We start from the raw sequence: 72,089 nt of genomic DNA on the forward strand, positions 1-72,089 counted from the left end.
TGCAAAATTATGTGCTCAGGTAATTATTATCATTTCTATTATTTTCTGAAGTTCATGAAGAGTACAATCTATTAATAGAACGCTGGAAATCTCTCTCTCTCTCTCTCTCTCTCTCTCTCTCTCTCTCTCTCTCTCTCTCTCTCTCTCTCTCTCTCTCTCTCTCTCAATCTCTCTCCCTTTCTCTCGTTTACGTCCCTACATGGTCCTTACTCCTCCTCCTCTTCCTCCCTCCCTAACGGCCTCACCACATCTCCGCCACCTCCTTCTCTTTCTTCTCACTCCTGTGTCCTTGATCCCTGGGCGGCGGGTGGCAGCTTCACGGGACCCGCAAAGGACCGTCATTTAGAGCGTCCTGTTATTACTCAACCCTCTTCCTCCTCCGTCTAACATATCTTTCTGTCATGTATTAGTATTTTTTCCCTTATCATTATTATTCCATGCTCCACTTTGAATATCGTTCTGTTATTCCGGTCCAGCCTTGCGTGTTTAGAATATCAATATTTTTCACTCATACCACGCATATATTTCGTCCTGCCGTACCTGGTATATTCTTATTATTACTAAAAGGGGCGTGGTGACTCTCTGGTGCAGTGACTTTAAGATTCTCCGTTCGATTCCAGCTCACGGCAGTTTCTCGAAGGGAGAGAAGCATAGCGCCCTTTCTCGTAATTTCAGTCGGTGCCGTAAAACACAGTCCTGCTCTTGCGACGTCATGCCTCAATCATTCTTCATTCATGCTTATTACTACGACCATCACCGTCAATGTCTTCACTTCACTGCACAATCAAGTTTACGTTAATTACGTAATTGCAATATATATGTAGTCATTTTTTCCTTCACACATCACTTTTTAAGTTTTCTTTATAACATCTCAGTTTGATAGTCAAATCACTTCATGGGTTACGATGATGATGCAAAAAAATAAATAAATAAATAAAAATAAATAAATAAATAAATAAAAAATAAATAAATAAATAATGAGGAGGATGAGGGGGAGGAGGAGGAGAATTGAGATAAAGGAAGATACGTAAGGCAGCTAGGAGTGAGAAAGTGGGAGGGCACCGGAAGACCCACCCTCACCCTCGCCGCCCTAACCCACCCCGCTATATAAGAGAGGCTGCGACCCTCCCTCCCACACACACACACAAATACGGCCCAGGTGAGTCGGGAGGTAGCTGGCGTGCGTCTCTGGGGCACACGCTGAACATGTGACGAGCGTGATGGCGAAGCGATGGAAAGACACGTGGACTGGCATGAAGAGAAACGCAAGAATCCAATAAGAAAAGAATTTTAGTGTTAGTTTTCATGAAATATTGTTGTGAAATGGACAGTGAGTGGGAGTCTTCAACTTCAACGTACGTAAAGTATGTAATTTTGGTAATGAAAACGGAATAGATTGTAGCTGTTAGCAGCGATGGTAGCAGCTATGAGCGGTGCGAAATTGCCGTGATAGTGGAGCGTGAAAAACCCTCCCACATGATGGCATCTCCCTCAACTCTGCAACAATACGATCACGAGGGACCGAGAAGTATATATATAAGAACTAAAACAGAAACTAAAATTCGAGAGAAGAACGGTGAGATGCACCAGAATGCGACATGTGGCGAATTGATGCACCACGCGGGGCGAGGAGCACGGAGCTCCGTACTACAACCTTCTGGTTCTGAGGGAGCACTGTGAGATGTGGCCATAAATATAGTGGAAATTGTGGCTTCCATGAATATTTTGAGGATTTTAGTAAAATTTCTAACAGAGCCCCCCCCCCTCAATAAACGAGAATTAGAAAACATCCAATCATCGGTGTCCTTTGAAAAGTCCTTATGAGATTCTTTAGTATTTTAAAATACTGAGTCATTTCGCTAGTAACCGACCCACATTCCTAAGTTTGTAACTCTGCTGACTTACACCTGTCGCAATCTCGTCAAACTAAAGAAAATCACGTGGACTTCATTTATGAACATACAATAATAATATTCCAAATTATTATTTTTTTTACATAATCTTAATGTTATGAAGAATCTAGAATCTTACTAATTCTAATAATAATAATAATAATAATACTGTATGTAACAATGAATTACAGGGCCGTTTCTAGCCTTTTGGGCCTTATTCGAAATGCTGTTTGGAGGCCCTATCTTGTGGAACTAAGATGAGTGGATCCCCAACCCTTTAAAGCGGTTCGGACCACTTCTTTCACATTGAAATGTATCAATTTGATGGATTTTAAGATAAACACTGAATTCTTAAATATGCCTATTGCCTATACTTTCTTTAACATGATTATACACGTAATACAGTAGAAGTGTCCCTTCAAGGCATACATTCGGTTTCGAAATTACAAAGCACTCAATATAACAGAAATCAAAATGAAAATGTATAAATTATACTAGATCAACCGACCGGAGGCAAGATACCATAATTCGCCCAACTTTCATGATAGAAAACAACAGAAACCCTTAGGTGTCGTCGTGAAAGAAAACAGAGTGAAGAGCATAAACTATAAAAATTACCCTCAAAATTACGGCTGTCGCTAAGATCACTAGCAGATGAAATACACCCTCCATATTATATGCTATATGTTAAGGCATTATTTACAAAAATATTGAATTATATGAAGAAATTTAATATATATATATATATATATATATATATATATATATATATATATATATATATATATATATATATATATATATATATATATATATATATATATATATATATATATATATATATATATATATGTTACGCATAATGTGGACAATTGCCTAATGTGAACATTAGGCAGAAAATTGCCTAATGTGTACATCAAGCAAGTAGGTTGCGTAAAGTTTACAAATTGTTAACATTAGGCAAAAAATGCCTATTGTTCAAATTATGCAGCTCAATTTTGCCCAATGTGAATAAGGAAAACATAATTAATTAATGCAATATTAGTATAAGTAAAATAGGTCAATCGATCTCAGGGTTCAGTTGAGTCCAATCACAAATTTTTGCATGATCTGCCTGGGTGACAGCGCGAGTTGCATTTAATTTCTTTTCTTAGGCAGCTGCACCTTCCTGATGTACATTGAGTAGTACATTGACACTTTGTATAACCTTGCCCACCAGTGGCTCTTGCTGTTGCTGTTCTCATCGATAGGCAGATATCAGGAACCTCTTCAGACTTTATAAGGGTCTGTTTGATCCCACTTAGGTCAGCTGGTGTAAATTTTGTTCTAATAATAACCTAACCTAACCTAACCTAACCTAACCTAACCTAACTATAACAGACCCAAAGTTTCGAACAACATTCGAACAAAACTGTAGACACTGGTTTGTCATTCAATTCACATTAGGCAAAATACCCTTGCCTAATTTGAAAATCATGCCTAAAGTGGACATTAAGCAAGTAAGTTGCCTATTGTCAACATCGTGCAAACAAATTGCCTAATATGAAGATTAGGCAATTTCACTGCCTAATGTTCACATTAGGCAATTATCCACATTATGCGTGACATATATATATATATATATATATATATATATATATATATATATATAAAAGGGTATCCTCGGAAAAAAAATAAAATAAATAATAATACCATAGGAAATCAACACCATGAATGTCTTACCTTTGCTCTATGGGCATTTGTCTCCTGCAACTTTCGAGGTCACGTCACCGTCACTCCTCAGAGAGGATTCCAAGGATTCTCTACATTGTTGGTCGCCACTGACTGATGGCTGAACTGCCTGAGCCTTGGCGGGACAAAGCACCACGTGGATGCAGAATCGCGCTCTGGAGTCCTAATCCAAATTTCAGAATACAACAAAATCCCTAAAAAATATCTGAATTTCTGGAAAGTAATAAAAAATTCAGCAGATCTGTCGATACTCAAAAAATAAATAAATAAATAAATAAAATAAAAAAATAAATAAATAAATAAAAAATAAAAAATAAATAAATAATAATAATAATAATAATAATAATAATAATAATAATAATAATAATAATAATAATAATAATAATAATATAATGGCAGCTTCGGGGGGCCTTGTGTAACTGCGTAGTTTACATATACATTCGTAGAAATTACCCTGATGAATTATACGGATCACTTTTGTCTGACAATGAGACTGTAGTTCTGTAATAATCATATTGTGGTAACATTCTCAGAAATATTTTTAACAGGCGCTAGCGTGTTTGTTGTTTTCAATAGTGTTATTATTATTATTATTATTATTATTATTATTATTATTATTATTATTATTATTCCAGTGATAGCTTAACAGTTTCTTTATCGCCAATAGGAAAAAAAAAAAAAAAACACCAGTGAGAAACTACCTCCCCATCTCTGTGACCCTTTGAAATAATACTGATCAGAGAAAGCTTTTCAAAGTACCGGCCATGATTCTCAGTGTTTGTTTCTTATTTCAAAGGATGCTGGTGAAGGTGACATTGGTGAGCTGTCTGGTGGGCAGTGTGGTGGCTCAGGACTCTGCCCTTGGGAAGACAGCCTACTTACAGGTATATATATATTCGGTCACCTTTATAGGTTGTATATAACATCTTTCAGTACAATGCAACTCTTCTCTTCATACATATATATAGAGAGACATTCAGTATTGCAATAAGTACTGCTCCTGTTTATATATATATATATATATATATATATATATATATATATATATATATATATATATATATATATATATATATATATATATATATATATATATATATATATATATATATATATATATATATATATATATATATATATATATATATATATATATATATATATATATATATATATATATATATATATATATATATATATATATATATATATATATATATATATATATATATATATATATAATTGATTTGTCTTATCTACTTTTATTTGTCTCCTTTTCTCCTGTGTGTGTAAATCACCAGTGTAAAAGAGCATGATGGTGTGTGTGTGTGTGTGTGTGTGTGTGTGTGTGATAATTTGCCATAACCTCTGTGGTTGCTAGAAAAGCAAGTTGGCAGAAAAACAACATTGTTCATTGTAGCTGATGGCTGGATGTCTTGGAGAGACTTCGTACAAGGAATATCTGGATTCAGTGGCTGCTGCTGGAAGGGAGTGTGGAACCAGTGTGGGTGTGCAAAGCTTCTTCCCTGGGCTGGCTTCCTTATTCCATAGTCCCTCCTTAGCACATTTCTCACCAGGACAGGTAAGCCAACCTCTTTACCTTCTCTAATTTACAAATCGAACAAGTGAGCCAGGCATCTGACCGAAGAAATTTCTCTACATTGCTGGGTTATTGCCATGTTTTTTTTTTGTGACATCACTTAGTTTTTATATTGGGCTCCTGTTACTCTATAATTCTGAGCTTTCTACAATGTGGTCCTGCTTCCTGGCTGGCAGAGAATCCCCTTCTCACAGCTTGGCTCAGTGGTTCTCCAGGGACCACCAGGAATACTTGGATCATCAAGGATCACTCCTCAGCATCCTGGGATACTTTCACAACAGCTAGGGGTGTTTGGTTCGCAGCCAGGAATATCAGGACAGCCAGGAATATTATCAGGACAACTGGGAATATTATCAGGACAACCAGGAATATTATCGGGACAGCCAGGAATATTATCAGGCCAACCAGGAATACTATCAGGACAACAAGGAATATTAGCACAACAGCCTGGAACATTCCCACAAGAATCTGGAATATTCTCCTCACTAGTAGACAGCCAGTCAAGGGTGACACCAGTGGGCATCACGGACTCTGTGCCACCTATCTCCTCACCTGTTGGGCCTTCCTACCCAGGCATTCGGCAGGTCAGTTTATTATGACACCCTTGCCATCTCCACTATATCCAAAGTTGAACACCCCAATTGAAAATTTCAATTACTCCCTCTTCCTTCTGATTATTATGCCCTATTCACAAGATTCTTCTTAATGAAATGTTACATGCCTTCTCTGACCTTGACCTTCAGAAGGGAATCTCTGTTATTGTCCTAAGAAGCTCTGCTCACCATACTGAACCCTGACTTATCACTCTCTCTTTTTACATCCATCAATACCAATTCTCCTTTCTTGTGCAGTTTTACTGGCCACTCTTCACTTTCTAACTCAAAGGCACTCAAATATCTAAACTCTATAATTTTCTACACGAGTCTGACATATTCATAAATGATTATCTAACAGGTTGTTTGTGCTTCTTGGTCATGCTCCTTTCAGCTCATTTTGCAACATAAAGGCAACATCTGAACTCAGTTCTACTGATAAAGACCACAGTAACATAATTTGCAACAAGATAATTTGGATGATGTAATCAATTTTTTCTAAGTATGATTTCTTCACACCAACTTGTTTTTTGTTTTCTCCAGAAACGGACAGTCAATCTGAACCTTGCAGATATCAAGCAGACAAGAGAGAACATGCGTGCCCTGGTCAACAACTTTACCTGCATCCTCACTAAGTTGGCTGTGGTTGGTGGCTGCTTTCTAACATGCTTCTTAGCACCTTCTCAGTTCTATAACAATTGCAGACAGATCCTTTCATACTTTCAGTTATGTGAGATAAATTCATACCTAAGAGTTTTTAACATTTCTTTTTCATTTATGTAATCACGCAATCTAAGATTTTATACATATCAATGACAATGCTATTGATTTTTCTTTCCAAAGTAAATTACTGTATTCGTCCTATGCAGGTGAATGCCAACTTGGACCTCAATCACTCGGGCCTCAGCAACAGTGTTGTCAACCTGCCAGTTGCTAGAGAACTCAAGCAAGACCTTCTGAATGCCATCAACTACTGCACGGATATGACAGTGAGTTTGTCATTTGACATACAAGAATACATTAATTACTTGCAATTCCATGTGCATCTTTCTGATTTTCCTACTTCCTCTTCATCTCTACAAGAAACTTTTTTGTGATGTGATTCATGATCACAACACAAACATAAACCTAAGTAACTATTGATAATGTTTAATTTTTTACAGCAATGTCTTCCATTGGAGAAGCAGCAACTGCCAGTACCACATAAACTGAAACGGGTCATGGAGTATGTCAAATGTGAAAAGGAGATGCGTCTGAAGGCTTGTCACAAACACAGCATAAGGCAACGTATCCAAAACATCAGCCTGGGCCGCTTGCCTCATGATGGCAGCCAGTTCAATAGTGTAGAGGAAATAGTCACTCTTCTGGTGGATGCACAGTCTGCGCATGAGTTGGAGCTCATCTAGACTTAAGTAATGTTGTGGCATGACCAAACCCAGACCAGTCTGACATGATTGGTGGTGTGATGTAATTGAGAACAGAACAAAAGAAACTGCTTGTTGTTTTCCAAATGAGCTTTTACACTGTGAACAGGAAAAATTATAAATAAAAAAATAAATGCTTCATATTACACAAATACTTTTATAATAAATAAATGCCTAACTAACTAGTGATAATGAATATATAAAGGAACTCTTAGTTTAACATAAATCTGAAGAAGCTTGTATGTGGGAGATAATTTGTTGCACATCACAATAATAATCATTATGCTCTCCTGTTGTTCTAGGGTCTGACACATCCTCTTAATGACTTGCCTCTTGCTATATTCTACTATTATTTACTTGTTCCCTCTTCTGTAGCATCATTGCATGACCTTCTACTCCCTCTTCTAGTTATTTCACCCATCTCACTAATGCAAGACTCTCAATGTCACCTTCCTACAACTTGAATACCTTTAATATGGGAGTGTCAAGACACCTAAAGAACTAAATTAGCCTTCCCTAAAGACTGACTGCTGTCTCTTATGTAGTAGTGATGGAAGGGGTTTTCTTTGACTGCTATCTCTTACGGAGTAGTGATGAAAGGGGCTTTTCTTTTCATAACATTTAGCTCCCATTGTCGTCTGCCTTAAACGCAGTAAACAAGAAAGCGGCTCTAATCAACAGGAGAGCCCCATCACAACCATCCACTTAAGTGGAGCTCTTAAGAACAAACATCACACATAGTACATCTATCAATCAAACTATATATCAGACTGCCAATCCCACACAGGGTGGCTATGACAGTGCCACACACTCGCACACACTCACACAAACATTATTCATACTCTTAGCCCTGTCAGCCCCTGGTGCAAAGAGACAGTCTAATGGGCCACTGCACTGTATTTAATGACAGGCATCTGCATATGTAGTTGTATCCATATGCAGATAACCATACCATTAATAACTTTATTTTTATGAATGGTTACAAGAGACAAATGAAAGTTTAAGTGGGAAATGTTGGTGGAAGACTAAAACTGAAAAATCTTTGTTAAACTGTTAATCACTGGTAACTTTACCCTGAATTTCTCAATGCCATTTGCCACACTCTTTTTTTGTGGCCTAGGCCAATCTCTGACATGAAAAAAAATGCATTGATAAAAAAAAATGAAATAAAATAAATGAATAAAAAATACATTTTGAGCTTCATCCAAACCACTAAAATATCACTGGGAAAAATTTACTAAAACCAGATGTAAGAATCTGCAGGAATATCATGATGTACAAGGAAATAATAAGTGGCGAAATACTGAAGAAGAATAGGATATCCTAATATCTCCAAATAAGTCTTCTTTCTACCATGCTACATGAGATAGGCAATACCATTTCACACACTTTTTTTTTTTGTATATATATATATATATATATATATATATATATATATATATATATATATATATATATATATATATATATATATATATATATATATATATATATATATATATATATATATATATATATATATATATATATATATATATATATATATATATATATATATATATATATATATATATATATATATATATATATATATATATATATATATATATATATATATATATATATATATATATATGTAAAAGGGGAACTGATCAAGGGAAAAAAAAAGGCCCACTGAGGTGCTGGTCCCCAGAGTCAAAAGTGGTCCTCAAATTAAAAGATAAGCTTCTTGAAACCTCCCTCTTGAAAGGGTTCAAGTCATAGTAAGGAGGAAATAAAAAAGCAGGCAGGGAATTCCAGAGTTTACCAGAGAAAGGAATGAATGATTCAGAATATTGGTTAACTCTTGCATTAGAGTGGTGGACAGAACATTTAAGTGAGAAAAAGAAAGTCTTGTGCAGTGAGGCTGTGGTAGGAGCGGAGGCATGCAATTAGCAAGATCAGAGGAGTAGTTAGTGTGAAAATAACAGTAGAAGATAGTATGAGATGCAACACTGGCGATGAGAGAGAGGATGAAGACAGTCAGAGGAAAGTTGATAAAACAAAAAGCTTTTGATTCTACCCTGTGAAGTGAACTATCTCTCATACGTGTGAAGCATACTCACCACATGGTTGGATAAGGCTCATGCTGAGTTAGCAGCTAGGGGGGTGAGTAAACTGGCAGAGACGACTCAGAATGCCTGAAGCTGCTTTAGCTAGAGATTAGATTTGAAGTTTCCTAGTTTAGATTATAAGCAAAGGACAGACTGAGGATGTTCAGTGTAGAAGAAGGGGACAGTTGAGTATCACTGAAGAAGAGGGGACAGTTATTTGGAAGGTTGTGTCGAGCTGATAGATGGAGGAGTTAAGTTTTTGAGGCACTAAACAATGTTAAGTTTGCTCTACCTCAATCAGAAATTTTAGAGGAAAGATGTCAGGCGTTCTGTGGCTTCCCTGAGTGAACTGTTTACTTCCTGAAGGGATGGATGTCTATGAAAAGATGTAGAAAAGTGCAGAGTGGTATCATCAACATAGGAGTGGATAGGACAAGAAGTTTGGTTTTAGGAGATCAGTAATGAATAATAGGAAGAGAACGAGTGACAGAACAGAACCTTGAGGAACACCAGTTATTAGACTTAGGAGAACAGTGAGCATCTACCACAACCGCAATAGAACAGTCAGAAAGGAAACTTGAGATGAAGTTACAGAGAGAAGGATAGAATTTGTAGGAGGGTAGTTTGGAAATCAAAGCTTTGTACCAGACTCTATCAAAACCTTTTGATATGTCTAAGGCAACAGAAAAAATTTCCCAAAAATCCCTAAAAGAGGATGACCAAGACTCACTAAGAAAAGCCAGGGGATCACCAGTAGAGCAGCCTCAATGGAACTCACACTGGTGATCAGATAGAAGGTTGTGAAGTGATAGATGTTTAAGAATCTTCCTGTTGAGGATAGATTAAAAAACTTTAGAAAGTCAAGAAATTAAAGCAGTAGAATGGTAGTCTGAGGGATTAGAATGGTCAAACTTTTTAGGAACAGGCTGAATGTAGGCAAACTTCTAGCACAAAGAAAAGGTAGATGTTGATAAATAGATTTGGAAGAGTTGGACTAGGCAAGATGCAAGCACAGAGGCTCAGTTTTGGAGAACAATAGGAAGGACCCCCAACACATCCATAAGCCTTCTGACGGTTAAGGCCAGTGATGGAATGGAAAACATCACTGCAAAGGATCTGAATGGATAGCATGAAGTAGTCAGAGGCTGGAGGAGAGGGAGGAAGAAGCCCTGAATCATCCAAGGTATGATTTAAAATGAGGATAGAGAAAGTAGGAGGGAACAGAAAAGGAGCTACTGTCAGTTGCCTCAGACACCTGTGTTTCAGTGAGGAAAAGAAGATGAGGTTTAGTAGAGGAGAGATGGAGTTCAAAAGATTGAAAATTAGATCTAAGGCCACGAATGTTGCAGAAGTTAATGAAGAAAAAGTTGAGGGGGGTGTCAAGACACTTATGGCTGATACCAGAAGAGCAGTCCGACCTGGGGTCATTTGTAGTCCACTTCCCAGGCAGGGACTCTGAGGCTGGTGTAGGAGTTGCCATATTTAATTTAGAATTTTAAGTAAAGGGGGTGAGTGTAATTAGGTCCACATAGTTATGTGTGAAAGAAGAGAGTTGTCTTTTGTGAAGGCAATTTCAAAATGTGGCAAATGAACTTTAGTGTTTGCATGAGACTGAAATTGAAGGTGAATGTTGGGAAGGGGAAGGAAGCAGGAAGAGGAAAGAAGCAGATATTTGTGTGATTTTAGCAGATTTTATAGGATGAGTGCACTAGAAGCAAGGTGTGAGGTGATTATGCAAAGTAAGAGGAAGAAGAAAGAAAACTGAACTATTTGGGTTGAAAAGAAATACAGTGAATTATCTTAGTCACATTGAGAAGATGAATAGTAAGATGTCAGAAAAGTAGAGCGAGATCAGAAGTCCACTAAATAAAGGTAAATCTCTTGATTAGTAATGAAGATAAACAAAACCTATAATTATGACAATGTACAGAACTATCTTTCTAATGTACAGAACTTAAACTTTGTTAACCAATACTGAAATTTCTTTCCAATAACACTACTCTTCTTCTCTTGATGTTGTTTCAAGATGAGTCTGGTGATGATGTGTTTGTACATATTTGCTGATGAGATGACCAGTCTTTGCCCTGTGAAGAAATATGTAAACATAAGAATTGTGCAAATAAACAGGTACAATAAGTACATACATACATATGTGTCTATGTAAATAATGTTGATCCTCTGCTGATAACAAAATTTGCTTCTGCATGAAAGGGTTCCTTCCCAATATGCTAAAAGATTCACAGCTGGTTACATAAAAAAAAAATAAAAATAAAAATATATACAGTACGGTTCTATTATATGAGCATCCATTATATGAGAAACTGATGATACAATATGTGTAAATTAGGGTAAATTAATTTTCTTTATAAGAGTGCAAAAAATCTGATAATACGAGCTTCAATCTGAGGCAAGTAGAATTACAGTTTAAAATGCACAGCTTCCAGTGCACTAGCACATCCAGACTGTATGGTGATGTACAATGATTCAGATGCACAGAGATGAGTCTGTGAGTGCTGGAAGAGAAATGTGCACTCCTCCCATGTCCCTTACCCACCATGCATTCTCCCCCCACCAGTCCTTTTAAAATGAACTCAGCATCTCTTAGACTCCCACTCTTACAGGCTTACTGATTGTTATTATACTTGTACTCTATCATCATTTTGGTTGCAATCATATTTACAATACAGTACAAGTATAGTGTATGGTGCTGTATGTGACTGATTGGTGCTTGGATGCATTACAGTGTTACTGCTGGCATGTTCTTTCATCTGCTGTCTTTGGTATGGTGTTGTGTGTGTGACTGACCATGTGCCATGGTGTTTAGATTGTGCCTTATTTTGCTTAAGTGCTAATTATGCCAATGAGTTCCAGTGCAAGTCCTAGCAGTAAGGCTAAGCAAGCTAGAGCACCTATATCACTCACAAAGGTAGTTGTTAAGAGGCACAGGAGTGATGAGTGAGTTACCCTTCCTGACACATTAGCTTTGTATTGGTGAATGTTATGCACATTTTATATGTTTAGTTAATATGAAATCATGTTCTTTGTAAGCTGTTTTCTCTTTTGAGTTGGATCAACAGTTCTGCAATGTAGACATATTTGTTGTGTTTGGTACCATATGTCATAGCTTGAGAACACCTTTGACAAGGGTCATGGGACCTAATCCCTTTTTTTTCCATTAGTTATGCATTTCGTTACATGAGAATTTGTTATATGAGCAATTCAAATGGAACCTAACTGCTCGTATCATCAAGATCTCCCTGTATTGGACTGACATCCATATATGGCAGGCAGCCAAAACAAAGGATGCTAAAATTTAGAGCTCCTGGAGGTGAAGGTGAAGCTGGATATGCATTTCTCATAAACTATGGTTGCAGATAAAACTGCAATGTTAAAATATCAATATTTGCAGATATGGATTGCAAATTTCTTTTATTTCCATAGTCATGGCTGGGAATGCTGATAACTTTCACACATATTACAGTAATGCTCAGTGCATTTTATCTGCCACACAAAGCTCCAGAGAAAAGAAAAAGGGAAGGTGGGGAGGAAAAAATAATAAACTAATAATAGTAATGAGACAATAAAAAAAAATTATAATATATTTCAAGAATGTAAAAGCAGATTTATCAGGGGAGAACATGTACAAGAGGCAAGGAGATGGGGGGAGTAGAAGTGGGAAAGGGATGGATGGCAGAAGAACAAAAAGGAGCAGAGGACAGGAAAAGGGAATACTTATTCCCCACTACTTCCTCTCTCCCTCTAATTCTTCACTCTCTTCTCACCCTTTCTGCTTATATTTATTCCCTTTACTTTCTCCCTGTACTTCCATCCTCCTCCTTCACCTTTCCTATACTTCCTTTCCCCATTACAAACTCTTTTACTCTCTCTGCTTCACAACATATCTCTTCCTCCCCTGTTCCTTTCCTCTCCATTCTTCTTTTGTCTTGTCTCAAACTTTCCTCCCTCTCATCCCTGCTCCTCTTACCTGTCCAAAGATAAAGGGACAAGGGAGTGATACCTCACTCTCACTCCCATTCACTTCCTATCCTTCCCCACTCTCATATAATTCCATTCTCAGTCATTCTCATCTTATTAAGCAGTCCTTAGCATTATTATTCACTCACTCTCACACTTCATCTTTTCCTAACTTTCACACTCACTCAGGCTTGTATTCTCTCTCACTACAGCTAATTCTCACTCAGTCTCACTTTAATCAGCACTCATTTCCATCCCCACTCTCAATCTCATTCACACTCAAAATTTTTCACTTATTTTCATAATCTAACTTATGCTTGTTTCCTCCTTCAAGTTGACTCTCACATTCATTCTCACTTACTCCATCCTATCCACAGCCATTCTCATTCTATCTCTCAACTCATGCTTACTTTCCATTCAACTCACCTACACTTACCATCCCCTTCAACTCCATCAAACTGAGCCTAGTTCAAGCCCCATGCTCATGACTCCCACAGACTCTCTAACATTTTCAGTATCCTTCACACTTGCAGTGAGTCACCATCACACACACACACACACACACACACACACACACACACACACACACACACACACACACACACACAGGGAAGGGGAAGTGTTATTAGTGGAGTGACTGAAAGGGAGAGATGAGAGAGTGATACAAGGTAAACACTGGCATTTGTTGAAATCAACATGAAAAATGGCAGCTAGCACAAGCTCAAATATTTTTGAGTGCTTCAAGGAAGAGGAGCTCAGTGTAGTGCACACAAATAAATGAATGTGGAAAATTGAAGAAGACAATGTGAAAATACGAGAAGAAATGCATGGCTTAACAGTGATGATAAAGGCTTGGAAGAAAAGAGAAGTGGGCAGTGACATTGTAAAGAAGATATCCAATGATATAATAGAGATGAAAAAGAAGGAGATGGAAATAGAAAAAGAAAACAAAGAGCTGAGAGAAGAGGTGACAAAAATAGTGGACTTAAACAAGAAGTACTGTAAAGAAATTAAGAAACTCAAGGGAAAGAACGAAGAGTTAAAGAAAATTTTGCAAGAGAGAGAGGTTAGTGACAGAGGAAGTCAAAAGTTGGATAGAACAGAGAGAACAACAAAAAGTGGACAAGGAGGAGATGATGAGGCAACAGCAACAGGAACACAATAAGGATATGGAAAAGCAAGTGATTAAAATAATAAAGGAAAAAAATTGTCTCTTGTGAGAGACATGGTACAAAGAAAGATGTGTGTGTGGTGGTATTTGGGGTCAAGAAGAACCTACCCATGAAAATAGCAAGAGAAGTGACAAGGGATAAGGAAATCATAGCATAAATGGTGGAAGAGGGAGGGGTGATAATTGAACAAATTGAAGAGTTTTATAGGAATGGAAAGTATGAAGAGAATGGAACAAGACCAATGAAAATAAGATTCATGTCACAAACAGCAGTGGAACATGTCTTGCAAAGAACAGGAAAATTGGCAAAAGTAGAAGGAATGAAGGAAATATGGATAAAAAGAGACATGAATGAAGAAGAGAGAAGTATACTGAAAGAATTGAGAGTAGAGGCCCAGTAAAAAAAAAATGGGGAGAGAACACAGGAACAAGTGAGAAGATTCACCTGGAAAGTTGTGGACATGAAAGTGAGGAAATAGTGGCACAAAGATGCTACACAAGATCACCAAGCAGAAGTTTAAAGGTTATGTATACTAATGCAGATGGTTTGGTGTCAAGCCTATTGGAACTTAAAGACTACTTATAGAACAATAAACCAGATGTGGTATGTTTAACAGAAACCAAACTAGAAGAGGAAATAAAGATGGGATTTGCAAAAGGAAGGATATAGCACATGGAGGAAAGATGGAAAAGGAAAGGGAGGAAGAGTGATGATATTGGTAAAAGAGGATATTGTTGTTGAGGAAGTGGAATTTGGTGATGGAATGGCAGAAACTTTGGGTGTTGTGATTAAGATCAAAGAAAATGAAAAGAGGAAAATCACTGAGACATACATACCACAAAAACTAATGCATAGGAGACCAATAGATTTAAAGGAATGCAACTCTAAACAAGAAATAGTATAGAGGAAATGATAAGGAAAATTAACAAAGTGTTCTTAGTAGGTGACTTCAACATTGAAGGAATTAACTGGGAGGAGATGGAAGTGAAAGAAAATGTTGGGTCATGGAGTGAAGAACTTATGCAAACCATGATGTTGAGTACAATGAGACAGTGGGTGAACGAGTCTACAAGATACAGAGAAGAACCATCACAGTTGGACTTCATGTATATAAAAACTCCAGAAAGTAGGCCAAGTATACATTGTCCGAGTCCAATGGGGAGAAGTGATCATGTGATAATAGAAAAAGTACCATAGGAGGAAAAAGTGTTGCACAGGAAAGAATACAGAAATGGGAGACAGAACTATGCTATGGCAAACTTTGCAGAACTTAATAAATTTTATGGAAAGATGAACTGGGAAGAGCTATTTGAAGGTAAAGTAATGCAAGAAAAATTGAATATTTTTGAACAAGTATAGAGAGGGGGTGCAACAGTTTGTGTCAAGTTATAAAGTGAAAATCAGGAAACATGAATGTTATAATGCCAGGAGTGTAGAAGCAAAAAAGAAAAAGGTCAGGGCATGGAAGAAAATTATGAAACAACTGAACAGAAATGCTAGAGAAGAATACAGAAAGGCAAGGAATGAATATAGCAAAATAAGAAGGGAAGAAAGAAACTTTGAAAATGACATAGTAAGAAAATGCAAGGAAGAACCCAAACTCTTCTAGATATGTAAACAGGAAAGTGAAACATAAGGATGGCATAAGTAAATTAAAAAGGGAAGGAAGAATTTATGAAACTACTGAGATGAGTGAACTAATGAATGAGAGTTTTCACTATGTTTACAAAGAAAACTAATTTTGTGGTACCAAAAGTGGTATCACAGAATGAGGGAATACAAGATATACAAGTAAAGAGACAAGAAATCAAGAAACTACTAGAAAAGCTGAATGTAAGAAAAGCTGTGTGGATGGATATTAAAAGAAAGCAGAGAACAAATGGAAGAAACCATATGCAATATAATTAACAGCTCGTTGAGAGAAGGAAAAGTACCAAGAGAATGGAAATAGAGATTACATAGTGCCAATATACTTTGGGGGAAATAAAATGGAACCATTAAATGACAGACCGGTGTCACTAACAAGTATTATAAGCAAGCTTTGTGAAATAGTAATTAAAGACAAATGGGTGGAATATCTACATGAAAAGATAATTACAGAAAACCAGTTTGATTTAGGAAAGGGAGATCCTGAGTCACAAATCTACTGAGCTTCTATACAAGAGTAATAGATGGAGTGCAAGAAAGGGGCAGATGGGTTGATGCGGCATACCTGGATCTCAAAAAAGCATTCAATAAAGTTCCCCACAGAAGCCTCATGTGGAAGCCAGAAAATGGAGGAGGGCTAAAACGAGCAACATTGAAATGAATGGAGGATTATTTACAAGGGAGGGAAATGAGAATAGTAATCAGAGACACTAAATCATGTTGGCACAGAGTGATAAGTGGGGTACCACAAGGATCTGTGTTGGCACCTATTATGTTTCAAATGTATGTAAATGATATGACAGAGGATCTAAATATTTATATAAACCTGTTTGCTGATGATGCAAAAATAATGAAAATAATAAAGGATGAAAATGATTGCAATGAGTTACAAAAGGATATTGACAAGATACATACATGGAACCAAAGATGGAAACTAGAATTTAACAGCAGAAAATGCCATGTGCTGGAAATAGAAAAAAAAGTAAAGAGACCTTCGTGGGAGTACAAAATGGGAGGGAAAATAATAATGAAAAGTAATGAAGAAAAAGATTTGGGAGTAATAATTCAGGACACACTATGACCTGAAAGGCACATAAATGGGATATTCAGCTCTACATAAAGTTTGTTAACAAACATTAGGGTGGTGTTTAACTATTTAGATAAAGAAATGATGAAGAAAATTATAACAAGCATGATACAACCTAAATTGGGATATGCAGCAGTAGTTTGGGCTCTACATAGAAAAAAGATGTATGGAAACTGGAAAGAATACAGAGGATAGTGATGAAGATGGTACCAGAACTGAAAGACTTAAGCTATGAAGAAAGACTTTAAGAGATGGGATTACCAACACTACAAAAGAGAAGAAAAAGAGGAGACCTGATAACAATATACAAGTTAGTAAACAATATAGAAAGAATAAACAGAAATGACTTGGTACCACAGATGGAGAATGGGGAGAGACAGACGAAGGGGCACAGGAAGAAAATCAAGAAGAGTGGATGTTCAAGAAATACACCTTCCTGTATAGAACTATTGAAATCTAGAATGATTTGAAGGAAGTGATGGTTGTGGCAAACAGTGCACACATATTTAAAGAGAAACTGGATAAATATGGTTATGGAGATAGGGCAAAATGAGTTTTGGTTTGTGCCCTGTACAATATAACTAGGTAAATACACACACACACACACACACACACACACACACACACACACACACACACACACACACACACACACACACACACACACACACACATTATATATAGGAGGAGGCAGTAGGCACCTGCTGAAATGATAATTACTCCCAGTGAGATCTAAAGCACTGGATCAGGGGATGCTGTGAACTTATCATAAAAATCAGCTGTAACCTCACTGAACATTTCCCTTTGTGTATCACAACACAAGGGGGCAGTCACAGCCTGCCCTCTAAAGACAACTCTCTTCCTCTACACAAAACTACAAGCACCTAATAAAACACACACACACCCTTCACTGAAAAATTCAAAATTATCATGGCAACTCCTACACCAGCCTCAGAGTACCCATCTGGGGAGGGGACCACAAATGTCCCCAGGTTGGACTACTCTTCTGATAATGACCGTAAGTGTGTTGACACCCCCCATCAACTTTTCTTCATTAACTTCTGCAACATTCATGGTCTAAGATCTAATTTTCAGTCTGTAGAACACCACCTCTCCTCTTCTAAACCTAACCTTTTTCTCACTGAAACTCAGGTGTCAGAGGCAACTGACAGTAGCCTGTTTTCTGTCCCCTCCTACTTTCTCTATCCTCATTTTCGATCCAAAGCTGGATGTTGCGTTTATGTGCACAATGACTTAACCTGCTCTCGTGCCCACGCTCTTGAACCTTCCAAGTTTTCCACCATCTGGCTACGACTACAGAGTCACTCTCAAACTAAATTTATCTGTATACCTCTCACCTAAATCCTCTGACTATAAGAAATTTTTTGACTACTTAACTTCCAAACTGGAGCACATTCTGACTCTCTTCCCTTTTGCAGAGATCTCCATTCTTGGAGACTTCAATGTTCATCACCAGCTTTGGCTTTCCTCTCCCTTAACTGACCATCCTGGTGAACTAGCCTTCAACCTTGCTATCCTCCACAACCTAGAGTAATTGGTGCAACACCCTACTCATATTCCTGACCATCTTGGAGATACACCCAACATTCTTGACCTTTTTCCTGACCTCTAATCCTTCTGCTTAAGGTGTCACCCTCTCTTTGCCGTTGGGCTCCTCTGATCACAATCTCGTATCTGTATCTTGTCCTATTGCTCCAATCTCTCCTCAGGATCCCCCTGAGCGAAGGTGCCTCTGGCATTTTACCTCTGCTAGTTGGGGGACCTGAGGAGGTATTTTGCTGATTTTCCTTGGAATGATTACTGCTTCTGTGTCAGAGACCCGTCTTTGTGTGCCAAGGACACAACAGAGGTAATACTGTCTGGCATGGAGGTGTACATTCCTCACTCTTTTTCTCAACCTAAGCCTTCCAAACCTTGGTATAACACAGCTTGTTCTCATGTTATACATGATAGAGACGTGGCCCACAAAAGGTACTTAAGCCTTCCATCACCAGAATCTCATGTTCTTTATATTTCTGCCCGGAATCCTGCCGTCTGTTCTCCAACTAGCCAAAAATTCCTTCATTAATAGAAAATGTCAAAATCTTTCAAGATCTAACTCCCTTCATGACTTCTGGCATCTAGCCAAAAATATCTCCAATAACTTTGCTTCTTCTTCTTTCCCTCCTTTATTTCAACCTGATGGCACCACTGCTATCACATGTCTCTAAAACTGAACTCTTTGCTCAAACCTTTGCTAAAAACTCTACCTTGGGCAATTCAGGGCTTGTAATTCCCTTTCCTCCACCCTCTGACTACCTCATGCTACCTATTAAAATTTTTCACAATGATGTTTTCCATACCCTCGCTGGCCTAAACCCTTGGAAAGCTTGTGGACCTGATGGGGTCCTCTGAAACTGTGCCTCTGTGCCAGCACCTTGCCTAGTCAAACTCTTTCAACTCTGTCTGTCAACATCTACCTTTCCTTCTTGCTGGAAGTTTGCCTACATTCAGCCTGTTCCTAAAAAGGGTGACCGTTCTGATCCCTCAAACTACCGTCCTATTGCTTTAATTTCCTGCCTATCTGAAGCTTTGAATTTATCCTCAACAGGAAGATTATTCAACATCTATCACTTCACAACCTTCTATCTGATTGCCAGTATGGGTTCCATCAAGGCTGTTCTCTGGTGATCTTCTGGCTTTCCTTACAGAGTCTTGGACATCCTTTTTTAGAGATTTTGGTGAAACTTTTGCTGTTGTCTTGAATATATCTAAAGCTTTTGATAGAGTCTGGCACAAAGCTTTGATTTCCAAACTATCTTCCTATGGCTTCTAATCCTTCTCTGTGTAACTTCATCTCATGTTTCCTTTCAGACCATTTTATTGCTGCTGTGGTAGCTGGTCATTGTTCTTCTTCTAGATCTATTAACAGTGGTGTTCCTCAGGGTTCTGTCTTGTCATCCACTCTCTTCTTATTATTCATCAATGACCTAAACCAAACTTCTTGTTTTATCCACTCCTACGCTGATGATACCACCATGCACTTTTCCACATCTTTTCGTAGACGCCCAACACTTCAGGAAGTAAACATTTCATGCAGGGAAGCCACAGAATGCCTGACTTCTGATCTTTCTAAAATTTCTGATTGGGGCAGAGCAAACCTGGTATCGTTCAATGCCTCAAAAACTCAATTCCTCCATCTATCAACCCAACACAACCTTCCAGACAACTATCCCTTCTTCTTCAATGGCACTCAGCTGTTCCCCTCTTCTACATTGAACATCCTCGGTTTGTCCTTTACTTATAATCTGGACTGGAAACTTCACATCCCATCTCTAGCTAAAACAGCTTCTATGAAATTAGGTGTTTTGAGATGTCTCCGCCAGTTTTTCTCACCCCCCCCCCCCCCCCGGCTGCTAACTCTGTACAAGGGCCTTATTCGTCCATGCATGGAGTATGCTTCACACGTCTGGGGAGGTTCCACTCATACCGCTCTTCTAGACAGTGTGGAATCAAAAGCTTTCAGTCTCATCAACTCTTCTCTAACTGACTGTCTTCAGCCTCTCTCTCATCGCCGCAATATTGTATCTCCAGCTGTCTTCTACCATTATTTTCATGCCAACTGCTCTTCTGATCTTGCTAACTGCATGCCTCCCTTCCTCCCACAGCCTCACTGCACAAGACTTTCTTCTTTCTTTCACCTCTATTCTGTCCACCTCTCTAATGCAGGAGTTAACCAGTATTCTCAATCATTCATCCCTTTTCTGGTAAACTCTGTATTTTTCACCTTCCTATGACTTGAATTCCTTCAAGAGGGAGGTTTCAAGACACTATCCTTCCATTTTTGACTGCCACTTTGGACCCTTTTATGGGACTGGCATCTCAGTGGGCTTTTTTTTTTTTTATTGGATTTTTGTTGCCCTTGGCCAGTGTCCCTCCTACAGAAAAAACACACACACACACACACACACACACACACACACACACACACACACACACACACACACACACACACACACACCATGTACATGTACACACTCCCATACACACACACACACACACACACACACACAGACAATTAGCCTTTCTGTAGATTAACCTTTGTTTTAGTGTTATGTCTCCCCCAAAACCATTGTATGTTTTCAGTGTAACAACTGGCATATTAAGAAACTGTTTGTTATTATTACTACACACACACACACACACACACACACACACACACACAAAGATGCCCAACCTCTGTGTTTCTTTGATGTGGAGGCCAAGGCAGAGCTTTTGTCTGAAAATGTTACAGATATTGATCCAGATCTTTTGTTATTTTTAAACACGGATGTGGACAGAAATGCATATAGTATATTTACTGTGGATGCTCTGTGAATGCAAATGCAGTGGATAACTGATATGTCACTAATATATTTATTATACATACACCAAACACAACCCCACATCCACATAGACATTCTTAAACTTTACCTAAGATGACTAAACTTAACCATCTTCTGTCCCTAATTCTGCACAGGCAGAGGGGACTAAGCCCAAGAAGAAGTGGTTTACTCCTGTTACATCATAACAATCCCCTCCCCTTTCCAGCATCTGTTAAGATATGTTAATCTGAGCAGATGAAGGTGAACTGCTTACAGAGGCTATCCAGACCGCATCAGTTATGTTGCCAATTGGCCTCATTCCTCATTACCATCTCCAACAAATTTACTGAATAATGATATAGATCTGTAATTTTCTTGTGCAAATCTTCCAAACTAAAGATACAACAATATTGCAAATAACAAAACAGGAAATTTTCTCTTTCACTTCATCCTGACAGAGCTTCAACAGGCAAGTAGAGTAACAATAACTCCACTATGAGTCAACAAGTCTCCACTATGAGGATGCATCACCAGACTGATGTGAAGTCAGTAAAGAATTCACTAGCAGTGTTTGCAAACTAAATGAGCTCTGGGCAGACACAGGAAAAACACCATTGTGGCATAATGAAGACTGGACACACACCAAGATGGTGGACAGAGAGGACATCAACAGATGCTGCTGTTAATATTCTGCTGTTTACATCACTGAGAGGTGTCCCTGGTGGTGGATACTGAGGTGGGAGTTGTACTAGTATTGTTTGGTGCTGTCCTGTCCTGTAAAAAAGTTAGTGGAAAATGCAATAACCACTGTAATGAGTGGGGAAGAGCAACCCACCTCGGCCCCTACTTCTTTTATCCCTCCACCTGAGACTACCCTAAAGGTAAGACAGGGATTTTTCTGGTTTTGGGGAGGATGAGAGAAGAATTAGAGAGAGCATAATGAGAAGGATTACTGAACAGGAGAGTGAAATGAGAGAGATGTGAGTAAGGATGGAAAGGATGGAAATAATGGTTGAAATTTTGATTGCTGGGAAGTGAGTTTGGAAAGGTATGATGATTTACACAAGAAACTGGCATTATATAAGAAAACAATGGAGTATAAAGTCAAGGTTGATGAGTTGAATGTAAAGCGAGAGGACATCAACAGATGCTGCTGTTAATATTCTGCTGTTTACATCACTGAGAGGTGTCCCTGGTGGTGGATACTGAGGTGGGAGTTGCACTAGTATTGTTTGGTGCTGTCCTGTCCTGTAAAAAAGTTAGTGGAAAATGCAATAACCACTGTAATGAGTGGGGAAGAGCAACCCACCTCGGCCCCTACCTTTTTTATCCCTCCATCTGAGACTACCCTAAAGGTAAGACAGAGGGATTTTTCTGGTTTTGGGGAGGATGAGAGAAGAATTAGAGAGAGCATAATGAGAAGGATTATTGAGCAGGAGAGTGAAATGAGAGAGATGTAAGTAAGGATGGAAAGGATGGAAATAATGGTTGAAATTTTGATTGCTGAGAAGTGAGTTTGGAAAGGTATGATGATTTACACAAGAAACTGGCATTATATAAGAAAACAATGGAGTATAAAGTCAAGGTTGATGAGTTGAATGTAAAGCAGGAAATTTGGAAGGAGGAACACGAGGAAAAAAGGTTGACTTCAGGAAGATTGTGGAAGAGCAAACTAAGGTAAATGACAGCATGCTAACAGAAAAGGTTGTTAAAGTGATCAAGCAGAGAGAAAATTTGGTGAGAGACACAGTAGACAGAAAAAGACTGTAATGGTATTTGGCTTAAAGGAGGATTGTGTACCACACAGGCATGAAAGAGAAAAGAAGGAAAAGAGGTGTGTGGATAAAATGGTGAAGACAATACAAGAAGACAAGGTGATGACAGAAGAGATTGAAGAAATTCAAAGACTGGGCAGATATAATGAGGGTGGACAGCATCCCATTAAAATAAGGTTTAGGTCACAAGCAGCAGCTAAAGAAATAATAGGCAAAGCTTGGAAATTGGCCTGAGTTGAAGAGTACAAACATATGTGGATGAAAAAAATAGGACCAGAGAAGAGAGAGCCACTACAAATGATGAAGAGAGAGAGAGAGAGAGAGAGAGAGAGAGAGAGAGAGAGAGAGAGAGAGAGAGAGAGAGAGAGAGAGAGAGAGAGAGAGAGAGAGAGAGAGAGAGAGAGAGAGAGAGAGAGAGAGAGAGAGAGAGAGAGAGAGAGAGAGAGAGAGAGAGAGAGAGAGAGAGAGAGAGAGAGAGAGAGAGAGAGAGAAATCAGGGGTGAAGAGGAAGTTCTATTGGAGGACCATACACATGAGGCTGAGAAAGTGGTACAGGAGAGAGGACAATGCAGAGGCAGATGATTAAAAGTGGCATATAGAAACATAAATGGTTTGATGTCAGCAATGTTCATAGAAGATTATTTAAAAGAGAAACCAAATATTATGGGAATTGCTGAAGCAAAACTGGTGAGTGATGCGGACATTTTAAATATTGGAAATGGAAAATACAACCTCTGGATGAGAAATAGAAAATGTAAGCAGGGTGGAAAAGTGATGCTCATAGTTAGAAAAGAATTGATGGTGGAGTTTACTACATGTGGAGAGGGAAAGGCAGTAGAGAAAAAGTTTAAAAAGAAATTTGGGAAGATGCCAAAACATTGTAGTGACTTATGTTCCCCCTTATTCCAACTCATGGGGAGAGAAAGAATACAAGTGAAAGCTGGAAGACACAAAGGCATATTTATCCAAGTTACTTGAAGAAAATGAAGATGTACTAGTGATGGGAGATTAACTGTAAAGAGGTATCTTGGAAGAGTTGGACCACAGAAGGTAGCAAGTTATCATTGGGGAACAAATAACTGGAGTTGGCTACTGAGAATATTCTTACGCTGTGGGTTAAAGAAAACATGAGATTCAGAGGAACTGAGACACCATCAAGACTTGATCTAATTTTTACCAAGGAACAAGCTATAGTAGAGGATTTAAAGTATAAAAACCCAGTAGGAAAAAGTGATCATGTATCGATTCAGTTCTTAGTAATGGATAAAACATCAGTACAAGAAAAGAAGACCACAGGAGAGAATGGTTGAACCATATATAGTAAGACAAATTTTGGACAGCTTAGAAAGTATTTTGATGAAGTGGACTGGAACAAAGTATTTCAAATGGGTGACATAGAAGAAAAGTGGACCACCTTTCTGGACATTTCTAATAAAGGAGTGTAGATATGGGTATCTAAGAAATCAATGGAGAACCTATTTAGGAAGGATTGGTATAACAAGAGGTGTGTTAAGGTTAGACTGGAGAGAGAAAAAGCATGGAACAAGTGGAGGAAAAATAAGAGACATGACTTGTTGGCCAATTATATAAGAAAGAAGAATGAAGGTCAAAATATGCAGAGATGAGCAGAAGAATTATGAAAAGAATGTTGTGGATGAATGTAAAGACCAAACAAAACTGTTTTATAGGTTTATCAATGGGAAATTGAAGATTAAAGAAGACATCAGCAGAGATAAAGTCTGAGAAGAAATGGTGAAAGACCCAAAAGAAATGGCTGAAGTGTTCAACAGATATTTCCACTCAGTGTTTACTAAGGAAAATTATTTTAGGGAAGAAAAGATAATGATGGAAAATAGGACTGGTCTGAATGAGGTTGTAACATCAACAGAAGTAGTAAAGAATATGTTGGAAGAGCTGGATGTAAGGAAAGCAATGGGATCTGATGGTATGCCGAACTGGATTCTAAAGGAGTGCAGCCCACAACTAGCCAAAGTGATACACAATATAATCAGCACCACCCTGTTAGAAGGAAGAGTACCTAAAGATTGGAAAAGGACAGATATTATCCCAATTCACAAAACCGGAAGTGAAAAGACCTATTAAACTTGTCAGTATCACTGACAAGTGTGGCAGCAAAGATAAGTGAAAAGATCAAGAACAGATGAGTGAAGTACCTGGAAGACTACAATGTAATAACAGAGAGACAATTTGGATTCTGAGAAGGAAGATCTTGTGTAACAAATTTGATAAGCTTCTACTCAAGAGTAATGGACATAGAGCAAGAGAGAGAGATGGATGGGCTGATTGCATATATTTGGATCTAAAAAAAGTATTTGATAAAGTACCATACAAAAGGTTAATATGGAAAATGAAAAATATAGGAGGACTGGGAGGATCATTATTAAAACTGATGACTGACTTTTTGACAGAGAAATGAGGATAGTACTCAGAGGCAATAAGTCAAAATAGAGAGTGATAAGTGGAGTTCTGCAAGGAATGGTACTAGCACTAGTTACAAATGCAATATATGTAAATGACATGATGGAAGGATGACAAGCTACATGAGTCTCTTTGTTGATGTATATGTAAATGACAAGATGGAAGGGGTGACAAGCTACATGAGTCTCTTTGTTGATGATGCTAAGATTATGAGAAAAGTAACAAATGAAGAAGACTGCAAAGCTTTGAATCAAGACTTAATTGAGATAAGTGAATGGTTGTTGAGGTGGAACATGGAATTTAATGCCAATAAAGTAGTGTGGGGAAGTTTGGAAAGAGTGCAAGAAGAACAGAAGGCAACTATTATTTGGGAAATGAAAAAAATTACTATAAGAGCAGAAGAAAAAGATCTGGGAGTAACCATTTCTAATAAACTGTTGATTGAGAGTCATATAAAAAAGATCGCTGGAGAAACATATAATCTACTGAGAAACATCAACATGGCGTTCACCTACACTGAAGATATGATCACAAAACCGATAAAAACAATGATACATCCAAGATTGGGGTACGCAGCATTAGTGTGGTCTCCAGTTTTGAAGGATATAAGAAAGCTAGAAAGAATTCAGAGAACTGCAACTAAAATCCTTACAAGCCTAAGAGGGTATCATTATGAAGAGAGGTTAAAGAGATTGGGTCTGACTACACTGGAGAAAAGGTGAGAAAGAGGTGATTTGATAGCACTATATAGAATATTGGAAGGAATGGAGAAGTTGGACAGGGATGATCTTGTGATAGGAGATACAAGAGGTACCAGGGGACATGCAAGGAAATTGAAAAGGAGTGTTTGCAGAAAAGACATCAAGAAACATAGCTTTCTCCACAGAAGCATAGCAGTATGGAATGTACTTATTGATGAAACTGTGTGCCAAGACAGTCCATAAGTTTAAAGAAAATTTTGATAAAAGTAGATATGGAGATAGGACAGCACAAGCTTAGTGTGGCTCTTATCATGTATCTTACAACTAGGTAAATATAACTAGGCAAATACACACCTGACAGGCTGTGCTGCAGTAGATCACATTGTTGCAGCACACGTAGGTACCGGGTGCCCTACACATCACACAGACAGGCTGCAAATAAAGGAGAGAGAGAGAGAGAGAGAGAGAGAGAGAGAGAGAGAGAGAGAGAGAGAGAGAGAGAGAGAGAGAGAGAGAGAGAGAGAGAGAGAGAGAGAGAGAGAGAGAGAGAGAGAGAGAGAGAGAGAGAGAGAGAGAGAGAGAGAGAGAGAGAGAGAGAGAGAGAGAGAGAGAGAGAGAGAGAGAGAGAGAGAGAGAGAGAGAGAGAGAAAATTAACTATCTGACTGGAAGCATCTATCATTTCTCAATCATAAAAATGTATACAGTAAGCCACCTTTTTACCTTATCTCAATGAAGTATTGTACATGAGACAAGAGATCAAACCTTGCACAGGGATGATTCTTTATGCTGGACTAATGTATTATTCTGGTGATGAAAAAGGGACTGAAGTGGTTTGGGCATACTGAGAGAGAGAGAGAGAGAGAGAGAGAGAGAGAGAGAGAGAGAGAGAGAGAGAGAGAGAGAGAGAGAGAGAGAGAGAGAGAGAGAGAGAGAGAGAGAGAGAGAGAGAGAGAGAGAGAGAGAGAGAGAGAGAGAGAGAGAGAGAGAGAGAGAGAGAGAGAGAGAGAGAGAGAGAGAGAGAGAGAGAGAGAGAGAGAGAGAGAGAGAGAGAGAGAGAGAGAGAGAGAGAGAGAGAGAGAGAGAGAGAGAGAGAGAGAGAGAGAGAGAGAGAGAGAGAGAGAGAGAGAGAGAGAGAGAGAGAGAGAGAGAGAGAGAGAGAGAGAGAGAGAGAGAGAGAGAGAGAGAGAGAGAGAGAGAGAGAGAGAGAGAGAGAGAGAGAGAGAGAGAGAGAGAGAGAGAGAGAGAGAGAGAGAGAGAGAGAGAGAGAGAGAGAGAGAGAGAGAGAGAGAGAGAGAGAGAGAGAGAGAGAGAGAGAGAGAGAGAGAGAGAGAGAGAGAGAGAGAGAGAGAGAGAGAGAGAGAGAGAGAGAGAGAGAGAGAGAGAGAGAGAGAGAGAGAGAGAGAGAGAGAGAGAGAGAGAGAGGAGAGGGAGAGAGAGGGAGAGAGAGGGAGAGAGAGGGAGAGAGAGGGAGAGGGAGAGAGAGGGAGAGAGAGAGAGAGAGAGAGAGAGAGAGAGAGAGAGAGAGAGAGAGAGAGAGAGAGAGAGAGAGAGAGAGAGAGAGAGAGAGAGAGAGAGAGAGAGAGAGAGAGAGAGAGAGAGAGAGAGAGAGAGAGAGAGAGAGAGAGAGAGAGAGAGAGAGAGAGAGAGAGAGAGAGAGAGAGAGAGAGAGAGAGAGAGAGAGAGAGAGAGAGAGAGAGGGAGAGAGAGAGGGAGAGAGAGAGGGAGAGAGAGAGAGAGAGAGAGAGAGAGAGAGAGAGAGAGAGAGAGAGAGAGAGAGAGAGAGAGAGAGAGAGAGAGAGAGAGAGAGAGAGAGAGAGAGAGAGAGAGAGAGAGAGAGAGAGAGAGAGAGAGAGAGAGAGAGAGAGAGAGGAAGGGGGGTGGCATATGGTATGATCAAGAGCTGCAATCCTCACTCTAGAGGAGACCTGCCACTACCAACCATTCTGTAATTTGTGCTTTGATACATTTATCAAATTTTCTACTAACATAATAATCAAGCAATCTTATAAATGCCTTAAAATAATCTAAAATTCTGTTAAAGATGCCAAGTCTCACCTCACTTTCTTCTGAAGTGATGCCAGCTGTGTGTGATGAAGGATCTATTTGTGATTCTGCTGCCACTTGATGAGTGTTGACTGTTGTTGTTGCTGTTGAGACACGTGAAGACGATGAAGTGCCAATAAGTCTCTTATCAGCTAATACATTAGCAGACTGAGTTTGAAGATGGTTGAGATTAACAGAACTAACTACTGGTATGTATGTCGTTTTCTGAATATTACTGCCAGTACATGTTAATGAGTTCCCCATTTGAGAATGGGAGACTACCATTCTCTTGAGAGCTACAGCAGTATTATTGTCCCTGCCAATAATAGCACTAGGTGTGAAGTTTGATGCTGTTTGGACAGTAGTACAATTTACACTGTTACTGCTCCCTGGTGAAGACAATGTGGCTGGTATAACTCGCCCTGTTTGGAAAGATAAAACAATACATAAGTACACAAGCACCATGTATAGGTAAAGATGTTGTAATTCATGGTCAGCCATCTATCATTATTTGTAATATAGCAGAATCTCATTTCACGAACAGATCAGTTCATGAATAGATTTTTCAAACAATTTTTGCATCAGTTCACAAGTGAACGCACAAACCCCCTCAACTGGCAAGCACACACTCAGCTGTATTTTGGCGTGCCTGCCATGAACAGTGTTCATCTATGTGCTGTATTCGTAAACATTACTTTTGGGATCTTTTTTTGCTCTTATTGAGTTATTTTAGCCCTCATTATGGCTCCTAAAAGTAAAATGTGAAAGTGGTAATAGGAAGATGAAGCGTATTATTATGGAATTCAAGAAGGAAATAATAGCGAAACATGAGAATGGCATTTGTTTCTGACCTCACCAGGCAGTACAACACAGTGAAATCAACAATCTGTATGATCTTGAGGAATGTGTTGATGTATATGTATGTGTCTCTCTAATCCATCTCTCCCTTCCTCTCTCTATTGTGACACCACAGATGTAAACTGACTGACGTGATGTGGAGCTGTATATGCTGAATGTGTAAATCTCTAATAGGTTTTTGTGTATTTCAATCTGTGGGTATTTTGATTATATACTAATGTACACCTAAAAAGGTCCAAAAGAGAGAGAGAGAGAGAGAGAGAGAGAGAGAGAGAGAGAGAGAGAGAGAGAGAGAGAGAGAGAGAGAGAGAGAGAGAGAGAGAGAGAGAGAGAGAGAGAGAGAGAGAGAGAGAGAGAGAGAGAGAGAGAGAGTTGCCATGTGTTCATATGGAAGGGGATTCCCCTTCAAAGCAGTAGCTTCCTTCTCTCCACATCTGCCATCCAGCTATGCCAGCAACCAGCTATAACCAAGGTAAAGTAAAGAGTACATGTGCTGCTTTATTTAATTCAGTGTTATTTGTAAAGTTTAAGCTGCAAAAATGAGAACACTACAAATAATCAGAAAAAGACAAAAAATAAAATTAGAAATGAGAAAATAAGAGGAGACATGCGAGTTATTCCTGTGTTAAATAAGATTGATACAGCTCAGCTCAACTGGCTAGAACATCTTGAGAAGATGGACAGGACTAATTGCTAAGAAGAGATGGAACTAGACACCAGATGGAACCAGAACAAGAGCAAAACCTAGAAAAAGGTAGAAAGATACAATACAGGATATGTTGAATAGATGCAACATGCCAGAATTGCAAATATTTAGAGGAGACAAGACACTACAGGATAGAAAGGAATGAAAGAAGAGGCTGGCTCAACTGACAGAGAGAGAACTCTAACTGAGAGCTGAAGTAAGGAGTGTTATTTGTCTATAATTAACATAATTTTAATTTCATTCAGTGGAGGAGGCAGTAGACACCTGCCAAAATGATAATTACTCCCAATGAGGTCTCAAACACTGGATCAGTGGGTGCTGTGAACTTATCATTACCCCAGCTGTGACCTCACTGAACATTTCCCTTCATTTCACAACACAAAGGGGCAGTCACAGACTGCCCTCTAAAGACAACTCTCTTCCTTCACACAAAACTGCATGCACTTAATTACACGCACACCCTTCACTCAAAATTCTAAATTAAATATGGTAACTCCTACACCAGCCTTGGAGTCCCCATCTGAGAAGGGGACCACAGGTGTCCTAAATGTCCTCAGGTCGGAATGCTCTTCTGGTATAAACCCTAAGTGTCTTGACACCCACTCAACTTTTTCTTCATTAACTTCTACAACACTGGCAGTCTTAAATCTAATTTTCAATCTGTAGAACACCACCTCTCCTCTTCCTCTACTAAACTTTATCTTCTTTTCCTCACTGAAAGACAGGTGTCTGAGGCAACTGACAGTAGTCCCTTTTCTGTTCCCTCCTACTTTCTCTATCCTCATTTTCAATCCAAAGCTGGATGTTGCACTTATGTGCACAATAACTTAACCTGGGGCATGTTCCAAAGAGGTTTATGTAAGCTTATGTAAAAGCCCCACCGTTTGGGACAGTCGATCACTTGGAGCTAACAAAAGTAGCTGCCCACAGCAATCTTCTTAGCAGAACTCACTGATGACCCTGTACTAGACATTATGGACATTATTCATAGAAGAAATGAAGTCTTATGGAGGCAAGAGGAGGAGAGAGAAAGGAGGCCACAGAGTCCTGTGAGAGTCAGGGGTTATGTTTGTTCATCAACAGAACCCCCCCCCCCCATGTGGCGGAAGCATACTGCCTCTCCGGCCCATGAGCTTTCATTAGCATACAGTGACATTGTTATCCCCAAAAAACATGAGGAGGAGAGAGAAAAGAGGCCACAAAGTCCTGTGAGAGTCAGAGATTATTATTATTATTTTTTTTTTTATGTAGGAAGGACACTGGCCAAGGGCAACAAAAATCCAATAAAAAAATATGCCCACTGAAATGCCAGTCCCATAAAAGGGTCAAAGCAGTGGTCAAAAATTGATGAATAAGTGTCTTGAAACCTCCCTCTTGAAGGAATTCAAGTCATAGGAAGGTGGAAATACAGAAGCAGGCAGGGAGTTCCAGAGTTTACCAGAGAAAGAGATGAATGACTGAGAATACTGGTTAACTCTTGCATTAGAGAGGTGGACAGAATAGGAGTGAGAGAAAGAAGAAAGTCTTGTGCAGCGAGGCTGCGGAAGGAGGGGAGGCATGCAGTTAGCAAGATCAGAACAGTTAGCATGAAAATAGCGGTAGAAGACAGCTAGATATGCAACATTGTGGCGGTGAGAGAGAGACTGAAGACAATCAGTTAGAAGAGAGGAGTTGATGAGACGAAAAGCTTTTGATTCCACCCTGTCTAGAAGAGCAGTATGAGTGGAACCCCCAGACATGTGAAGCATACTCCACACATGGACGGATAAAGCCCTTGTACAGAGTTAGCAGCTGTGGGGGTGAGAAAAACTGGCGGAGACGTCTCAGAACACCTAACTTCATAGAAGCTGTTTTAGCTAGAGATGAGATGTGAAGTTTCCAGTTCAGATTATAAGTAAAGGACAGACCGAGGATGTTCAGTGTAGAAGAGGGGGACAGTTGGGTGTCATTGAAGAAGAGGGGATAATTGTCTGGAAGTTTGTGTCAAGTTGATAGATGGAGGAGTTGAGTTTTTGAGGCATTGAACAATACCAAGTTTGCTCTGCCCTAATCAGAAATTTTAGAAAGTTGTGTCAAGTTGATAGATGGAAGAGTTGAGTTTTTGAGGCATTGAACAATACCAAGTTTGCTCTGCCCCAATCAGAAATTTTAGAAAGATCAGAAGTCAAGCGTTCTGTGGCTTCCCTGCATGATATGTTTACCTCCTGAAGGGTTGGACGTCTATGAAAAGACGTGGAAAAGTGCAGGGTGGTATCATCAGCGTAGGAGTGGATAGGACATGAAGCTTGGTTTAGAAGATCATTAATGAATAATAAGAAGAGAGTGGGTGATAGGACAGAACCCTGAGGAACACCACTGTTAATAGATTTAGGAGAAGAACAGTGACCGTCTACCACAGCAGCAGTAGAACGGTCAGAAAGGAAACTTGAGATGAAGTTACAGAGAGAAGGATAGAAACCGTAGGAGGGTAATTTGGAAATCAAAGCTTTGTGCCAGACTCTATCAAAAGCTTTTGATATGTCCAAGGCAACAGCAAAAGTTTCACCAAAATCTCTAAAAGAGGATGACCAAGACTCAGTAAGGAAAGCCAGAAGATCACCAGTAGAGCGGCCTTGACAGAACCCATCCTGGCGATCAGATAGAAGGTTGTGAAGTGATAGATGTTTAAGAATCTTCCTGCTAAGGATAGATTCAAAAACTTTAGATAGGCAGGAAATTAAAGCAATAGGATGGTAGTTTGAGGGATTAGAATGGTCACCCTTTTTAGGAACAGGTTGAATGTAGGCAAACTTCCAGCAAGAAGGAAAGGTAGATGTTGACAGACAGAGCTGAAAGAGTTTGACTAGGCAAGGTGCAAGCACGGAGGCACAGTTTCGGAGAACAATAGGAGGGACCCCATCAAGTCCATAAGCCTTCCAAGGGTTTGCGCCAGCGCGGGCATGGAAAACATCATTGCGAAGAATTTTAATAAGTGGCATGAAGTAGTCAGAGGGTGGAGGAGAGGGAGGAACAAGCCCAGAATCGTCTAAGGCAGAGTTTTTAGCAAAGGTTTGAGCGAAGAGTTCAGCTTTAGAAATAGATGTGATAGCAGTGGTCATCTGGCTGAAATAAAGGAGCCATCTGGTTGAAATAAAGGAGGGAAAGACGAAGAAGCAAAGTTATTGGAGATATTTTTGGCTAGATGCCAAAAATCATGAGGGGAGTTAGATCTTGAAAGGTTTTGACATTTTTCTGTTAATGAAGGAGTTTTTGGCTAGTTGGAGAACAGACTTGGCATGGTTCCGGGCAGAAATATAAAGTGCATGAGATTCTGGTGATGGAAGGCTTAAGTACCTTTTGTGGGCCACCTCTCTATCATGTATAGCACGAGAACAAGCTGTGTTAAACTAAGGTTTAGAAGGTTTAGGATGAGAAAAAGAGTGAGGAATGTATGCCTCCATGCCAGACACTATCACCTCTGTTATGCGCTCAGCACACAAAGACGGGTCTCTGACACGGAAGCAGTAGTCATTCCAAGGAAAATCAGCAAAATATCTCCTCAGGTCCCCCCAACTAGCAGAGGCAAAACGCCAGAGGCACCTTCGCTTAGGGGGTTCCTGAGGAGGGATTGGAGCAATAGGACAAGATAAAGATATGAGATTGTAATCAGAGGAGCCCAACGGAGAAGAAAGGGTGACAGCATAACCAGAAGGATTAGAGGTCAGGAAAAGGTCAAGAATGTTGGGCGTATCTCCAAGACGGTCAGGAATACGAGTAGGGTGTTGCACCAATTGCTCTAGGTCATGGAGGATAGCAAAGTTGTAGGCTAGTTCACCAGGATGGTCAGTGAAGAGAGAGGAAAGCCAAAGCTGGTGGTGAACATTGAAGTCTCCAAGAATGGAGATCTCTGCAAAAGGGAAGAGGGTCAGAATGTGCTCCACTTTGTAAGTTAAGTAGTCAAAGAATTTCTTATAGTCAGAGGAGTTAGGTGAGAGGTATACAGCACAGATAAATTTAGTATGAGAGTGACTCTGTAGTTGTAGCCAGATGGTGGAAAACTCGTAAGATTCAAGAGCGTGGGCATGGGAGCAGGTTAAGTCATTGCGCACATAAACGCAGCATCCAGCTTTGGATTGAAAATGAGGATAGAGAAAGTAGGAGGGAACAGAAAAGGGCTACTGTCAGTTGCCTCAGACACCTGAGTTTCAGTGAGGAAAAGATGATGAGGTTTAGAAGAGGAGAGGTGGTGTTCTACAGACTGAAAATTAGATCTTAGACTGCGAATGTTGCAGAAGTTAATGAAGAAAAAGTTGAGGGGGTGTCAAGACACTCAGGGTTGTCGACAGAAAGGCAGTCCGACCTGGGGACATTTATGGTCCCCTCCCAAGATGGGGACTCCGAGGCTGGTATAGGAGTTGCCATGATGATTTTAAAATTTTTGAGTGAAGGGTGTGTGTGTTATTAGGTGCTTGTAGTTTTGTGTGGAGGAAGAGAGTTGTCTTTAGAGGGCAGGCTGTGACTGCCCCCTTGTGTTGTGAGACACAAAGGGAAACGTTCAGTGAGGTCACAGCTGGGTTTAATGACAAGTTCACAGCACCCCCTGAACAATGCTTTAGACCTCATTGGGAGTAATTATCGTTTTGGCAGGTGTATACTGCCTCCTCCTGAGAGGAGGCAGTTCATCAATAGAATCCTCCCCCCCTTGCGGCAGAAGCATACTGCCTCTCCGGCCCATGAGCTTTCATCAGCTTACATTGACATTGTTATCCCCCAAAAACACATTCTGTAATGTTATGTAAAGCTCTTTGGAACGTGCCCCTGCTCTTGAATCTTCTGAATTTTTCAACATTTGGCAATGACTACAGAGTCACTCAGACTAAATTTATTTGTGCTGTATACCTCTCATGTAACTCCTCTGATTATAAAAAAATTCTTTGACTACTTAGAGGGACCAACTGAGTTATTTTCAATCTTCATCATTTATGAACCAAACTACACCAAATTTTTATAAGCTATAAAATTCTTTTAGATGAGTTATATGTATAAGTTCCATTTAATTTGGAGCAATAGTTTTCTTTTTTTAATAAAAATACAAAAAGTTGAGGTTTATATTTTTGCATATTTTGACAACAGTTTTTCTTGGATTTTCTTGAAAACTCATCACAGGATACTTTGATGGTTTTCTAAGAAATTCATGTGAAAGAAATCTTAATTTTTGGTTTCGTTGTCAAGAAAACCCAAAATTTTTCCTTATCCAGATATTTTTCTTAAGCTAGAATAAAAATTAAACACTCAATGAAAATTGTCACATATTTTTAGGTATTTTAATTCCCTTTCTAACAACACCAAAATCATCAAAATTTGACAATGAATGGGGGAGAAATACGCCTCAATAGCGCAACAAGTTAGCTTTGAGATAAAAGGCTTTACAGTTTAAAGGGATGCTCATATGCTTTTCATCCACATATAGCTATATAATACTGTAATTTTTAGGTGCCAAGTATTATAATGTATGTTTTGAGTTGTAGATAATTTTGAGCTATAATTGCAAGCATTAGATTCATAGATGACTTGTTCTGTTGGCATCTGGAACCTTTTAGGTAGAACATTGCACACTTCATTTTTACAATTAGGGTGTGCCACACTGATATATGGGGCCAAGTGATTGATGGTAAGTGTCAAGTCTGGGCCTTTTTTTACATTTTGTTTTGGGAAAATGCATGTTGTACACCTGAGGCTGAAGTTGCTCCCCTGAAACTAAAAGATTATCTCCAGTGAATGAGATTTCTTCATTGCTCTCTAAAATTTTTGATCTCTTCACTAAGATTCTCTTGCTAATGGAGACAATGATGTTGAGGCAGTGGCTGTAATTGTACAGCAACAGACACAGCAGAAATAGCAGTTGGAGCAGCAGAGGCAGAAACATAACTTGTATATAGGGTGGGAGGTGTGGGAGGTGAAGTGGTGGGAAGAACGTGCTGTGAGGGTACACACACACCCTCATGTTATTCTCTGCTCTCAGTTAATATCCAGCATGCTTTTGCCAGTAACTTGCTCCTTTGGGTAAGGTAAGACTTCCTCTTACTCATCATAGTGAAAGAGAGCAAATAGTGGGGAGATGTGTGAATGCTAAGCAGGTACAGAAATTGATGAAAGATAGAGCATCACAAACTCACTCCCTCTCTCTAATCATGTACAACACACACAGAGGCTCTTCCTAACCCCTATTCTGCCAAGCTGTGAGAGGAAACTTCCATACTCCACCATAAAGAAAACTGTTCCTTGTAAACTTTCTTAGCTTTTTTTCATGAATATTTTCTACAACCATCTCCCACCTACAATGACCTTGACTGAGTAATTGAGTGAGGTATTTAAACAGTATTTAAACATGGATGATGAATTATCATGCATGCAGTGTGAAGTACTAGGCCTAAGGATGCCATGAGATAATTTTTGCATTTTTCAATATTATCTGGATTTTCAACTTGGTCCCTTTAACTTCCAAAGTGGAGCACATCCTGACTCTCTTCCTTTCTGTGGAGATCTTCATTCTTGGAGACTTCAATGTTCACCACCAGTTTTGGCTTTCTTCTCCCTTCACTAACTATCCTGGTGAATTAACCTTTAACTTTGCTATCCTCCATGACCTAGAGTTACTAGTGCAACACCCTACTCATATTCCTGACTGTCTTGGAGATACACTCAACATTCTTGACCTTTTCCTAACCTCTAATCTTTCTGCCTGTGTTGTCATCCCATCTTCATTGTGATCCTCTGATCACAACCTCATATCTGTATCATGTCCTATTGCTCCAATCCCTCCTCAGGATCCCCCAAAGCAGATGTGCTTCTGCCATTCTCACTCAGTTGATTGGGAGGACCTGAGGAGGTATTATTACGATTTTCTTTAGAATGACTACTGCTTCTGTGTCAAGAGACCCATCTCTGTGTGTTAAGAGCATAGCAGAGGTGATAGTGTTTGGCATGGAGGTGCACATTCCTCATTCTTTCTCTCCACCTAAACCTTCCAAAGCTTGATTTAACACAGTTTGTTCTTGTGCTATACAAGCTAGAGAGGTGGCCTACAAAGGGCACTTGAGCTCCATCATCTGAATCGCATACACTTTATATTTCTGCCCAGAATCATGCCAAGTCTGTTCTCCAACTATCCAAAAAGTTTTTCATCAATATAAAGTGTAAAAATCTTTCAAAATCTAACTCCCCTCATGATTTCTGGCACCTACCCAAAAACATCTCCAATAAGTTTGCTTCTTCATCTTCCCCTCCTTTATTTCAACCTGATGGCACCACTGCCATCTCATCTATTACTAAAGCTGAACTGTTTGCTCAGACCTTTGCTAAAAACTTTAACTTAGACGATTCAGGGCTTGTTCTGAGTCGTTTCCACCAGTTTTTCTCATCCTGCAACTGCTAACTCTGTACAGAAGCCTTATCTGTCCATGTATGGAATGTCTTACATGTATGGAGAGGTTCCACTCTCATACTGCTCTTTTATTAGATAGGGTGGAATCAAAAGCTTTTCATCTCATCAACCTTCTCTTCTCCAAATGACTTTCTTCAGCCTATCTCCCACTGCCGCAATGTTGCATCTCTTGCTATCTTCTGCCACTATTTTCATGCTAACTACTCTTCAGGTCTTGCTAACTGCATGCCTCCTCTCCTCCTACAGTCTTGGTTCCCAAGACTCTTTTTCTCTAACCCCTATTCTGTCCACCTCTCTAATGCAAGAGTTAACCAGTATTCTCATTCATTCTCTTGTAAACACTGGAACTCCCTACCTGCTTCTGTATTTCCTCCTTCCTATGACTTGAACTCTTTCAAGAAGGAGGTTTTAAAACACTTATCCCCCATTATCTGACTTTTCTATTCATCAGTCTTTTGGCAACTGACACTTAAGTCAGCTTTTTTTTTTCCCTCATAATTTTGTTGCTCTTGGTCAGTGACCCTCTTGCAAAAAGAAAAATAAATAAATAAATAAATAAATAAATAAATAAATAAATAAATAAATAAATAAATAAAAAAAAATAAAAAAATAAATAAATAAAGATAATAATAAAATAAGATAAAATAAAATAAAATAAATAAATAAATAAAAATGGAAAATAAATAAATAAATAAATAAATAAAAATGGAAAATAAAAAAAATACATACAGTCTCACCTTGGGTTAAACCTGTCCTGGCATACACCCAAATCAACTTACACACTTTCCTGACACCAAGATTTTGTATCAACATGCACTTGCACACCCAACTTGTGCTTGTACTACCAGTGGTGACACAACTGGACATGTATTGTGCCTTATTCATTTCACCCTTACTATCTTATTTTGTGATCATTCCACCCTGAAAATGCCTCCTAAGCAAGTTAATAGTGTTAGTGCAAGTGGTGGAAAGAAGAAAAGTGTGATAACCATTAAAGGAAGAAAAAAAAAAAAATCAATGCAAAACTGAGTGGTCTTGATCTTGATCCTGATGCTACAGGTGGCTTGGGATTACTCCTGAGCCACAAGTCATCAGTCATAGTCAAAGAGAGGGAGAAAGTGTATGTATTATAACTCTGACATTACTTTATGACCTTTATGAGTATGTTTCAGATATGTCATATTACTACCATTATATGTCTATTTGGTTGCAATGTAAGCAATATTAGAGAAAATTTTTAATTTTTTTTTGCCATGAAACAGATTAATTTATTTCCCATTGATTTCAATGGGAAAGGAAGATCCGACTTGCACCCAAACTGGGTTGTGCCCTGGGTCATGGAACAGATTAAGGACATAACCTTAGGTACCACTGTATATACAGAGGGTATTCAAGTTATGAGCAAGTTACCTTACGGAAGGCTGCTCATAAGTCATTTTACTCATAACTCATCACTGTAATTTTTTGGTGCTGAAAAAAAAAGTATCATAAGTTCTGCAAACAATGTAATGCTTCCTTACTTGATACTTGGTACCATGAGAGAGAGAGAGAGAGAGAGAGAGAGAGAGAGAGAGAGAGAGAGAGAGAGAGAGAGAGAGAGAGAGAGAGAGAGAGAGAGAGAGAGAGAGAGAGAGAGAGAGAGAGAGCACCTTGCCTTATAAGTGATATGATACTATTGAATAGTTATAGGCTTGAGGCTTCTGCCAAACACAAGACTCAAATATGCCAACTGTACAACCCGGGTTAAAATGATCTCTCTCTCTCTCTCTCTCTCTCTCTCTCTCTCTCTCTCTCTCTCTCTCTCTCTCTCTCTCTCTCTCTCTCTCTCTCTCATGCACATTTTTTCCTTTCTCTCTCTCTCTCTCTCTCCTCCTTGAGTTATACATGCCTTTATTCATATAATTTATTAAAATGGCTAGCCTGAAAGTATGACAGGTATGTTTGCCCATTCGTGGACTTAATGTAATGGAGCAGGCTTTCTGCACCATGCAATGCAACCTTCCCATCTCTATGCCTCTCAGAGGCCAACTGGCAGAGGTCCATTTGCCATGGAATCTTAAACCACTCACTGTGGTGCAGTACGGTAAGTTTTTAAATTAAATTTTAATTTTAAACAACTGTTTCATAATAAACTGCAACAGAACATGTATCCTTGGGCGGTGGGTGGCCCTTTGTTATGCTGCTGCACTGTTTGGGTAGTGGTGAAGTGGCGTACTAGGTAATTAACTAATGTAATTAACTAGTAATTTGAACTTTTGGTTGGCAAAGGGAACAATATCAAGAGCACAATTTCATTTTGTGAGTAGACTGCTCATATCTCTGAACATTCATAACTCGCTACCTCATAACTCGGACATCCTCTCTCTCTCTCTCTCTCTATATATATATATATATATATATATATATATATATATATATATATATATATATATATATATATATATATATATATATATATATATTCTTCATCACAGAAAAAAACGTTAACATTTTTTAAAATCCAATGTTTCTGAGGCTGGAATGGACTAATTGTATTTACATTAATTTCAATGGAAAATACTTTTGGTTTGTGAACATTTCAGTTTGCGAACTGAGTCATGGAATGGATTAAGTTCATGAGCTGATGTTTCACTGTAATAGATATCAGTTTATCTACAAATGATATGGCACCTCATACTGCAAGAAAATATTCCTATTAAGTAAAGTAATAAATTATGAGAGAAAACAGTGAAGGTAAACTTTAGCTTGAAACATGCAGCATTAAGAATTCTTAACCTGAAAGTCATGTTCTTCCTTAGATGTATTACACATTCATCACAGACGCATCATTATCATTCTGAAGGGTAGGTTCTAGGAATATATGTGACAACCTTTGTCCACCAGTACTTAGCCTTGCTACATCCTTACTCAGACCTCATCTTACTTCTTCCTTTGTCTACTCATTGCCACTCTATCCTCTTATATTTCAAAATATTTAATGTGCTTTCCCTCCTGCTGCTAATGAGAGAGAGAGAGAGAGAGAGAGAGAGAGAGAGAGAGAGAGAGAGAGAGAGAGAGAGAGAGAGAGAGAGAGAGAGAGAGAGAGAGAGAGAGAGAGAGAGAGAGAGAGAGAGAGAGAGAGAGAGAGAGAGAGAGAGAGAGAGAGAGAGAGAGAGAGAGAGAGAGAGAGAGAGAGAGAGAGAGAGAGAGAGAGAGTCTAAATACAAACTGGTTTCCAAGAACATTTTTCTGAGAAATGTTGGTTTTATAAGTACACTTAATTCTCAACTCTACAACCTGTAACCATGAACATTAACCATTTCCAGATCAGAAGCATTGTATAGTCAAAGGTGGGGAATTAAGATCCTAGGTTCCAATGATGATCATGATGACACACAGTCATCCCTAACTTTCTGTAACAGATATGGATACCACAAAGATAAGCTAAAATGTAATGGATTCAGATTCTGAAAGGGTGCTTCGGCCATGGCAAAATTTGTTGACTACTTCCTATAATGGTGAATACAAAATACCACCATGTCTACAAGAATACTTTTTCCATATATTACCTTGTGTGATGTTTTGATGCTGTCCTGGCACTGGGTTATAGTTTTGGGAGTAACACTGGGAATTATTTTGCTGCTGCTGCTGCTGCTGCTGCTGCTGCTGCTGCTGCTGCTGCTGCTGTATAACAAGAGTTTTATTGGATAACTGGAGCTGAGTTTGTTGCTGATGCTGCTTATGTTGCAGGTTTGGCTGTTTTTGCTTCTGTGATGTTTTCTGTAGTAAATGAAACAGATGTGGTTGTTGCTGCTGCAAGAAATCTTGTACTGGTAGGAGCTGGGCCTTCTGTTGTACTTGATATAAAGTTTGTGTCTGAGAATTCACAGGATTCTTATGACCAGAGGGTAACAATCCTGGCATAGCTTTCACCTGGCACACGGGGCCATGCCTCTGAGCAGTGTGGATGATTGGCTGAGGGGGTGCAGCACATACAATATGCGATGATGTCACTACTGGGTGTTGCTGGCCAGGTACCACCACAGCATTTGGTGGTGGGTGCTTGTCATATGCTGAATAATGCAGCACATCTGACCTCAATTGAAGACTTTTTGCAGAACAATCCCCTGAACTGCTGGACGACAAGAGAGATGTCAATGGTGCTTGTGATGTTATACTAGATCACCAACTTCCACCTACAGCATTTAGAAAATTTGTGCCTTAATACTTCAAACTCATCATTGCTTTTAGCAGAGAAAAGTTGATTCCTTATTAAATTTTGGTATATCTTTGCAAATTTGGCAGAGCTTAGTTTGGAATGTTAGAAACTCACAATTTGAAAGTCTTACCTTTGGGGTTGAGTTTCTTGAAAGTGAGTAAGATTTACAGCTGTCTGTACCACACTTAAATTGGACTGAGGTGTTGAGATTGTTGCTTCCTGTCAAGACACATGAGAATATTCTGATGGTATATTAATGCTTAAGAATGTAAAATAAAAAAAAATACACACACACACACACACACACACACACACACACACACACACACACACACACACACACACACACACACACACACAAAGGTACCATAGCTATTGGGTATAGAACTGGAACTGAAATACCTGACTAACTTGGCGAGTCTGGACTGGATTGTGCCTGAAGGACTTCAGATCTTTATCTTTCGTCTTTTTCTCAGTTTTCTTTGTCGGCTTGCATGGAGCAGTGATCTGCTGGCCAGGATCCCTTGACTGCGTCTGTTGTCAAATAATTGAATGAAGTGCAAAACTGGAGGCAGAGGTGTAGCAAGGGGTTAATGGAAGGGGCAGCCTACTCTAGACACCACTTGTTAGGGGCACGAAATAAAGTTTTTCTGTTTTTCCCCATAACATTCAACAATAATTTTTGAATACTCGTACCTTTCGGTACACTGGCTTATTAGTTTACATTTTTCCCTACATCAACTCATCACTGGGATGCAATAATATCAATGATGAGCCAGAGTATTAAGAAACAAGATATCTTCCTCAATGAAGAGACACAGCCAAGAAATATCCTTGGGGTTCCAGCAGCTTCACCACCTTGCTGAAAAATGCAACATCCTGACACCAGCTAATCTTTTGGAAGAAGAATATCCATGTCAGTTGGGTAATTTTGAAAATGACTAACAATAAAAGACAATTTCTGACTGAAAGAAAAAGGCAAAAGCATTTTGCTTCTATTGCTAAAACAGAAAATCAGTGTAAGCTGTGAAAACATGGGCCCTTTGAACCTTACCTATTCACTCACAAATTCAAGCTAGGGAGTTCAGTCCCCAACACTGTCATATTCCTCAAGACTAACTTTGACTGTTGCTGTGAGTGCTGCTTCATGTGAAAAGAAATCTTTTGAAATTAAAACTCACAAAGAACTGCTTGAGATTTATGATCAACACCCTTTATTTGTGAAATTTATCCATTTAATCCATCAAGCACTAAATGACAGAATAATTGGGCTTTGGTGACATTCCTCAGGAATTTACAAGGATAAAGCAAGAAAGATAAATTTCATAATTGCCTTGACTGGCTAAACAGTTCTCTATTTCATTCTCCTATTTTTTTCCTTATTAAACAACAATCTGAACCCAAATTTTCCAGTTTATTTTGCTTTATGCAGGGCTCAGAGGATTGGGTGGCAGGAGGGGGGAGGTTAAGTTGGTCTGGGTGGGAGGTTATGTGATGGAGGCAGAGTTGGGTGTAAGATAAGCAAGCAGATGATGCAGCTCAAATGGAGGAAATAAGGAAGACAGTGATGTAAGATTTTCTGTCAGTAGTGTGGCAACTGAAAAAAGTCATGTTGATATGGTTGACACATGAAAAAAAATTTCATGACATCTAATATATGTCAAAATGAATACATTCAAACTGATATTAGTTCATCTATTGATGTTATAATTTTCAAAGAAAAAGACTTAAAGATCCTTTGAATAATTCAGAATCAATACTAACCTTCAGGACTGAACGATATTTTTTCTTGCCAAAATTTTTGATGTTAGCAGCAGGGATTACATTGATATGTATTCTTTCTGAGCTACTCTTTTCATTGAGGCCTGTTGTTGGCACCATCACATGGTTGATCTCTGGTAATTGTACCACTGCAATACTAGTAGGAGGAGTGGCAGTCAATTCAGAACTGGGCCCTGTAGCAGTTGCTGCAAAAAGGTACAGATAATTCGATTGAGTCCTGTGGCTTCAGTGTCAAAAAACCATATTAAAAATAAGGCAGGTCTCTATCTTTTGCTGCTTTCATAAATCATTCAATCATTATGCTCCTTCAAACAATTTTCTAATAGTAATTTTTGTGTTGATCTGAGATTTCTTGCCCTTTATTCATTATCATATATATTTTTTCATTTACTGATCTTTTTTTAATTCTCAAAGTGGACATGAAAGAAAAAGTTCCAGAAATACACACTGATACTTACCACTTGTATCAGGACCAGCAAGTTCTTGCTCTTTACCAGGTTCTTGTTTCTTGTCAAGTTCTTCAGTTAGCTCTTTACATTCACTCATGGCATCTATCATCTTACTAATATTAATATCAAAATTTTTCTTTTCTTCTTCCAGAGCCTCAAGCTTCTTATTATACTCCTCTTTAAGCTCTCTGATTTTCTTCTCACATTCCATTCTCTTTGTGGTTAGCTCATGGAACTGCAATGATAATTCTTTTAAGGACCTGAAAGCATTTTCCTTGGACCCAGTTACTGGTTTCTTGGAGATACTACTAATCTTTTCCTGTTGATCTTCAGTTTCATTGTTGCTGCTGTCAGTTACCACTTCTTTTGTGTTTGTACTATCTTCTCTGTTAGTTTCCTTGTGAGCTGAGTCTGTAATAAAAGTGTTGGCACTGCTCGATAAAGATGTAACATTTGATACTTTCAGGAACAGTCCACTGTCTTCTAAAGGTTCTGGGGTTACTGCATGTACATTTCCTCCTGAGCTGTCACCATTTTCTTGGGAAGAGCTAATATCTATTAGAATGTACTCATTCTGAGGTATACTAGATGGATGTGAAACCTTTTCATGTGTACTGTCAATATCATCATAGCTTTTTTCAGTTGCCACACTACTGACTGAGGAAATCTTACATGGGAGATCATGGTCTTCTTTCTCCATGTTTTCTTTATTTTCTAATTCAGCTGCATCATTTGCTTGACTAGGTGCATTTGAAGAATCTACAGTGCTCCTAAAAGTTTTCAGTGGTACTTGAACCACAGGTGTGACTAAGCAGGAAGGTATAGTACTTGTTGCAACTGGCGGTGATATACAAACAGAACTTGAAATACTGAAAGGTAACACAACCATTGGTTGCTGATTTTCATCTATTTCAGTGGCCTCTTCCTGTCTGTCCTCCTGTTTCTGCCTCTTAGCTGTCTCATCAGATTCCTCTTGTAAAGGACTGCCTTTTCTCTTACTGTTACAATTTCTTTCTTCTGCAGGTGACATAAAATTTTCATTATCAACACTTGTTTCCTCTGACATGGCATGATCAGACCTAATGGTGTAGATCTCCTCTATCTCATTGCTATCAAAAAAAACAGTACAGCCAGAGTAATTAGAATCCTGTGAATGATCTGACTCTTCACCATCCCTATTTTCATGTTCTACAGCATTTGTTGGGTGTGCTTCCACACCTGTGACATCTGATACAGACATTATTTTTTCTTGTCTATCATATCTTGTTATACTTTCCCTCAATTTCAAACTCATAAGCTCAGTAGGAGATTTGTCTGGCAATTCCACAGCACCCTCTGCATTCCCAGTTTTCTCCTTTACTTGTATTGTTGTATCCTTAGTAACTGATAGAGTGCTCCCTTCACTTGGCAAGTGTGATTCTGTGCTGGGCAATTTATGGTTACCTGTTCTTAATTTATCATTATGTGGAGAATGATCATCAGGACATGGTGACTTTAATCCTATATGCTGGACTTCTTTAGAAATTTTAGTGTTTTTCATAAATTCCTGGGAAGCTTTATATCGAACTGCTTGGTGCTGAAATGCTCTCCTTGCAGACTTCATTAGCTTTGCATCTGTCTTTGGCAACACATTTTTCTTTTTCTTTTTCTGTATCTTCATTTCTTTCTTTTTTACTTCCTTGGAACTCCATGATGGATCATTTAGATCAGGCAGTTCATCTGAGCTGGAGAAACCTGATGCATCTTGGTCTTCACCTTCTCCTTGTTCTGTGGTGTCATTTTCCTTAATGGTGGATGAGTCATCACTATCCTCATTCTCACTTGACTCAACAGCAAAGTTTTCATAATCTTCCTTTTCAGTTTCATGCTGTAAACTTGATTCAAGTGCTGTAGATGACTCCTTTCTTGGGGAAGACTTTAAAGGTGATGCAGATTTCTCATGGGATGATTCAAACCTAAACAAGAATAGATATAAGAATATTGAAATAAAAAATAAAATACAAACAATCAACCAATTTTCTTATAAAATTAATACATATATTGACAGCATGAAATTCATAAAGATATAGTACTGTCATACCTTGCCCAGGAGCATCACAAAACAATGAAAAGTTGATCTGAAGATAAGATAAACTGACCACAATATACTTTTGCCAGGGATCAAACCTGTGTCAACACACTCAAGAAAACAATCTGAAACCTTACCACTGAGGCCAAGGCAATCACCAAGGCCTGAATAGATTTTACAAGGCCTTGACTGTCCTACTACGAGTACTACATTACAACTCACATCAAGGATTTACAACACTTCAAAATAGCTTCAGCAAGATTTGATGTGAGAGATGTGAGGCAGCCAGTGTGAGTAAATTCCTCATCAGCACAATACAGAGAGGCACCAGACGTCACTCTTCTTTCTAAATGTCAACTGCAAGAGTTGTTCAACCTTAAGGGGAGTGACTACCCTATTAATGTTAAAAATTAGCCCCATTTCTGATCCTCTATTACATTCACTCCAGGAGGTGCACCCATAAGTTAACTACATTAAATGATTATTACTGAAGACACAAGAGACAGTATTAAAGGTTGCCACAAATGATAACAAATATGCAGTACTAAGTGGAACTGTGCTGTAAATGTACAGCACTCGTCAAATGTTTGGGCTGGGTGAGCCAGGGTGGAACAAACTTATGTCAAAAAAAGAATAGTGTGGATGAGGGTGATTGAATGGCACATAAATTTGGGCCGGCTATATGACATCACCACATCCCTTAGCTTCCTGCTCCACCATGCCACCATGTGCTTGATCAGTGCTGGCTTGGCTGCAGTGGTAAGAGGAGTGTACCGTTGCATTCTTCTGACCTGCGCTATTTTATCACTGGGATTTTTGTGCTTTTGGGAGTGTTTGTGGCCTTAGTATGGAGAAAGTGAGGCAGTTATCATCTGAAACTATTGCCCAGATTATTGCTCTCAAGGATGGGGATGAACAAACTAAGGAAATAATAAGATAAGTGGTCGAGCTGTCAGGCAGTATGTTGCTAGGTGGAGGGAGGGAGGGAGTGACACTATACTGACCTAGAAAAAGTGGTCTGGTAGGTCTCATAAGACCTCTAATCATGCTGATAACATTGCTAAGAGAGACCTAGAGAAGTTTCCTTAAATTTCAGCCCATAAAATTAAGAAAACTAATTGTAGTCTGTTCAGTGAGGTGTCTGTGCTTATCACTGATCAGTGCTTGGTTACTCAAGCCACTACCCAGTCAAGAAACCAATTCTCACCCGTGAGCAGAAGGCTCATAGGATAGCTTTTGCTCAGAAATATCTTCAGTGGGATGATCCTGACTGCCTCGATGTGCCTTGGTCACTTTCTCCATACTAAGGCCACAAACATTCCCAAAAGTATGAACAACCCAGAGACAAAATGGCACAGGTCAGGAGAATGCAATGGTACACTCCTCTCACCACTGCAGCCAAGCCGGCACTGAGTGTGTGGTGGCATGATGGAGCGGGAAGCTAAAGGATGTGGTGACATCACATACCTGGCCCAAATTTATGTCACCATTCAGTCACTCTCATCTACACAATTCTTTTTTCGACATAAGTTTGTTCCGGCCTGGCTCACCCAGCCCAAACTTTTGATGATCACTGTACACCTCTGATGTTTATTTCCTTACTAGGCTGACTGATTTAAGTATGCTACTCTACACTAGCAACAGTATTACAGAAAACTAGTTACATATTATGACTACAGAAAGGAAAAAGGTAAGTGAACTAAAATTCAGTAATGAATATAGTAGAGAGAGAGAGAGAGAGAGAGAGAGAGAGAGAGAGAGAGAGAGAGAGAGAGAGAGAGAGAGAGAGAGAGAGAGAGAGAGAGAGAGAGAGAGAGAGAGAGAGAGAGAGAGAGAGAGAGAGAGAGTACATATAGGAAATCTCTTAACTTCACAAATGGTAACAAGCAAGGGTAAGTACACTTGAATAATGACTATGCATCTGTCCACAGGCAGCAGCCATTCATGGGAAGGAATTAGCTTGTGAATGGGTATAGTAGAAACAACAAGGGGTAGAGAAAGAAGAGAGCAGGGAAAGTTTGAATGGCAAACTGCTGTAAAATAGGAAAAGATAAAAAAAACCCAACCCTACACAGATATTTCACCCAAGATCATGAATACACACACACAAATGCAATTGAAAAATGAAAATGTAATCATTGATGAAAATTATAAGGTGAGAAGATTTAAAAATAGTAAAGCTGACTTTGAAAAATAAAGAAAATACTTTATTGCTGTGGACTGGAAAGACTTTGAGGACGCAGAAGATGTTCCAGAAAAATGGGATGAATTTATAAGGATATATAATTCTGCTGTGGAGAAATTTGTACCTAGAGGAGGAGGAAGATGTAGAAAGGGTAAAAAATAGTTCAATACAAAATGCAAACAGGCTAGAAATTGTAAGCTAAATGCTTGGAATAGATAGAAGAGAAAAACTGCGTGCAGATGGAGTATAGTGATGCTAGAAATAAGTACTTTGAGATGATAAGAATGGAGAAAAGAAATTATGAAAGAGATCTAATAGATAAGTGTATAAATGAACCCAAACTGTTCTTTAGACATATTAATGAGATGAAGAAGAAGAAAGGTGTATCAAGATTGAAAGTTGAAGGAAAAATCTATGAGGATGCACAGAACATGGCAGAGATTATGAACAATAGTTTCAGATTGGTATTTACTGTGGAAGGAGAGTTTGATGTTGGAAGGGATAAGTTGGTGAGGAATATACTAAGTACAGTCCCAGTCAGTTATGAGGAAATACTTAAGATGATGGAAGAACCTGATGTAAATAAAGCAACTGGTCCAGATGGAGTATCAAACTGGATATTGAGGGAATGTAGAGAACAACTGGCTGATAAAATTCAGTCTAATGGTGACATCACTGTCACAGGGAAGAGTACCAAAAGATTGGAAGAGAGCAAATATTACACCAATATTCAAAGGAAGAAATAAGGAAAACCCACTAAATTATAGACTAAATTATAGATTATGTTGTAGGAAAACTATGCGAAAGAACAATAAACAAAAGATGGATGGAACACTTGGAAAGAGATGAAGTTCTGTTAAATTGTCAATTTGGATTTAGGAGGGGAAGATCACACTCCACGAACTTATTGTCCTTTTATTCAAGGGTAATCGATATTATGCAGCAGAGAGATGGATGGGTGGATGGTGTCTACTTAGACTTGAAAGTGTTTGACAAAGTACCACACTGAAGATTACTATGGAAGATAAAAAATTATGGAAAAATTGGAGGAAGACTGTTGGAGTGGATGGAGGATTATCTGGATGATAGAGAGATGAGAACAGTAATACAAGACCAGAATTCATCTTGGCTGAAAGTAACTAGTGGTGTCCCACAGGGGGTCAGTGTTGGGACCGATAATGTTTGTAATATATGTGAATGACATATGTGAATGACATAAATTAAGAAATAGACAGTTATATGAACTTATTTGCAGATGATGCTAAGCTGATGAGAAGGATAGAAAATGTAAATGACTGTATGATACTGCAAGATTATTTAAATAAGATTAATAGATGGAGTAAATCTTGGCAAATGGAATTCAATTTAAATAATTGTAAAGTAATGGAGTTTGGTAAGAGTAAGAAAAGGATACAATATCATTATGAGATGGATGGTGTGGTTACAGAAATCAAAAAAAGAAGTGGATTTGGGAGTAACAGTTACTGAAAATTTGACTCCGGACAGACACATTGATAAAATTACTGGAGAGACGATGAATTTGTTAAAAAGAATGAGAATGGCATTCTCATATTTAGATGAAGGAATGATAAAAAAGTTGTTGATTTCCATGATAAGACCAAGATTGGAATATACAGCAGTGGTGTGGTCTCCTCATATAAAGAGGAATACTATAAAATTAGAAAGGGTACAAAGAGCAGTCACTAAGATGGTTCCAGAGTTGAGTAAGTCGAGAAGGAAGAGAGAGATTAAGAATGTTGGAAATTCCTACCCTTGAAAATAGGAGACAGAGAGAGAGAGAGGGGATTTAATAAACATCTATAGAATGATAAATGGTATGGAAAGTGTGTACAAAGAATGTTTTATAAATTTAGATGCACAGAGTACAAGGGGACACAGTAAGAGGTTGAAGAAAGTTAACTGTAGAAGAGACATCAAAAAGTACAGTTTTCCTCACAGAAGTGTGAACAAATGGAATGAACTCTGTGAAGACGTTGTCAATGCAATAACTGTCCATGCTTTTAAGACCAAACTGGATAGATTTAGAGACGGGATACTATGAGATTACTCCCCTCCTGTAAACCACAACTAGGTAAATACACATGAAAAAAAAGCACATAAGAAAGTTGGAAGGAATACAGAGAGCAGCAACAAAGATAATAACAGAATTGCAAGATTTGTCATATGAAGAGCAACTAGCTAGAATGCAACTCCCAACCTTGGAAAAGAGACGAGAGAGAGGTGACTTGATTGCTTTGTACAGATAGCCGAGTGGGATGGAAAAACTATATAGATAACATCTCCTTATAATGAACGAGAGAAACAAGAGGACATGGAAGAAAACTAAAAGTAACCACCTGCAGAAGGGACATAAATAAGTTTAGCTTCCCTCATAGAAGCATAGAGGCATGGAATGGACTGGAAGGGGAAGCAGTGTGTGCTACAAATATTCATAACTTTAAGGAAAAGTTCAATAAAAACAGTTATGGAGACGGGGACAGTCCGAGCTTAGCTCCTCTCCCGTATGTCACAACTAGGTAAATACAACTAAGTAAACACACACACACACACACACACACACACACACACACACACACACACACACACACACACACACACACACACACACACACACACACTGAAAAACTGGACAATGTAGATATGGAGATGGGACTACATAAGCAAAGCTCAGATCCTGTAAATTACAACTAGGTTAATACAACAAGATAAATACATTAATCACTGGTAGTAAATTACAGAGTAAAAATAAGTAAACATGAACATAATCACTAATGAATCAATGCAATTTGTTTCAATAACAGTTCAAACTTACACATCTTGTATTTCTGTATATTTCTTGATAGTTTCGAGGGAAAGTCTCCTCAGTGCTACTCTTGGAATTGGCTGTAGTGAAGATTTCCGTGATGGATGCAATGCCAGCACTAAGTTAAAGAATTCTTTCATCCCAGTCATCTGTCAATTGAAAACAATGTATAGAGCAGCAGTTTTAACATGGTAATCATCAGTGGAAATGGACAAACATTACTGACATGTGGTAACCACTATGAATTATTCTCCTTCAGCTCAATCTTGGTTGTGGTGGAGGGCCAAGGCACTGGCTGGTGTTGTCAAGGCAGGTCAGTCATTACACACTAACAATAACAATATAAATCTGCAGTTTCACACACTACTCCCATTTCTCTTTATCTCCTTCCAAATACAGAACAAGCCCTGGGTCATAGTGGGAGAGTAGGTTTTTGCTAAAATTCCACTTTAGTAATGAATAGGGTCTTGGCTCTGCCCACCTTATACCTGACAAAGGCCATGCTGACAGCCACAAGTCATTCTCGTGGCCATGTAACAGTGAATGACATTCCCCTTTTTGTGGTGATTGGCTGGCTGAACAAGTGGTATCACTAGATTGCTTAAACAAAGTATAGATGCACTGGATTCTTGCTTAAGCCACTAATCCCTCACAGGAACAAAATATGGTTATATGAGTCAGTGAGAGGATCCATTAACCACAAATTTGGTTCAAATCTTCAACTCACTAAACTCTAGACCAAGTATTGATTCTAAACTGGTGATACACAAATTCAACACTCCAAATAGTGAAATCTAAGACAGGTGGTTAATCATACCTATGTGCTGTACATTGTATAAAACTGCAGCAAATGTAAAACCAAGCAGGCAATCATAGTTAACCAACACAACACATGAGAAGCTGAGAAGCAAAAGGTCTTAACCTGCAATGGCTTACTTATGAGAAAAATTATGTTAAAGTAGGGGCACAGTTTCAGCCATAGTTTGTAACCAAAATACTAGCTGAAATTATACCAAAAGAAAGTTTTTGAACAGAGAATGTTTATTTATTTTTCTTATTTTCATGATTTTTTTTTTATTCACATATGCATTTTCAAAAATACCATAAAAAAAAAACTAAAATTTCCACATCCATACAAAAACTCAACAAAATGATGTATATATGAATATTAAGAAATTCTTTAAGTTTCATGCCTTTATACATGAGTAAATTTTCAGTGAATTTTTGTAATTTGAAAAAAAAAAATAAAATAAAAAATAAATAAAGGACCTTTTTGGGGAAGCAGGGCAGGTGGGGAGTGGGTAATCACAGTAAGCCTTAAACAAAGAGTTAATCTAAGTCCCAGGAGGCAGATACATTCAGTTAGGATTTTTGGCACAAGAATAGTGGGAATCACAAACAGGCAGAGCCTTAATAATCTCCCTGACATACTCCTCCCCTTTCTTTTTTTTTTTTTTACCAGTTTACCAGTTTTCCAGCTTCTTAATTCTTTGATTCTTTTGTGAGAAATATAAGGATTAGGATAATCACCATCACTTTCGGATGATGAGTAAAATGAAAATCCATGATTTCAAGCAAAATATAGTGAGAGAATCAAACCAGCATGGGTGATGGTGCACAAGTGATGTAAGTGCAGTGAGATGGCACACAAATGACGTAAGTGCAAGGAAACAACATGCGTGACTGGTTGGCAGCTGAGAGCAGCGCAGTGATTGGCCAGCCACCCACACAGGGCTATGACCTTCTGACACTGGGGCTCAGACCTGATATTGAGAAAAAAAAAAAAAAAAAAAGTGTGAGTATGCTACTTTGAATCCACTGAAATGGGGCCAAATGGTCGAGTATCGCTTCTCTCCTGCCACATCACAGAGAACAACTGAAACTCCCAGAAACCAGCACTAACTAAAAAATAGCGGATTTGTGGGTTACAACCTTCTGATTCCCAGCTCCTCATATATTAATATACTTAAGCATTATCACAGATATGGTACACTGACTGAACATCCCAAATAAAGGGAACAAAATTACAAAAAAGGTACACAGACTAATACAGATATGTGAGCCAGATTGAGAAAAATATAAATAAAGAAATAGTAGACAGACTATGCATCCCTAATAAAAAGAATAAAAGTACAGAAATACAAGACTGACTGAGCATCCCTATGGCTGCGTTGACACCAGACAAGTCAAGTCACATCAAGTCAGGGGAGTCATTTCGTGTGATTCTTTTTGACTATTTCCATTTACACTAACTGCATCAACCTCAATCAAATCAGCAGTCAGTGACCTTCCTGACTTCATAAAGAATGGATGTATATTCTCTCACTGAAGTAGCTGTTTTGTTATGGGTTTGCAGATGTAAGAAAGGAAGAAGAAAGTTGTTACATGAACTGAACACTAAGAGGCCAGATTTTGGAAGCTTCAATTATGTATGCCTAGACCTGGTGAACCATCCAGAACAATTTAAGGTAAATATGTCAGTTGTGACCAAGTCTGTGTTTGGACCAGGTTTATTTTTTTTCAAAACTAGATGGATTTTTTTCTGTGCAAACCCCTAAAAATATTTTTTTATTCCATATCAAACTGATGAATGTAAAGAAAACACTCACTTCCAGAGCTTACACTTCTGGAATATCATAAAAATATTGAAAAGAATAAAAAAAAACTTGTTCCCTATGATAAAGAAAGTAGAAATGAAAATGATGGATGGTGCACTACCAGCCCAACACAAGTGCACTCTGTTGCACTGCTCCTGGCACATCATGCTGGCCCCACCTCAACTCTAAAGTAACGGCCACTAAATTTATATCAAATTTCAGTTTAATGCCTAACAACCTAGTCTAATCAAACTAAACCTAACCTGATTTAACCTAGCCTAACCTGACCTGACCTAACCTAGCCTAACCAGGCATAACTAACCTACTTTCATAAATGCATATTGGACTTAAAATCAAGTGGAAGATGGGTTTTGAATGACTTCTTCAAATGGTAAATGGCAGAGGCCAAACAACATTCTCACACAAAGGCAGTTGCCAGGCTGCTTGTGTCTTTACAGTTTATACAGATTCATATTACAAATTTGTGGTTAAATGACTATTGATTGGCTGAGCTCTAAGAAATTAAATGAGAATGAAATATGGCATGTCTGCACATTGTGACATAACAAGCATTCACCTGCACTACCAACATGCATATGCCTGTGAGGCTGAACTCTGTGTCACAGTTTGCATACTGGGACAAAAGAAAAATAACAGGTTTACATAACATTCCCTTGGTATTTCCATATTTGTTTTCATTTCAAGAAACAGTAGAGAAGTGAAATATTGTTAGATCCAGACCCAGTCATTATCAACATATCCAAATTGAATGATAGCAACAAGAAACATGAGACCTACAAAAGAAGCTATGGCAGTTTGTGATATCTTGTAAGAATATAGTGGACCTCAGTTACTCAGTTACTTTCCGAACAAGGTTTTCAAACAAAAATTTGAACTCATAACTGCTTCAGTTACTGTACCATAATTCGGTTTTTAACAAAATCACTTGATTTCAAATACTACAAGATGTAGCAAAAAGCTGCCATTTATTACCAATTTAAACTATCTATGAACACTTCCTTTGTTTTTATATATTTGGAGGAGAGATACATATGGTAAGACAGGAATTCATTCTTTGAAAAAATTTCTTTGAAATAAGTTAAATGTGATCCTGTTGAAGAACCACATTTACCGAAATGTGGAATTTTGTCTGCTAGTGTGGAAATATTGTGACATTTGACAGTTGAGCATGAAATAAATTTCCACATTCACATCTTCCAAGAAACTGTGTGAATATGAAAAGAAATATGTGCCAAAATAATGCAAAATTCATGTTAACATACATTAATATAATTATAAAAACTGCCAAAGTAATGTTAACTTCCTGAAATCAGCAAAAGTTTTTCCTTTTATAATTAGCAGACTCCATGTAGGTGTAGAGGAACAAACATCACTGAAATGACAACACTCAGTATTCCACACAGAGTTGTGTAGAAATATGATAATCCTGTGAAGAACCTCGATGTAAACAAAAGAAGGTTCAGCACTCTAGAGTAATTCTGAGCCTCCTGTGGCTCTCTCCATAACTCACATCATCACTACTGCGCAAATGCATTTTCCCAATAGCTTTTCCCTAGCAGCAAGGTGTCTAAGTGGTGAGTGGGTTGCTCCTCTCTGTGTCTCTCTGTAAGGCTTCTCTCACTTGATCAGTGACAAAGATAGTGCCTGCATGGTCTAAACAATATCTTTTGATGAGTTCTGTGTCATTAAGTTCATTCAATACATCCTTTCTGGATAAAAATTTTTAAACTGGAGATGCTGTGGAGCAGCCAGCTTAGTAGTGGAAGTGTTGGTCATTACCTGGTGGATTGGTGTCTGAGAACAGATTAATCTATTTTACATTGATTCCTATGGGAAAAATAGTTTTGTTTTTTTAACATTTCGGATTTAGAATGGTATTCAGGAATGAATTAAGTTAGAAAAATGAGGTTCCACTGTACTCTGTTTTCCCAGTTGGAGCTCTTGAGTGGTAAAATCAAATGATCCAGCAATATATAGTTCATGTTGAATAAGACTTAAGTTTAGTTCATAGTAAATAAACCTAGTGTAAAGTTCATATCCATTTGTATACTGTAGTTCATAGTGAATAAAACATCTCTTTCACCTGTATGCTTCAATGCTATAGAAACCTTCCACAGAACAAACATGACATCATGATCCCGTGAGCTGGTCACAGGGATCATATACAGCAGGTGCTCTTGAACTAAACTGATGAGGAACTTCACTTGCACAATTCTAATGCCACGGTGCTCGCTGTGACTGATGCAGAAAACGGACCTTGTGATTCAACTTAATGTAATGTGACTTGAATTCAATTGATGTGACTCTTCTACTGTGCATTTTTTTTTTTAAACTTCATACAGCTCAACGTTCAACTAGTATGGTGAATCAAGACGTATGTTGAATCCTGACCTGATGTGATTCAACATATTTGGTGTAACCTCAGCCTAATGACATTAACTACATAATGGTTAGAAAGACTGAGTATCCTAAAAAAAACAAAACTATATCAAAGATAGAAACACTGACCATCCCTAACAACACGAACAAGAACACAATAACATTAGACAGACTGAACATCCTGGAAAGAACATTACATCAAGAATAGTCAAACTGGGAACCCTAAAGAGAACAGAAATGGTAGACAAACTGAAAAATCAAAAGACAACAAAAATGCACGTACAAAATTCAGACTAAGCACACGAGAAAGAACAAAATAATAAAAAAAAAAAAAAAAACCCAATCCCAAACACAAGCCGCCCCCAACCAGCGCCTCCCCCCTGATGAACATCGCAGGGAACACCACCCACACACCAATTTCTCAGTATGTAGGTCGGCAGGGGTCACTTATCACACCACCATCCATCCTATGTATCATCCTTACCTTGGATCCGCGGGACCACACAGAATTAGGGTGAAAGTTAATGTACACGGAACTCAGCAATGAGTAACTCTAGTTTCCGTACAAGCTGTAAACAAGGAAACAGTGTTGCCAACTACTAACTCTTGGTCTTGGTCTGGGTTTGTTATGGTCTCTCACCACGACTATTTTCAAAGACCACACCGATAATTAGTCGGATTCTCAAGAGTGTTTTTCCTTGTTCATAATGTAAAAATCTTCTTAATTATTCACTTGAACTATAACAAAAATATATAAAAAAAAACTTGTGTAACTTCAATTACAGGTTTTTGAATGTAGTGGAAGGAAGCATGTGTTTCAGGATATGGTCTTACACTACACAGTTTAACTTTCTTTCTTGTATAAATCTATTTACTTATTCATGCTCTCCTTACATAGTTTTATTTTAGACATTTTAACTGGTTTGTTAGGTTACCGTGTTATGTATTTCCAAGATAATGTTTTGTCTTCCAAGTTATTATATAAGCGCATTTCCGTGAACATTTCATATATATTTGGAATATGATTTCTCACGATACATTCGATAAAAAATAATCTTTTGATATATTAAACTCACTATAATTCCTACTGACTGCTACATGACAAATTCTTGTTTCAATAATGCAAACATTGTGTTCGGGTAGAACTGCTAAGGTGGCAACACTGTGGGGCAGATTTTTCAACCACCATTTGCGCGGGAAGAGTAATGGGTGAACGAATGGGACTCTTGGGTTAGTGGAGTCAGAAGCAGGGCTTACAATTTCAGAGTAATTACCTCAAATCAGGTAATCGAGGGTCCTATAAAGGGGTATATCAGCCTTTTTTACCCATTTTCGGTCAAAAATGGTGAAATGAGATATTTGCTTAAAAAAAAAAATCAACCAATGTTCTTGCAGTATTTCAATATTTCATTTTTAAAGCCTCTATGGGACATTTAAAAGGACATGTGCTTCGCAGCAGCATTTAAAGGTCCACTTTGTGACAGGACACATGTACATTTTCATGTTTTTTTTTTTTTCCCCCGAATCTTATTTATTTATTTATTTATTTTTCTATCTTGCGAAACATGGCATCTATCTAAACAACGGGCGTCCCCCCTCTGCCTCAGAGACAGGCCTACGCCAGCGGCATACCAGTATCAATGTCCTTGAGGATTTTTAAGTGAGAGGAGAGTGCGACACCTTGCTCTATTGCATTTTTCGGAACACTTACGCTTGGCCTCATCATGCCAAGAACAAGTGCCTTATTTAAGAAGAGGAAGGAGGTCTTTGTCGAGGCAAGAGCACGTCGCTGGAAAGATGAAAATCAGCGAGAAACAGACTCAGGGCCGTACTTTTAAAAAACCTTCGCCAGGCCTGGCGATCGCCTGGAGAAGTTGCGCCAGGCGACCACGCGAGTGAGGAAGTCCTTACTTTAATCAGTGCTATTAATACCAACACCAGCACCCTTAGGCCTTAGCACTCATTCGAATTTCCAGACTGCAGTAGCAAAGGTGAAACACCACCAAGCCATCGAGAGATGAAGATATTCTTCTCCCTCCCATCTGAACAGCTGGAGTTAGTGAAGAGAGTGTATACTCGGCTTACATCAGATGAAATGATGAAAAGATGTCTGCAGGGACTCACACAGAACCCAAATGAGTCCCTCCACAGCCGCATATGGCTACACTGCCTGAAGCACCTCAGAGCTACGAAAAAAAAGCTCAATATCGTAGTAGCTGTGGCGACGATGGAGGACAACAGTGGTTACGTCGCTAGCAATTTCCACTGCTGTCTCGGCGTGCCATACACCTCCATACTTCACAAGGGCCTCAAGAAGGAGAACAGGATGGACAGGCAACTAATGAAAAAAAAAAAAAAGATGAACAAATGTTTCTAGAGAGAACTCGTTTACTAGCCTCAAAATTTCTGTTGGGTTGGAGTGCGGGATCGTGGAGACTTATCTTTGCGTCCCGTTTTCTTGAAAGCAACTTTTTCAACTTTGCGTTTTAATACCTCCGCTATTCTTTTTTTTTTTTTTTTTTATTAATTACCTTCTTTTTTTAAGTGATCACCATTTAGTATTCTACATCTTAGTCTGGTCGGAATTTTTATTTTGACAACTTTCAGTCAAAATTTTCCCTAATTTCTCACTTTTTTGACAAATCTTTCAGTCAAAATTTTCCCTAATTTCTCACTTTTTTGACAAAATACAAAATGCAAGTTTACAATTTTACTAAAAATCGCACAAGCACATATATATATATATATATATATATATATATATATATATATATATATATATATATATATATATATAGAGAGAGAGAGAGAGAGAGAGAGAGAGAGAGAGAGAGAGAGAGAGAGAGAGAGAGAGAGAGAGAAAGTCAGATAAAATTCTAAAGTATCCATGCTGGTTTTAATCAGACGAAATTTAAAGCAATTTTGAAAAGTCATAATTACGTCATTCTTTATACCCTAGGTGGATTGAATGAACTATTTTTTTTTCTTTAAGAGTTATCGCCATCACATTGGGACAGCTTAAGTTTATCATTAAGACACACTTACAATAAAAAATTCAAAATGATTTAATGAGCTTCAGCGAAAATAGCTAAGAAGGCTGATATACCCCCTTAAGGTAATTTTGAAGTAGTATGACGGTAAATGCAAGGTAATTAAGGCGCTCTTGAGGTGTGAATGAAATTCTACTGAAATACGGCAAGATGTCGCACGCGCGTGGGAATTTTTTATTTTATTTTGTTTTTATTTATTATTATTATTTTTTTTTTTTCTGAGCCTCACACGTTCTGGACGTGGTTGGCTGGATGCAACCTGCGTCCTGTTGCCCGACCCCTGCAGCAGGGATACTAGTTTGGCGATTTTGTCGCTTGATTTAGCAACTTTTAAAGCTATTTGATTTGTTTTGATGAATCTATTACGCTGAACAAGCGTCAGACAAATCAAAATATGGATAATGACAACAAATCACGGCTTGCAACGTGAATAACGAGGACAGGTCGTACACACACACAGTCACACACACTGAATCATGCTGAGCAACATGAATCATGCTAAATCATGCTGAACAGCATTAATCATGCTAAGCATGAATCATGTTTCTCGGCATGATTCAGCATGATTCATGCTGTTCAGCATGATTCATGCTGTTCAGTATGATTCATGCTATTCAGCATGATTCAGCATGATTCATGCTGCTCAGCATGATTCATCAGCAGCATGATTCATCATGATTCATGCTACTCATCATGATTAAAAATGATTCCTGCTATTCAGCATGATTCAATATGATTCATGTGCAGCATGAATCAGTATGATTCATGCAGCTCAGCATGTCTAATGCTGCTTAGCATGATTGATGCGCAGCATGATTCAGTATGATTCATGCTCCTCAGTATGATTCAGCAAGATTCATGCTGCTCGGCATGATTCAGCATGAATTATGCTGAATCATGGTGAATAACATGAATCATGCCGGCCAGCATGGATCATGCTGAATCATGCTGAACATGAATAATGCTACTCAGCATGATTCAGGATGGTTCATGTTCTTCATCATGATTCGTCATGATTCATGCTCCCCAGCATGATTCATGCCCATCATGATTCAGCATGATTCAAGCTGCTCAGCATGATTTAGCATGAATTTATGCTGAATCATGCTGAGTAGCTTGAATTACGCTGAATCATGCTGCGCATGAATCATGCCGAATCATACTGAACAGCATGAATTTTGCTGAGCAGCATGAATGATACTGAATCATTCTGAGCAGCATGAATCATGCTGAATCATGCTGGGTAACATGAATGATGTTGAATCATGCAATGCAAGAATCATGCTGAACAGCATGAATCGTTGCTGAATGATGCTGAGAAATATGAATCATGCTGAATCATGCTGAGAAGTATAAATCACGCTAAATCATGCTGAGCAGCATGAAATATGCTGAATCATGCTGACAAGCATGAATCTTACTGAATCATCCTAAGCAGCATGAATCATGCTGAATCATGCTGTGCAAGAATCATGCTAAACAGCATGGATCATGCTGAATCTTGCTGAGCAGCATGAATTAATGCTGATTAGCATGAATCATGCTAAATCATGCTGAACAGTATTAATCACGGTAAATTATGCTGTGCATGCATCATGCTAAGTAGGGTAAATGATCTGTTCAGCATGCTTCACTGCTTGAGAAATATGTTTCAGGTGAAAGGAGATGCAGATCCCTCACTAGGGAGTTTGTCTGACAAACAATTATCTATTATCCCTGTGAAGACACTGCCCTGAGGTGAGGTTCCATAAACCCTTGCCAGCTGTGCACTCTAGAGATTGCTAATACACTCTTTTCCCTCCTCTGAAGAGTAGGGTCCTTGGCAAACCCAAGGCAGAGATCGTGGGGTGTGTTGGAAAAAAAATATAGATAAACACATAAATAGGCGTGCTCATTCGCGCGCGCGTGTGTGTGTGTAGACAATAGTTGTTATTATGTTACATGTATTGAGTATTGTTTTCATGTTTTTTCCTCCATAATCTAACTAATTATCTCTCTCTCTGCGTCTGCGTGTGTGTGTGTGTGTGTGTGTGTGTGTGTGTGTGTGTAAGTCTTTAGTTTAATATCTCTCTCTCTCTCTCTCTCTCTCTCTCTCTCTCTCTCTCTCTCTCTCTCTCTCTCTCTCTCTCTCTCTCTCAGACATTGAGTGATTCATACAATTTTAGCAATAGGAGTTGTATTAGCAGTAGTAGTTGTAGTAGGAAAGAGAGAGAGAGAGAGAGAGAGAGAGAGAGAGAGAGAGAGAGAGAGAGAGAGAGAGAGAGAGAGAGAGAGGAAGAGGACGAGGGCGGACACAAGTGGACAAGAAGTGGAGACGTCACTTGCAATGTGTGGGGGTGGATGCTCCTTGGTTTGGGAGAGCTTATCCGAATAGAAGGCAGATTTACCTCCGAACAGTACCTGGAGATACAAGAGGAACTAATGCTTCCTACTGTTTGGACATATGCTTTCCCATATCCAGAGAAAATTATTTTCATGTACAATAATTCCACCATACACATGACAAGAAACATCAGGCGATGGGTCTCCGAACGAAATATGGAACTGATGTAGTGGCCAAGCTGAGGGTGCGACTTAACCCTATTGAACATGTGTGAGCCAACATGATCAACACCTGAGAGTAGGAGAGGGAGAGAAGATCAGAAGATTTATAGTTTTATGCTGAGAGGGAATGGTCGTGCTTTCGGGGAAACTCGTTGCTCATACAGAATTTGGTAAATTCAATGCCTGAGAGACTCCAGTCCGTCATTGCATATCAAGGAAAGTGGACCAAGTATTAAATAAACATTTGAGCTATTATATGTGTTTCAACCATTTTACATAATTCTTGAGAGAGAGAGAGAGAGAGAGAGAGAGAGAGAGAGAGAGAGAGAGAGAGAGAGAGAGAGAGAGAGAGAGAGAGAGAGAGAGAGATGACATACTTATCTAGTTTAAAAGAATTTCAGACAAACGCAATGAAAATATTGAGATCAACGACCAAAATGGTTAAAAGTGCGAGACAAAGTGTTATCCTTGCTTCTCTGTCTTCACTTGGCTTCTGCTACCCGTCTATTTGTCTTGAGTCTGCCTGATTGACTTTATATATATATATATATATATATATATATATATATATATATATATATATATATATATATATATATATATATATATATATATATATATATATATATATATATATATATATATATCTTTCCGACAACTGAGAAGATTTTATGAAAAGTAAAAATCCTAATAGGCAGTAGACACCTGCCGAAACGATAATTACTCCTAGTGAGGTCTAAAACACTGTTCAGGGGGTGCTGTGAACTTATCATTAAACCAAGCTGTGACCTCACTGAAAGTTTCCCTTTGTGTCTCACAACACAAGGGGGCAGTCACAGCCTGCCCTCTAAAGACAACTCTCTTCCTCCACACAAAACTACAAGCACCTAATAACACACACACCCTTCACCCGAAAATTTTAAAATCATCATGGCGACTCCTACACCAGCCTCGGAGTCCCCATCTGGGGAGGGGACCATAAATGTTCCCAGGTCGGACTACCTTTCTGTCGACGACCCTAAGTGTCTTGACACCCCCCTCAACTTTTTTTTCATTAACTTCTGCAACATTCGCGGTCTAAGATCTAATTTTCAATCTGTAGAACACCACCTCTCCTCTTCTAAACCTCATCTTCTTTTCCTCACTGAAACTCAGGTGTCTGAGGCAACTGACAGTAGCCCCTTTTCTGTTCCCTCCTACTTTCTCTATCCTCATTTTCGATCCAAAGCTGGATGCTGCGTTTATGTGCGCAATAACTTAACCTGCTCTCGTGCCCACGCTCTTGAATCTTCCGAGTTTTCCACCATCTGGCTACGACTACAGAGTCACTCTCATACTAAATTTATCTGTGCTGTATACCTCTCACCTAACTCCTCTGACTATAAGAAATTCTTTGACTACTTAACTTCCAAAGTGGAGCACATTCTGACCCTCTTCCCTTTTGCAGAGATCTCCATTCTTGGAGACTTCAATGTTCACCACCAGCTTTGGCTTTCCTCTCCCTTCACTGACCATCCTGGTAAACTAGCCTACAACTTTGCTATCCTCGATGACCTAGAGCAATTGGTGCAACACCCTACTCGTATCCCTGACCGTCTTGGAGATACGCCCAACATTCTTGACCTTTTCCTGACCTCTAATCCTTCTGGTTATGTTGTCACCCTTTCTTCTCCGTTGGCCTCCTCCGATCACAATCTCATATCTTTATCTTGTCCTATTGCTCCAATCCCTACTCAGGATCCCCCTAAGCGAAGGTGCCTCTGGCGTTTTGCCTCTGCTAGTTGGGGGGACCTGAGGAGGTATTTTGCTGATTTTCCTTGGAATGACTACTGCTTCCGTGTCAGAGACCCGTCTTTGTGTGCTGAGCGCATAACAGAGGTGATAGTGTCTGGCATGGAGGCATACATTCCTCACTCTTTTTCTCGTCCTAAACCTTCTAAACCTTGGTTTAACACAGCTTGTTCTCGTGCTATACATGATAGAGAGGTGGCCCACAAAAGGTACTTAAGCCTTCCATCACCAGAATCTCATGCACTTTATATTTCTGCCCGGAACCATGCCAAGTCTGTTCTCCAACTAGCCAAAAACTCCTTCATTAACAGAAAATGTCAAAACCTTTCAAGATCTAACTCCTCTCGTGATTTCTGGCATCTAGCCAAAAATATCTCCAATAACTTTGCTTCTTCTTCTTTCCCTCCTCTGTTTCAACCAGATGGCACCACTGCTATCACATCTATTTCTAAAGCTGAAGTCTTTGCTCAAACCTTTGCTAAAAACTCTACCTTGGACGATTCTGGGCTTGTTCCTCCCTCTCCTCCACCCTCTGACTACTTCATGCCACCTATTAAAATTCTTCGCAATGATGTTTTCCATGCCCTCGCTGGCCTAAACCCTCGGAAGGCTTATGGACCTGATGAGGTCCCTCCTATTGTTCTCCGAAACTGTGCCTCCGTGCTTGCACCTTGCCTAGTCAAACTCTTTCAGCTCTGTCTGTCAACATCTACCTTTCCTTCTTGCTGGAAGTTTGCCTACATTCAACCTGTTCCTAAAAAGGGTGACCGTTCTAATTCCTCAAACTACCGTCCTATTGCTTTAATTTCCTGCCTATCTAAAGTTTTTGAATCTATCCTCAACAGGAAGATTCTTAAACATCTATCACTTCACAACCTTCTATCTGATCGCCAGTATGGGTTCCGTCAAGGCCGCTCTACTGGTGATCTTCTGGCTTTCCTTACTGAGTCTTGGTCATCCTCTTTTAGAGATTTTGGTGAAACTTTTGCTGTTGCTTTGGACATATCAAAAGCTTTTGATAGAGTCTGGCACAAAGCTTTGATTTCCAAACTACCCTCCTACGGTTTCTATCCTTCTCTCTGTAACTTCACCTCAAGTTTCCTTTCTGACTGTTCTATTGCTGCTGTGGTAGACGGTCACTGTTCTTCTCCTAAATCTATTAACAGTGGTGTCCCTCAGGGTTCTGTCCTGTCAGCCACTCTCTTCTTATTATTCATTAATGATCTTCTAAACCAAACTTCTTGTCCTATCCACTCCTACGCTGATGATACCACCCTGCACTTTTCCACGTCTTTTCATATACGTCCAACCCTTCAGGAGGTAAACATATCACGCAGGGAAGCCACAGAACGCCTGACTTCTGATCATTCTAAAATTTCTGATTGGGGCAGAGCAAACTTGGTATTGTTCAATGCCTCAAAAACTCAATTCCTCCATCTATCAACTCGACACAACCTTCCAGACAACTATCCCCTCTTCTTCAATGACACTCAACTGTCCCCCTCTTCTACACTAAACATCCTCGGTCTGTCCTTTACTTATAATCTGAACTGGAAACTTCACATCTCATCTCTAGGTAAAACAGCTTCTATGAAGTTAGGTGTTCTGAGACGTCTCCGCCAGTTTTTCTCACCCCCCAGCTGCTAACTCTGTACAAGGGCCTTATCCGTCCATGTATGGAGTATGCTTCACATGTCTGGGGGGGGTTCAACTCATACTGCTCTTCTAGACAGGGTGGAATCAAAAGCTTTTCGTCTCATCAACTCCTCTCCTCTAACTGACTGTCTTCAGCCTCTCTCTCACCGCCGCAATGTTGCATATCTAGCTGTCTTCTACCGCTATTTTCATGCTAACTGCTCTTCTGATCTTGCTAACTGCATGCCTCCCCTCCTTCCGCGGCCTCGCTGCACAAGACTTTCTTTTTTCTCTCACCCCTATTCTGTCCACCTCTCTAACGCAAGAGCTAACCAATATTCTCAATCATTCATCCCTTTCTCTGGTAAACTCTGGAACTCCCTGCCTGCTTCTGTATTTCCACCTTCCTATGACTTGAATTCCTTCAAGAGGGAGGTTTCAAGACACTTATTCATCAATTTTTGACTACTGCTTTGACCCTTTTATGGGACTGGCATTTCAGTGGGCATTTTTTTTTATTAGATTTTTGTTGCCCTTGGCCAGTGTCCTTCCTACATAAAAAAAAAAAAAAAAAAAAATACATATATATACTCGTATATATATATATATATATATATATATATATATATATATATATATATATATATATATATATATATATATATATATATATATATATATATATATATATATATATATATATATATACACACACACACACACACACACACACACACACACACACACAACGCGTAGCTTGCTAGCACGGCAGGAAGGGTGGTGGTAGGGGGGACAACATTCCCTTGGGTCTACGGATTAGTTATCAGAGAGAGAGAGAGAAAGAAACAAGCTACAAGGCGCCGTCCTGCCATTAGAATTGAAAAAAGGAAATCGTAGATATTAGGATTTTTACTTTTCATAAAATCTTCTCAGTTGTCGGAAAGAATATATATATATATATATATATATATATATATATATATATATATATATATATATATATATATATATATATATATATATATATATATATATATATATATATATATATATATATATATATATATATATATATATATATATATATATATATATATATAGACAGAGAGAGAGAGAGAGAGAGAGAGAGAGAGAGAGAGAGAGAGAGAGAGAGAGAGAGAGAGAGAGAGAGAGAGAGAGAGAGAGCGCCTCGCCTCTCACCACCACACCGCACTCCCAAGGCAACGCGAGGAGGCAAGGGAACAGACGCCCCAGCTGTCACCTGACCGTGGTCTCCGCCAGCATGAGAGGACTCCGCATCAATGTGGGTGACCTTAGCCACAACTTCGTGCTGAGACATAGTGCTGACATTGTCGCAGTGACAGAAACGTGGCTGAGTGACGAGGTGGAGCCGACGTTTGGTATAATATCAGGCTACTCCCTGTGGGTGAGGATGGACCGAGAAAACAGAGCAGGCGGAGGTGTCACTGCCTGTTTTAAGGACGGCCTCCAAACACAGGAACTCGAGGAGGCACTGTTCTTCAGGGTGGTACTTGCAGACAACAGTGGGCTTTTCCTCTCTCATGTAACGCCCCCCAGGACAAGGACGAGCCCCGCTAGACTTCCTGATGGAGGAACTCGACACTCTGCTCCAGCGTCACAAGTGTTCCCATGTGATGATAGTGGGGACCTGAACTTCCACATGGAGCAGGATACCTTCAATAATCTCCTGTTGGTTCAGGGCCTGACCAACCATGTCACATTCTCTACACACGAACAGGGAAGGCTGCTGGACCCTGTGGTGACAGACCTACCCGAAGCCAGCATCAGCTGCCATCAGCTAGGACCAGTGGGCAGCTCAGATCACTTTGCCGTGCTGTCTCAGGTCGAGCTGCTAACGGCGAGGGAAGACGCTATCCTGCCTACCGTCTGGCTTTGGAACAGAGCGGACTGGCCATCCATGAAGCAGGACATGGAGAACACGGAATGGGAGGCCCTTCTAATGGGAGATGCTGAGACCAAGGCACGTGCCCTCACCACCAGGCTCCTTGCCCTCCAACAGCAGCATGTGCCCAGCCGAGTATATCTCTCCAGGCCTGGTGATCCCGCCTGGTTTGGTTTTCACTGCAGAGCATCTGCCGAGGCCAAGCATGCTGCCTGGGTGAGGTACAAGCGACACGCAGGAACAAGACACTGCACCGGGAGGCAGGCGTGTAAGAGGATGACGTCCATCTGCAGATGGGCGAGGAATCAGTAAGGGAGGACAGAAGGCGAAAGCTCAGTGGACCAGGTGTTGGCAACAAAATCTGGTGGAATCTGATAAAGGAGCAGCAAGGAGCAAGTCACCGCGAAACTCTTCCTCCACTCACCAGACCTGACGGATCCACCGCCACGAGCAGTGCAGACAAGGCCACACTCCTCGCCGAGCTTTTTTCCAACAAGATGAAGGTTGATGACCGGGCACGACCTGCACCATGCTGGTCCTGGAAACTGACTGGACTGTCACCACTGTCTTGACGACGGCAGAGCAGGCTTTGCGGCTACTCGGTGCGGTGGATGTGGGTAAAGCCACAGGCCCGGATGACGTCAGCCCACGACTTCTCAAACACTACGCTAGAGAGCTGTCAGCTCCTCAGCTCCTCTCACCGCCGTCTTCACATCTTGTCTGGGTGAGAAGAAGTGGCCCTCAGTATGGAAGGAAGCACGTGTGGTCCCGGTCCACAAGAAAAACTCAAAGTGTGAGCCCAGCAACTACAGACCCATTTCCCTGCTCTCAGAAGTCGGCAAGTTGTTGGAGCAAATAGCGTCTGCTGTCATCTGCCAACACGTGAGCGAGAACCACCTCCTCTCAGACAGGCAGTTTGGCTTCAGGCCTGGCCGATCCATCGCAGTCCTCCTCCTTATCCTCTCCAAGGACTGGCAAGACGCCTTGGAAGAAGGCCTGGACACCTTTTTGGTGGCCCTGGACATTACTGGGGCTTTCGAGAGGGTCTGGCACGCGGGGCTCGTTGAAAAGCTTCGCGCCGTGTCCAAGGTGACCTGCTAATGCTGCTCGAAGGCTACCTCCAGGGCAGGACTCTTCAGATAGTAGTCAACGGGCAGTCATCAAGGCCTTCACCTGTCCGTGCCTCAGTTCCACAAGGCTCCGTCTTGGGCCCATTCCTATGGAACATATACACTGATTACCTCCTCCGGCAGTTATCATCTGTGGCAGCATACACCGGCGACTGCAACACTCTCCCGCTCCTACTGCTGCTTCGACAGTCAGCGTGCCGTCACTGAGCTGAACAGGCAGATCGGCCTGGTGGAGCAGTGGGGAAAGATGTGGCAGGTTAACTTCGCTCCTGAGAAGACTCAGACGATGGTCATCTCGCGGTCCCCAGGCTCCTCACACGCAGTCTCAGGACAGTTGCATTTTGGAGGCAAGATTCTGACACTTCCGGATTACATCAAGATCCTGGGCGTGTCTGTGGACTGCTGCCTACGCTTCGATCACCACATCGCTGTCGTCGCCCGCCCGCCCTCTCTCCGAGTCTCTGCCCTGCGCAGGATGGCGAACATCCTCGACCCACGGGGCATAGTCACGCTATACAGGGCACAGATACACCCCTGTATGGAGTACGGTGCCCTGTCCTGGATGTCAAGTGTCGCCACCTACATGCAGAGACTGGATGCTGTGCAGCGGCGAGCCCTGCGCTTGGTGGCCACCGACGAGGATCAACAGCACCCACCACCAGTAACGTCACTGGAGCACCGCCGGGACGTGTCGGCACTAGTGGTGTGCCACAAAACTCAGGTGCAGAGGGTCCCTCACCTTGACCCCCTGAGGCTGCTGCCACACACAGTGCAGAGGTGCACCGGAGCTGCGGCCAGTAGCGACGAGCTAGTGAAGATGCCTCGATCTCGCTCTAGCCAACTCCAGCGCACCTACACAACCAGGACTTCGCGGCTGTGGAACATGTTCACGGTGGCCACGCCCCAAGTGCAGGACATGTCCACACACTAGGTGAAGCTGGCAGCCCATAGGTGGCGTAGCACGCACCTGTCCCCACTGGCGCTTTAATTTTTAGTCTTGCATTACTATATTTCATTATTTTATATTATTAATGTAATGTTAATTATGCACTGTGTTATTCCCTGTAAATAATACTATCAGAGGCCTTTTAAATAATTCCATATTCAACGTGGAATTTTAAGCCTTTCTATAAATATTTGCTTAAATAAGAGAGAGAGAGAGAGAGAGAGAGAGAGAGAGAGAGAGAGAGAGAGAGAGAGAGAGAGAGAGAGAGAGAGAGAGAGAGAGAGAGAGAGAGAGAGAGAGAGAGAGAGAGAGAGAGAGAGAGAGAGAGAGAGAGAGAGAGAGAGAGAGAGAGAGAGAGAGAGAGAGAGAGAGAAGTAGCAATAAGGGAGGAGGGATAAAGTAGATATGGGGGAGGGGGAGGTGTATATGAAAGGGAGATGTAGAGGGGGAGAAAAAGAGGTCAGGCCTAAAATACCTACGTCACCGGCACTTCTAGCCAGTCACCGGTGCCATGAAAAAAGATGACAGGCGTCGCTTTTGTTGAAAATATAGGTAAAAAACTGCTTCATCAAGTATGGAGCCGACAGTACGTCACCTTCATTCTCCTTAAACTGTTAATGTAACTACAGCTCCAACCCAGTGAGCCACAGGTGAGGTGACGACCCCACATATTTTTCCCTTAGGTGGAGAAGGTTGAAAGCTGATGCCCGAAAGGTGTGAAATATTTAGTTAATCCTCTTCCTGCTTCCACCACCACCGCCACCACCACCACCCCCACCACCACCGCCTGTATCATCTTTGCCATCACTTGCAAACAATTTTTAGCAATGAGCGGCAGGGTAGTGTGCTGTGGGGGTGGTGGGTCACACCCACATTTTCATAGTGTATAGGACGAGGGGAGTGGGGGAGGAGCAGGAGGAGGAGGATAAAGGAGGAGGAGGAGGAGGAGGAGGAGGAGGAGGAGGAGGAGGAGGAGGAGGAGGAGGAGGAAAAAGAGTGAGGAGGAATATAAAGGAAGACCAGACAGCAACAGACCCTAAGGTCCTTACAAGGCTGTTTGGGTAACTATTCTACTCCAGCTATTAGTGAGAGAGACAAGATATCACAGGAGAAGGCTCCTCCTCATCCCCCCATCCTTCCAGCCGAGGCTGGCCGGAAAAAAGGAAATGGTACTACTATGTTGTATCGAAAAACAACATGGAATTTGAGAGAAAAGTAAGAAATATGAGGTCTATTTCTACAACATACAATCTACATACAATCCTAAGATTTGAGTCATCTGATGAGGCGCTTCTTCTTTAAAAATTTTATTTACCGAGGTTCCTTTAACTAATAGATTTAACTGTAGATGGGTGAGTTGCTCTGCAAGGACTTGATTCCTTTTATCATTACTGTGACGGGGTCAGCAATAAGTCGCCGAGGAACAATCCATCACAAAGATCTCTTTAATCTTTAGTCTTTGTTACATAATAATTGTTTCCCTTCCTTAGTGAAATATGCCCCCATCAGATGACAGATAGTACGGAGTAAACGTGTTCGTTATTCAGAGCTAAATATATTCAAAAGAATATATTTAGCTCTTTAAGGCGTTCCTCATAAGGTTTATTGCGAAGCCTTGGGATAAATTTTGTTACTCTACGTCAGGGGTGGGCAAACTTTTCAGTGCAAGGGCCACATTAAAAAAATCACAATTTTATAGGGCCGCATAGTATATTAACCCAAAGTAATGATTTTTTCAAATGAACAAAATAAAAGGCTTTAAAGAAAAAAAGATGCAATTAATTTTTAATGATTATTATTTTAAAGTACTGTAGAATATTAACATGAGACGCACTTATTTGAAAGGCAAAGTAACTCAGTTTAAACTTTAAAGGAAAAACAAAAAAAAATTAATAAGTATTTTTAAGTTGGAGCCTTTCTTGAAACACATTTGAAAGACAAAATAACCTTGTTTTAAGAAAAAAAAAACTTATTTTTATATATTGAAATTATAAAGCACAAAAAAAAAAAAAAATTGTTTGAAAAAACTAGGTAACTGTTTAAGAAGAAAAACGAACAATTCTTATTATTGATTAATATTTCAAAGTAGAAACTTCAAATGAAACATATAAAGTTACTCAATAAAAAAAAGAAAAAAAAAAAAAAAAAAAAAAAAAAAAAAAAAAAAAAAAAAAAAAAAATATATATATATATATATATATATATATATATATATATATATATATATATATATATATATATATATATATATATATATATATATATATATTTTATATATATATATATATATATATATATATATATATATATATATATATATATATATATATATATATATATATATATATATATATATATATATATATATATATATATATATATATATATATATATATATATATATATATATATATATATATATATATATATATATATATATATATATATATATGTATATATATTACAAAGTAGAAACTCTACTTTAAGAAGCAAAACAAACAATTCTTATTAGTGATTAATATTTTAAAGTAGAAGCTTCAAATAAACACATATAAATTTACTCAATTAAAAGAAAGAAATATATTACAAAGTAGAAACTCTATAAGACACTCATTTGTTTGAAAACAAATCAACTCAATTTAAAGAAGAAAAATAATTCTTATTGATATTTTAAAGTAGTAACTTCACATGAAACATTTGAAAAACAAAGTAACTTAGCAACAGAAGGATCCCAATGACTCAATGAGAATGATGCATCTGACTGCAGTCATTTACCAGTTTGTCAAAATTAGGCGTCAAGTTGCTTGTGCTGATCCTCAATATTGAGAAGTGATCTGTTCATTGACTTGTAAACTTTCATAATGGAGAAAGTCTGCTCACAAATGTAAGTTGATGCAAACAACACAAACATCTTTCTTGAAAAATTTTTCAGATTTTTAGACTTTTCTGAGTGTAGAGATGCATAAAACTCTACCAGTGGTTTATTTCAAGCAGCCTTTTTAAAGAGTTGTCGGCTTGCAAATCAATCAGTTCCATCTGCAA

The 72,089-nt window shown here is 39.3% G+C and overlaps 3 protein-coding genes across 9 annotated transcripts in view; 1 reads left to right on the top strand and 2 right to left on the bottom strand.

Moving 5' to 3' along the window:
* Positions 1–1,109: 1,109 nt before the first annotated feature.
* Positions 1,110–7,392, top strand: LOC135102116 (uncharacterized). Of its 2 annotated transcripts, none has more exons than XM_064006889.1 (7): positions 1,110–1,159; positions 4,420–4,507; positions 5,044–5,205; positions 5,418–5,807; positions 6,360–6,461; positions 6,686–6,805; positions 6,980–7,392. In XM_064006889.1, the coding sequence occupies exons 2-7, from the start codon at positions 4,421–4,423 to the stop codon at positions 7,220–7,222; spliced, it is 1,104 nt and encodes a 367-aa protein (XP_063862959.1). In that variant the 5' UTR covers positions 1,110–1,159; position 4,420; the 3' UTR covers positions 7,223–7,392. The 2 variants fall into 2 exon arrangements, with proteins under 2 accessions (XP_063862959.1, XP_063862958.1); XM_064006888.1 differs by having other exon boundaries at positions 1,113–1,159; positions 5,400–5,807.
* A 1,637-nt stretch (positions 7,393–9,029) lies between these two features.
* On the bottom strand, positions 9,030–56,663 carry LOC135102117 (myb-like protein Q). Of its 6 annotated transcripts, none has more exons than XM_064006894.1 (10): positions 56,512–56,663; positions 51,040–51,179; positions 43,963–45,908; positions 43,487–43,689; positions 42,125–42,256; positions 41,853–41,941; positions 41,073–41,638; positions 28,550–28,959; positions 26,848–26,925; positions 9,030–11,417 (listed from the first exon to the last, which is right to left on the bottom strand). In XM_064006894.1, exons 2-10 carry the CDS (start codon positions 51,177–51,179, stop codon positions 11,355–11,357), a joined length of 3,627 nt encoding a protein of 1,208 aa, XP_063862964.1. In that variant the 5' UTR covers positions 56,512–56,663; the 3' UTR covers positions 9,030–11,354. The 6 variants fall into 6 exon arrangements, with proteins under 6 accessions (XP_063862964.1, XP_063862966.1, XP_063862965.1 ...); XM_064006896.1 differs by lacking the exon at positions 9,030–11,417 and adding an exon at positions 21,608–22,352 and having other exon boundaries at positions 41,073–41,635; positions 42,134–42,256; XM_064006895.1 differs by lacking the exon at positions 9,030–11,417 and adding an exon at positions 21,608–22,352 and having other exon boundaries at positions 42,134–42,256.
* A 15,172-nt stretch (positions 56,664–71,835) lies between these two features.
* LOC135101766 (general transcription factor II-I repeat domain-containing protein 2A-like) overlaps positions 71,836–72,089 on the bottom strand; it is a 1,209-nt gene continuing 955 nt past the window's right edge. The window contains exon 3 of the mRNA XM_064006057.1: positions 71,836–71,919. Within this exon, the coding sequence (XP_063862127.1) occupies positions 71,836–71,919 (84 nt within the window). The remainder of the gene's footprint in view (positions 71,920–72,089) is intronic.

The sequence above is a fragment of the Scylla paramamosain genome, chromosome 7 (assembly GCF_035594125.1).
Source record: "Scylla paramamosain isolate STU-SP2022 chromosome 7, ASM3559412v1, whole genome shotgun sequence".
NCBI lineage: Eukaryota > Metazoa > Arthropoda > Malacostraca > Decapoda > Portunidae > Scylla > Scylla paramamosain.

Excerpts from the sequence above, each read along its gene's own strand:
- LOC135102116 (XM_064006888.1), top strand. The coding sequence starts at position 4,421 with ATGCTGGTGAAGGTGACATTGGTGAGCTGTCTGGTGGGCAGTGTGGTG. Across the intron at positions 4,508-5,043 it reads GGAAGACAGCCTACTTACAG|CTGATGGCTGGATGTCTTGG; the intron begins GTATATATATAT and ends TGTTCATTGTAG. Across the intron at positions 6,806-6,979 it reads ACTACTGCACGGATATGACA|CAATGTCTTCCATTGGAGAA; the intron begins GTGAGTTTGTCA and ends AATTTTTTACAG.
- LOC135102117 (XM_064006890.1), bottom strand. The coding sequence starts at position 51,179 with ATGACTGGGATGAAAGAATTCTTTAACTTAGTGCTGGCATTGCATCCA. Across the intron at positions 42,257-43,486 it reads AATATCGTTCAGTCCTGAAG|ACGCAGTCAAGGGATCCTGG; the intron begins GTTAGTATTGAT and ends ATTTGACAACAG. Across the intron at positions 22,353-26,847 it reads ACTGCAGCACAGCCTGTCAG|GACAGGACAGCACCAAACAA; the intron begins GTGTGTATTTGC and ends ACTTTTTTACAG.